Source organism: Neopsephotus bourkii, unplaced genomic scaffold (genome assembly GCF_033783945.1).
Source record: "Neopsephotus bourkii isolate Nb327-2 ecotype Australia unplaced genomic scaffold, CSIRO-AGI_Nbou_v1 NB_1634, whole genome shotgun sequence".
NCBI classification, from domain to species: Eukaryota; Metazoa; Chordata; class Aves; order Psittaciformes; family Psittacidae; genus Neopsephotus; species Neopsephotus bourkii.
In genome coordinates, this window is record NW_026902109.1 from 11,957,055 (window position 1) to 12,029,143 (window position 72,089).

Genomic DNA, 72,089 nt, shown 5'->3' on the forward strand with positions numbered 1-72,089 from the left:
TTCAGACCCAGCTGTGTCTGCCCAGCCAGGGCTGGTGTCTGCCTTGCAGCAGTGCCAAGACATTTCCAGAAACCTCAACTCTCATAAGACTGTGTCAAGTTTTACAATTAGATTAATGTCAACTCTTGCAAACTGGGGAGAAGCATGGAGGACATGGGTGAAGCTTCCTGAGCTCAGAGCCTGAAGTAAGCCTGTGGCTGCTGCTTCTTTGCCGGCTAAGACATGTATCTGTGGTGGGAGAGTTGCTGATGCTGGAATGCTGCCTACCAGGTTTGCTCCCCTGAGCTGGCTGTGTCTGATTTCACCCAGCTACAAAATTGCTTGGTTTTGCTTGTTTTTCATCTGCTCAGACTGGCAGCTCTGACTAATGTGGACTGAGCTCTGGGGCTTGTTGGGCTATGTGATACTCTCACCTTTCTTGTGGCACTTGTGATTTAATTCTCTTTTCCCTGGTTAGTGGATGAAGGTATGTGTGAGGCTGTTTAAAACCAGGTGAGGCAGCTGTGGGAGAAGGGAGGTTTGTGCTCAGGAACTGCCTTCTGCTTCTTCATTGTTGCACTGGGGATACTGGAGGTGGGCCTCTTATTCTCTAATTAAATTTTGTCTGTCAATAAATTCCTTTAAAAATCTCGATTTCTGACTTGCTTTGCCTCTTGTTCCTGCCTTTTTCTCTGCAAGGCATTTCCTATTAACCTCTTGCTGCTGCTACTTTTGCTTCCTCTTTTAGTTTTATTTCAGTTCTTGACATTTGTTATTTCATTCTCTTCCTCATTCCCTTACTTCAATTTGTTGCAATTTCCCTGTTTAGACAAGTGTCTATTTTGCCATAGTTTGCATAGGAAATCCCCTGTCCCTGTTTTCTGCTCTATTGATCCCTCCTCAGCACCTAAGACAAAAATCCAGTCAGACTACATTGACTTTAGCCAGAAAAAAATGCTGATGGCTAATAACTGATAATAAGTCACATGTAATGTCCTCAAACTATTAATTTGTCCTTCACCCACCTATTCTGTACTTTCCCAGCATTCATGTTCTTGCGTTCTAAAACTCTGGGCTCTTAAGTGAGCAAGTGCTGCACATCCCCAGTGTGCATATGCAGCTTGCTGGGGTCTTTTGGGAAATGAATGCATCAGGAACTCTTTGTAACTATGCCTATATGACAGAAAGGTTATCATGCATCAGTAGTACTATATTACCTATTTTTAAGTAAGATACATCATAAATAAGGTACATTTATGCCAGTGGAATCCATCCAAAATAGAAATAGGTGTACTGACAAGTGAGTCTGCTAAACTGTAGTGCTGTACAATCAGGAGGTACAGAGGCTGAAGGCCATGATGCAGTGACCCCTCTAAGTATTGTTTGCCTGTGTCAGCCAGAGCCAGCCTGTGTTTCATTCAGCACAGCTGTAAGAGATCTGGGACTGCTCAGGCAGTGAGGTGTTTTTCACACTTACAGTGTCTGATGCACACATAGCTCTAGAAACACAAAAGCAATGGTATTTCTTTCAGAATAAACACACACAGTCACTGGGGTTTTGCAAGTTGTCTCCAGTCCTCATCAGTGAATGCATGAGAATATCAAATCTGGTTTCTAAACCATGAAATATTTTGCAGTGAAGGCTCTAGATCTGTCTCCTGAATTTAACTAGGTAGATAAGTGAAGGCCTCTGCAAGAATTGGAGCTGGAGGCAACAAACAGAGTGCAGTAAATTACATTTTAGGAAAAAAGGCCTATTGGAGAAGTGGGATTTCTGGTTCTATCTTCCATTTCCAGTGCTTCATTTAAGATTTGCTTGAAGGCTAAACAAGTAAAAGTTTTTGTTGTGAACTATAGTTGATGGAAGACTTTTTTGGACACTAAAGAAGGGGTCATCTTAGCGGAGTGGACAGAATCCTTAGAAAAATCACAATTCTATTCTCATACCTTCCACAGAAAACAAAATAATGACCTTGTTACATAATTCGGGAAATGAAGCTGGTATGCTTCAGTAGCCACAAATGTTTAATGCAATCTAAAAGTAGGCCTTGTAAAAATGTATGTCTTAGGTTGTGGTTTACTTCACTGATCTCCTTAGCAGTGAAGGGGATCCATTTATGAATTGTAGCATCTTTTAAGATTGTGGCACACAACTGTTCCTGAAGACTACAGAAGCAGGAAAAGAGAGTTGCACTATGGTGTATTTAGCTGATATACTCTGCCAGTTTACAGCTTGCTGCAATATAGAAAAGCCAGAAAATAGTATTTGAACATTTGATTTGAAGCTTTAACTTTTGATTATTAGTAAAAAGCAAAACTACATATGGGCAGACAGGGTGATACACTCTTTAGCATGGGCTGCTCTCTTCCAGTGAAGTAGAGAAGGAGGGTGCAGCTGAAACAGTTGCCTTTTGGTTTATCCTGCAAAAAACCTACCCCAACTGTTTCTGGGTGTTTGTTCTGCCTGTAGCATTAATTACTGTACTGAATGTAATCTTTGATTCTAGCTGTAATGAACCTGTGTTAACAAGTCAGTTATTTTTCTTTGTTAATCTTGCATTTGTTTTTTCCAAATTATTAATGAATATCTTTTATTTTTGGAGAGCTAACGTTACTGAAAACCTCATGAAAACCCAGATTATTTATCTCCTTATTGCAACTGTGGAGGAAGCTATAACTCAACATATGATGAGGTCAAATGCTGAACGAAGCAACACTGTTAGGCATAAGAGGCTTATTTGCAGTCTACAGGAATTCTGTAAAGCTTTAAGACAGCCTTCTGAAGCAAATAGGTGTCATGGTAACATGAGAAGGTCCCTGAGTGAAGTGTTCGTGGGAAGCAGGGGCCTCCCAACCTGTTACTTGCTCTCAGTTGATCTTCCTCTGAAGACTTTTTGCATGGAGCAGAAAGATGAGCTGGTATTTGAATTGGCATCTATTTATGTATTTCTTTTCCTCCTCCAAACTTCAGAATAATTATAATGTAATTTTTCCCCTCTCTACTTGGAAAGGTCACAAATCCAGTACTGCTGGCTAACCCTGGGAACAGAAAAACGAGCTTTAAAAAATTCTTTGGAGCCTAGTAAATGTGTAAGTGCAGAATGGATCAAAGTCTGCAAGGCCTGTTTCATATCAGTGAATTCAGTTCTATTTTTTGTTGTTTCTATTAGAATATTCTTATTATCAACTACAGCACTTAATGAGAATGAAAAAGCACCTGAGAGCAAAACGCTCATTTGGAAGCAAACAAGAAATGTGGGCAAAGAGAGTTTGCCTTTCCTCATCTTCAGTTACAACAGAAAAGCTGCAGTGCCTTCATCTCCCCCAACACACCATTTCAAGTTTACGCCAATATTTTCATGCTTTTGTAAAGAATTGCTTCTGTGTAAATCCTCACTTAAATGATTTCTGGAGTTTGATGACTTCAGGCAGATAAGAACCTCATTGCCCTGCAACAGAATGAATTTGCCACTAGCAGGCTACTTGAAGCTGTTCTTGCTGAGTAAAAAACTTGCTAAATGTTTGTAAAGCAAGAATAAACTTGCTTATGGGCTTGTGTGTCTGAGTATTTATGGAAGCACTGCAAGGAAATTAGACCCTTGACTAATGACCAAACAGGTGAATGCAGTGTTTAATTTTGTGCTGGGTGGCCTGCTCCAAGATTTTTGTTTCTAGTGTTACTTGAAACTCTTGGCAATAGCATCAGGTTCCACTCCAGATGTTCTTGTAGGCAAGAAAATACTAACAAATGTAGAACCATAGAATCATAGAATAGGTAGGGTTGGAAAGGACCTTAAGATCATCAAGTTCCAACCCCCAAATATCCATATGTAGTCATAGGGATCATATGGAGTCATATGCATATATCATATGTAGTCATATGGATCCCAGCAGTGTGTATCATTTGGAAAAACCCACCTGGAGATGTATATTGGGAGGCTTGGTTTTGTTGCTGTCTGAAGCAGGTAGCAGGGCACTAGTGTTTTATCATTTATCGTTTCAAGTAAGCACAATTTGCTTTACCTTTTCCGTGTTAATGCTGTGGGGCAGGAAGAGGAAAAATTATTCTTACATTGAAAAAAATTGTGCCTAAAGAAAGACCAATCAGCCAGGATTTCTGTGAAAGCTCTGGGCCATTCATTGTACTGTACACTAATATTTAAGGGAGAATCAATCCTTCCCTTTCTTTTCTCCATCCCCAAAGGAAGGGTCTTATTCAGTATAAACTTGGAGTTTCATTATTACTGAAACAGACTGAAGCTAGAGCAAATAAAAGAACTTCTATGTAATGTAGTTGTATTAGCACTTTTGGAAATACCTTGGTCACAGACTTATCTTTGTGACAGTGTTCAATCACTAGTTTTTCTGGTGGAGATTAATTGCTTGGTGGAGATTAATACAGTCAGATTGGGCGAAAAAAATACTATCCATAGTGCTAAACAAATACAGATCTGAAATGCTAAAGATTGAAGTTTTCTCTTTACACAATCATTTTTGTAGGTCAGCAGTTCCACTAAATTATGTGAATTTAGCATATCTGATAAAACTAGACAAATGATATTGAAGTTCTGGTATCTTATACAAACAGGCCTTATAGCTCTTTATGTGGGGAGGGGTTTTATTATCTAGATGTGATAGCTGCCCAGTTAGATACAAAGATCAGCTCTCAGCTGCCTTAGCACAACTGGAGGTGCAGAACACTTACCATTTCACAGAGGTGTCAACACCCCTTCTCCCAGGCATGTACTTATTTTAATAAAAGAACAAGTCAGAAGGGCTAAACTAGCAACAACCATGAACTTGTTCTGCTCTCTGTTCCACTTAGTGATTTAAATCTTTAGCCTTCAAGTGGGGAAAACAAGTGTTTCTGTGTACTTGTTCTCCAACACAGCTGCCAACTTCCTATTAATCTTTAAAGATAACTACACATGTCTAGACTAGTTTTCTGAAGAGGTCATAATGGCTGCAATGTCCACAGTGTGCCCTATAACAGCGTGAAACTGTAGAAAGGTGAATTTCTATGCCACTTCTATGACTGTGTGTTACAATCAGACATAGCAAATGGTAGGAATGCGGAAAGTGCTCAGACCTAGATTTCTTGCACAGTAATTGACTTGAGATGGGGGTCATGATCAAGAGATGACTATAATGTGAGTTTAAAAATCTTGTAAAAGCCAGAAATCAATGAGTTTACTACCTTAGAGAAGGCTGTATTTCAACTACATAAATCCTCAAAGATCTAATAACGCTGCTTTGATTTCTAGAAGGCCAAACCTTTCAAACCAGCAGTGTTGTGAAAATGCTCAGAATCATAAAGCATTAAAAGAAATATCACTGAATTTGCTTGCATTATATCTCCCTTACAGGTAATAACTGGATAAAATGTTATTTATAAATATTTCAGTATTAATTGTTTAAAGTATTTTAGTAGGTGGTGCTGTAGTTTATTTAGTGTATTTTATGTAAATGTGTATATTTAGCTTACTCTGAGTAAAGTCACTACAGGATGCAAATGTAGTTTACAGAATTTTAAAAAATATATGGTTGCAGATATTAGAGGTTTAAAATTTGGAGGAGATGGTAAAGCTATACTGAAGACAGCATATTTAATAATGCAAAAGTAGTACACTGCTGAGCATGTTTTAGTTGAAGTGTGTTTCACCTCACTTGCAATGTAAACAGGTGACTACAACGAAATCTAAAATGCAACAGAAGTGTTTCTCAGCTGGTAAGTATACACAAGTCTTCTTTTTTTCTTTTTTTTCTGGAAGTGTACATTCTGATTTCTGTTTTTCATGTAATAAGGTAGCTTTGTGTCAACTTAGAGTTCCTGGCATATGTCCATTAGTTTTCTGACTCTTGAATGTATTTCACAGAAGGGTTATATACATCTCTGAGTCAACTAGGCTATTTCTTGTTCTGAAATGTTTAAACACTTCTGAATAAACATATACAAGCTGAAGGTCAGCTAACTTTAAAAGGGAAATAAGGGATTGCCTTATACAGTGCACTTGGAGATGTAAGTATTAACAATTTAACAAATTATTTTGATATTAATGAACTTAAATTATATATTACATATTCTGTTCTTCTATAATACACATAAAAGCTCTATATTTTCTTCTTCATCCCTTCCCACCCGATGTGTTCTTAATAAAATTAGCATTAATTTAGCTATCCCCTTATTTTTGCAAGAAGGCCAGCAAGCAATTGAATTTGAGTTGAATGTTCACATCTTTCTCAGTTTGACTACCTGAAATAAGTTCTGGCTTTTTCTAAACCTTGCGTGGTTCTGTAAGCATTTATCTCTCTTCAGTCCACTCTTACCTTCTCAGTGTCCTCTAGTCTTTCAGATAAAATCAAGCTGCTTTGTTTGGGTGTCCATTTTCCATTGTCAGGCAGCAAAAGTGTGTGATAGAGAAGATGTTCAACCTGCCAGACAGACCAAGGAGGGCAGTGTCCCAGCAGCTGTGCAAGGCTCAGGTGAGCAAAGCACGGCAGTCCTCACAGGTATTTGTTTTATGGCAGTGCCTATATCACCTCCCACTTGGTGTTCTTAAAGGGGCACAATCCTTTCTAAGGAAATGATGAAGCTGTTCAGCCTTGACCGCAGTTTGCTTAGAATCAGCAAAACAATAGCTGGCTGTTCACACATGCAAAAGCTGCTTTAGGAGACAGCCACTTGCAGCAAAAAATGATAGCCCCTTTTTAGCCAGGAAACCACTTGGGCTTTCCTTGTAAATAATCTTGTTTACTCAGAAGTGAATAATCTGATAATAGAATCTGAGTTACTTAATGAGTAGCACATGAAGCTTTCAGCGCATGAAGGCTGCTGCCCCTACGTTTGTTGCACATCCAACTCTCCAAGTTGTTCATATGCCCAACTCTCTTCCAACTATATTTTCAACACCAAACTTGCTACTTACAAGCTTAACTTTATTTACATACTTGAAAAATCACAGCTACAGTCAGGCTACTCCAGTCTCTGTTGTATGGAGTAGAAAAACATGTAGGAATCTTTTCAGAGGCTTTGCTAAACCAGCTCTGGCTCTGGTGCATGCAGTTGTGGAGATGGCATTACAGAGTCCCTGAGAACTGGCCCTCTAATCTGTGCACAGTACTGCACCTAGCGCTTGTCTGATGACAAGGGAAGATGTGAAGGCCAAACTGCAGCCTGAGTTAAAAACCTTTTGATGGAGATATTTAAGTCTGTGCAACTATCTGTCTTGGCATAGATATGTCAAAGGAGTGTATATTTGCACCTACGGAAACCGAAGTTCAGATTTCAAGCAAGGCCCTCAAATTCACCTAACTGGCAATAGGTTTTTTCAAACTTTTGCAAAACACAGAAAATATGAACTACAGTATTGTTACAGAAAATAACTGTTAAGAAAAATTTTTCCCAAGATTTTTGTTGTTTTCCAGTGTACAAGGCAGAATCAGTAACTTGTTTCCCCCAAAATTTGACATGCAACTTCCATCTGTCTTGATATTTGGCACTAATATTTCAATGATGTTGCCAAAATCAGCTTCCTTTAAATATTTTTTTCCAAGAAATCTGCTTATCCTGTTTTTTAGTAGCTCTTAAGATTAGTAACATTTTAATCTTATTTAATCCTAGTGGTGGTGTTATTACTCCTAGCTTTGGAAGCAGGGACCTCCATTGGCTAAAAATTGAACATCACCACAGTTTGGCTGGTCAGCAAGCTGGGTCATCTGGTACGTGTATGGGTAAATATGTGGTAAGTGGTGTCATTCTTATGAGTCACAACTAGTATTTAATGTTAGGATAAGGTAGGTTAGGCTTATAAAATAAGTTCATAAATGTTTCATAAAGTAATTTTAAAGTAAACAGTTCCCAGCCAAGGGAAGCCTTTCTTTCTACAAACCAGAAGGTGCCGTGCTGCCCTCTCATTCAGATTTAGGAAAAAAAATAGGTGCCTAAATGATGAACCCATCTCCTTTTCAGGTTAAAACTACTGGTTTTAGACCTGCCTGCTGCCAGCAGGATTGCTGGAGGGAGCAAATTCAGGTAGGGTGAGAAATACTTGCTTTGTTGGAAGCTTTAAGTTCTTACCTAGTACTACAAGTAGCTAGAGTGTATGCATGGGGCTAGCATCTACAGCTATACAATGATGCATTGTCCTTTACCTTCTTCCATGGGAGTCCACAGGATCAGATGCCCAAACGTGGGGTGAGGGTGGAACACTTTTGCTGTGGGACTTTTCTTAGACTGGAACTGAAAGCAGCCAATTTCTTTCACACACCTGTGATCAGATCTGATTTTAAGACAATTGTTACCCCCTGGTGATATGCAGGATAAAATAAAAAACTTCCCATATCTTTAAATGTTTGGGGGGTCCAACTTTATTCTCAGGTTGATTTTAATCATTGTAAACTTCCTAAACTTTACTGGAATAAGGTGAGTGGAAAACTACTATATGAGGTGTTGCCTGGGTTTAATCCTGTTTCCTTGTGCTCGTGGCAGAGCTAGTTCCATGGTAGGAGTCATGCAAAGCTGAAGGCTATGAGTGGATGAGCTGTAAGATATTTGAGAGTAAGAATAGAGTTTGAAAGTGAAATAGTACCTATAGACTCCCAAGCCTTCATTTCTACATACCTGTTTCAACTGCGTTAATGTAGCAACATAACAGTCTACCAGGACCTTACATGTTATAGGATCTAGCCGTTTATATTTTGGCCATGTTTCCCAGAAATAGGGCATTATTACTGGCTCCTTACATGCCAGAAAGATGCACTGGATAAACCAAGGACTTTGCTCACAAAAGTTTCCTCTGTGCATATGTTTGGATAAGTTTACAGCTCCTGGAACAGGGAAACTTGGTCCTATCTAGTATGCATTATTGTGATGAAGGATTTAAATATTGCTGGAGTGAATAATTAAGTAACCTATGGAGGTAGACCACCTGCAGACACCAAATTGTTCAAGCAGAAAGGTGTCTTGGTTTGACATTAGCCTTGTTGCATTCATCATCCTAGGTAAATAGCTGTAAGATAAATAGTTTATTTCGCGGAGAATAACAGCAAGAATGATTCACAGGCCATGAAATCAAGCAGAGGGCTGAATGGAGGCCAGGAGGATCCATGTCTTGTCACAGAGCAGGTGGTGAGAATGTATACTCAAAATATTTTGAGTAATTGAATTTAAGCCAGTTCAGGAATGTTGTTTATGGCCAGTTGCTGCTCTGGAATAACAGGGATGTGCATGGCTGTGAGTCTGCAAGCAGCCCCTTTGCTGGCCCCTGCATTCACAGCAGCTGTGAGCTCACCTTCTCTCCCCAGTTATATGTTGACTGTTCTGTCTGACTGTCACACAGAGGGTAAGATGAGCTGGTCTGGCTTCCTTGCTCAGCTTTCCAAGACCAAGCTGGGACTAACAAAGTGTATGTGAGTATGGCTGATAGCCAGGCATCTGGCCTTATGTATATGGAGACATGCCCAGATGCTCAGCCAGCTTTTGTGCCATGTCATAGAGCTTATGAAGGAAGAAAAAAATATTACAGACATCTCTGGATATGTCTGTTACACTGCACAGCTGTGAACCTAACTGTGGGAATAGTCAATTTTGTAAGTGACTGGACTCCAGTGACAAAGTTGTTCAGAAAGCTTTCTCTTGATCCTTTAGCATGACCTGAACAGTGAAGGCTCTGAACAGCTTCCTAATGAGTGCAGAGTATAGGCTGTTTGAGAAATGTAGGCATCCACCAAGCCCAATAGAAATTCCTATAGGGCTGTGCCAAGCATCTCAGTGGTGCCCAGAAATTAGCTATATCTGAATCTCTACTATCTAGCTTAAAATTGGCCTAATCATGATTCTGCTTATCTCCCTAAACCACATGGACATTTAACTTCTGTCAGCTTCTGTGTAATTTCTTCCACACACAACCTACATGGCACGGACCTTGGCCAGCTTTTGCTGCTACCACTTTGACTCAGGAAAGAGATTACCTGTTGCTGGAGGGGCTCAGGTCATGTAGCTTCTAGCCACCACTTTTCAGTATATGAAGGTTAAAGACCTGCTGATTCTAAATGGGAAATGTAAGGTGGTTGAGTCCCCCTTGTGCTCATTCATAGCTCTGTGTCACCCTAGCAGCACTGTTGTGTTTTTTTTTACTTTCAGAGGGTCTCTTCTGTGTGAAGGTGCCCGAAGAAATGCAGGGCTGAGCAACAGCAGTGGTAGTGGAGTGTACAAGCAGGTTTGAGTGAAGCTTACAGAAAGGGATCAAAATACAACTTTGAGGCTTGTGGGTAGAGGGGTGCTGGAAGATCATGTGTCTGGAAGTTGCTTCAGGTATGTGCCCATGTAATCTATTCTGCTTTTGTAACAAGTAAGAAGGCTAACAGAGTAGTAGGAACTCATAGGTAGTCATATCGAGAAACTCAGTGGGCAATGAAAAACAAACAGAAGAGACAAAATAGCCACTGCTTTTGTTAAGTAATTTCCCCTTTATGGCTGGCATTTGTTTAAAAGGCAAATCAGGCTGGGAAAGTGACTTATTTTTCATGCTGCATTATCTGAGTTCACTAGCTACAAATGAAGAGACAAGGGATACATAAGTGTATTCTAGGGAGTCTATCAGAGTGCGACGGGGGAAGCACTAAAACTGACAAACAATAAGGCGATTCTGGTTGCACTTCTTGTCATTCCAAGTGCCGTCAGTGTACATCTCCACACATTCCTCTTCCCCTTTGCCAGAAGGTTCTTTTAAATGCCAGTTAGTATAGTTCAGCTTTGTACCATCTAGGAACTGGAATGTGTTTGGAATAAGAGATTCCTTTATTCCCAGGTAGGCGTAGGTATTAAAACTTTTCACAAAGTACAGAATAGCATCATTCTCAGCCGGGCTTCTTGGAGCAGCAATAGACCCTCCAGCCTCTTTGCATGTTTTCAGTGTAGTTTCAAAATTGGCTTTTTTCCCATTGGTAGAAAATATTTTTCCTCCAGCTGCTGTTATCAGCTTTTCCAAGCGGAGAACTGCAAGATGAGGTGAAAGCTGTTACTCTTTTATGCCTTTTCTTTTATTTTTTTGTGGTCACATAGAAGGAATTACCATTTGCAGCAGTTTTCCTCCTGTCGTGGTTTAAACAGCCAAAACCAGGACACCTCTATAACTTCAGATTAAACTCAGGAAAAAGTAGAGGAGAGGAAAACTTAAGGATAAAAGAAAGAAAAGAACCCTGAAATGCTGGAAGAAATCATAAGAGAGGAGGGGAAAGGGGGGTGTGGGAAGGGAAGAAACACATAAATAGACAATAAAATAGGAGAAGCACAAAAGAGTTTGAAGAAGGATGGAAGGGAATGAGGAATTCCACATTTGGAAAAGTATAATGTTTTCTTTGAGACTCTACAAGCTCTCTGATACAGTTTGCAGTATACAAGGGTGTATGTCAGTCCTTGAGTTAGTAGGGCCTTAGGATGTGATCTGGTTGTGACTGCTTTGTTATGTTTTTAGTGTTCAATTTATTTGTCCGTTTGAAGCATGAGGTGCCCATGGAGCACTTCTGCAAGGCAGAAATTTTAATCTCGTAAATTTCTGACTTGTACCCTAGGTGTCTTCCATTAGTTATGAAAAAGTAATCCATCCCTCCCCCCCCCCCCCGTTTGAGAGTTATCACTTTCCTATCTACCAGGGAACAGAATATAATTAGAATGCAGTAGAACTGCAGAAATTTCTTCCTTTTTTTCCTTAAAAACCATTTTGTTGCTTGTCTTGTTTATGCCCACTAATCCAACTACAGAAAGTAAAGGCAGATAAATTACCTCCTTCAAGTCTGGAAATCTCATGATCTAATTGACGGGTAACATCCTCCATTTCATTATTAGCCAGTGGTAGGAAACCTATGAACAAAACCAGCTATTACACACTTTGTGTTAGGGTTTGAATCTTGGCTCTTAAGGTAAAACAGAAGTAATAATGTGAAATTAATATTCACTTTTAAATATTTGGCCTATTTTAGTTTGCTGCTGTATTTTAAATTGGTTATCTTTTCACACATTGATCTTTGTAAGGAGAGGGAATACATTCCTGGAGACTACCTGCAGACCAGTGATGTTTATGGAAAACTTGAATTAGCAAATCGCATTAGTCTTCCCCCTATAAGTGATCAAGCCAGCCCAGGCAAAGAACTGGCACTTATGCAGTAGTTTTAGTTGATTTTTAACTGTGTCCAGAAATTGTTGACAGAAACCTTCAGGCTATTTGAGCACTTGCTTGCAGCTCCAACCTAACACCTCGAAAGAAAGTTTCTTCTGCCATGTGTTATGGACAACGATATCTTTTCTCTGTGAATTGAACCATTGTATCATTAAGTAAGAGAGATTTAAGCATGTTACTTTGTTCAAAGAATTCATAAAGGTCTATTTATTTTCTATCAAGTAGAACCCACACCAGATTATACAAAATAGTGCTGAGATTTACAAAGCATAAAAATGGAACACAGTAATACATATAGATAAAAATGGAAATGGTAACTGCGTGTACCTGGTATAAATCCTTCATGTGGCCCATTTTCAAGCATTTGTCCAACACCGGGCAGCGGAGGAATTCTTGCAGGTTTACCTTGAGCACAGCATAGGAGCAGGAGAAAAGCTACTCCTAAGATTTTGTGGAACAACTGTGGAGACAGCATTATTTAAAGCCAAATGTAAAACAAGTTGTTTTACTCTCCAGTGTACAGTCCTGCATGAAAAAAAAAACAAAACCAAAAAACAACAAACCACATTGTGTCATAATTTTGCTGTCTGAGGTTGAAGGTTTTTTATGTACCTTAAGCTTTGCCCTCAGTGACGTGAATGTCATTGATGTACTACCAAGTTAGGTTATTTTGAATAATTGAAATAGTTTGTTTGTTTGTCTACAAGATTCTGAAGAGAACAAAAACAATATATCCCCTTCAAAGCTCTTTTGTACAGCAGATACCACTATATGCCATTTTTCCCCATGCAAAAAGCTAAAGTTTCAGCCTTAATTTTACAGGTGAGCAATAGGCATGTCTGCTTTAATAAGAGAAAGGCAGGTTAAGATAAACTGGGACATGCTGTCTTTATCAGTTGGTTTAAGAACAAAACAGTTATTTAAACTCATTCTCCCATTATGACATCCATCTTTCAATGTATCTTCACCTCAGGTGATATTCTCTGTAAAAGTAGGTGAAAGTTCTAATAAGAATGTTGAGACACAAAGAAAAATCTGAAATTGAAAGCTTTGTGAAACAGTTTAATGAGATTCAACATAATTTAAGTGGAAAACTATTTAAAGATGTCCAACTTACCTAGCAGCTCCAATATGAAATAAGAAAGGCTCATTAAATGGTCTAATTTATAGGGTATGTAACTTGAGACTTGTGCTGTCATCTACAGGAAATGAAAAGGACATGTAATATCATATGAATTTGCATATGAATAGAAATGTAATGAACTTTAACTTGAATGATAGGCGGCTTACTTTCTCCAATAGGTAAACACTCTTAAAATGCGATGAAAAATTTTGAGGGTACTTTCTTGATTTGTGGAAACACTTTCACATGTTTAGAAAAACCCAACCCTAAAACAGAACAAAGAATTTCTCAATACTTATTTGAAATAGCTAATGTTTCCACAGAACAGCTGTGTAAATGTTAAATTGTAAATGTCACTGAAGATAAGCTAAAACTAGTTCAACTGAAATATGCACCAGGAACACCACCATAATCTTTATAGACTGAGAAGTTGTCAGTGATAATTACTGAAGTCTTGTAACTAAACAATCTCCTAATACTAGCAGCAAACAGAAAAACAGCGTTACAACTGCATCACATGTTGAGGTCATGGCCACATAAACACTTATTTAAATAACTTACAGGATACTCCAGGGGAAGTTTATATATCATAAATAATTTTATCTAATAAAACAGTGACCTTTCAGTGAAAGAAAAAGCTGTTCTAAACCAGTTTTGTAAGTACAGAGCTCTCACGATACGGAGCATTGCTGAAATGCAAATGCACTGCCATGTATTTTGAAGATACTCTGAGCTAAGAGTTGTTTCTATTTAATGGAGACTTTTAAGAAAATGAGTTTGAGGCTGTCTTCCAGTTCAACAAGTGTAAGATGTGGTCATGTCATCCTTGTGGTGTCAGACCAGCACCCTCATGTCGCATGCAGCAAGGCAAAAACCTGAGTTAGTTGAAGAATAGGTGCCCTGGGATTAGGTGGAGAATGTGAGCAATATCCATATTATTCTAAAATGCGACTGGATCTAAGCAAGCCTAGATCACCTCCACAGGCTCTTTGCACATGTACCTTGCAGTTTCATACTTAGCTCAGCAGCTGATGTAGAGTCCTTTGTCATTGTTATTGTGCCCACAGAAACTAGATTAATTCCTGCAGCATTGTGTTTTGAGTGCCCTGGAAAAGGCACCAGTCCTGTGAAAAATAAATAATCAGTACCCAATTGCATGTACGCTCACAGAAGAGGGCTGTTTCAAATTTGTATGAGTAACCTTTGTTTAAAGTTTCTTGTTAAATTTCAAGTTTCTTAGCTTTTGAGTGTCTGAGTTATGGCTTTTAACATTCTTTTAGCTGAAGTTTTCAAACTGTTTTATTTAAAAAAAAAACCAAACCCAAAACTGAACAAAAAAACAACCAAGCACAACCCCCCCAAAATAACCCAGAACACAAGGCAAGCTGTTACCTAGTATCCAGAGGAGCCTTAGAAAAGGTCACTGCAGAACCTGGGCCTTTGTAATTTTAGGATTGCATCTGGAAGAAACTGCATGTGAGGGAAGTGTGAGAAGAGGATGAGGCTTAGCATCCATTAGTGGGTTTCACATGCTGACTGATGGCCTGGAAACCCTGGAGGGTGACTGCAGTTCTGTATGATGGACTCCTCAGAAGAGCTGATGTAGATCTGATAAATTCTAAACTTCTCTTGATTTTCATCAGCATTTTGATAAGATGGAGCAAACTAAAATAGATACCTAAACATTCTTGCATTTATACTATGCTTGTTTATAAATTGTCTAATAGAATATTCCGTATAACTGTCATATCTTCTAAACTGTTTTCTTTTGATCTGCATCTCACAGAAGCTCAGAGTCAAGGATGCAGATCCAATAAAGAACAAATGAGATTTGAGTATTGAGGCAATCTTTCTGTGTTTACATGTTTATAATCGAGAGGTTTATAATTTCAATGCTAGTTTAGCAAATAAAGGATGTTCTGAGAGCAGGTTGTGTTGCACAATGTAGGGAGCGAAATGCAAAACATGCTAAAGACAAACATTGGTCGACACTCCTTTCTTGACTGTTTTGAGAAATACAGACACTAGAATTGAATTTCGGATTATGAAAGTGGGTGTGTGTTCCTTCCATGACCCTGTTTATTAGCCATTCCTTTGTATACTTAACCTCCTGAAAGTTATTCTTTTTTTCCTTCATAGTGCTAGTCATACCTCAACCTTGAAAATTCTTTATTTTTTCTCTGTACTTAAATGGCCCCAACTCCACTCATGTTTTCTGTTCACATTGATTTTATGCTGTTCTGCTGTTGTTTCCCTCCTGTCTTATTGCTACCTTGTCCTGTGCTTTCTACATTTTCTTTTCTCTTCCAAATCATTGTCCTGAGCAACTCACTTATGCCCTGAAATATCAGGAAAAACAGGCAGGACCCTAGTGTCCTCCCTCTCTCAGTGGAGGGCTGAGGCTAGTTTTGCTGAGCTTTAGAAACAGGAAGCAAAGAACTCAGCAAGGTATAGACATTTGGGATGGCAAACTTCAACATGGCTTTTTATTTATTTAGTTAGTTTTTAAATGAACGGTACTTACCCGTAGTCAGTGTGATCAGTATTTGTAAATGATGCTGTCACCTTGCTCCACTGATTTAAGTTATGTGTGAAGGAGATTCACGTGGAGGTCACTAGATGTCTCTGATACAGCACTTGATACCACTAAACTGGAAAACACAGGAAGAGAATGTTTTGTGTTTATAACAAATAAAAAGCAAGATAGTATCTCTTCGGTAGCTGTTAATAGCAAAATAGCATTCTAATGAGAGAGAGAAAAAAAAAAACCCTCATGTTCGTGAACGAGATTAAACTGTTTTTCCATATATTCTGCAGTTGTCCTCCATTATCTGCGGAAGATGACTAAATTGTTCACTATAGTCTTTGCTACCATAACTACCATTGCTTCATCCTCCTCAAGGGTTAAAGTACCCTTACTGTTTCATTCCTTTTGGCTTCTGAGCCACAAGGGCAGAGATGAATGAAAGCTTCATTTCAAGTTTCACCTGGAATCACACCTGGCTTGGGGCGTTCCCTAAAGCACAGGTACAGGCTGGGCAGAGACTGGATTGAGAGCAGCCTCGAGGAGAAAGGGGTGTTGGTTGATGGGAAGCTTAACAGGGCCTGGCAGTGTTCACCAGGTTGGACAGGGCTTTGAGGAGCCTGGTCTAGTGGAAAGTGTCCCTGTCTGCAGCAGGGTTGTTGGAACTAGATTACCTTTACAGTCCCTTCCAAACCAAACCATTCTGTGATTGTATGAAATTGTGCCAAACCCTGATTTCCTATCAGGAGAAGAAAATGAAATTCAAGTCCCCTTCAAGGGGACTTCAAATAAAATTCAAGTCCCCTTATCATTTTTAAAGGTGCTCCTCATTCCCAAGCATGATTGTGCTTTAAACTCAGGTATGTTTGTATAACTGTCAGTTAATACGATTTTATAAGAGTACTCCTGATAATGAAAATCACTTGCAATCTGACACTCTTTGTGGTCCAAACAAACATGTCTGTTATGCCATTACACAATACTCCCAAGAACATTGTTTTCCTCTGGTTCATAAGAGTTCTAATTGGGCCATTAGTATTTCTACCACTTCTTAGTGTGGTTTCAAAACCAGCTAACAAATTTCCTGGTGGCAAATATTCTTTCTCCCATTTGCACCTATTGTTCTTATAAAGAAAAGCTGCAAATAAATGTAAAACGTATGATTAACCTTTAGCCTACGTATTTGCAGCACTGCTAGGATAATACTGGCAGCAAGTACTGGTATTATTCCACCATATATGTTATGGGAAAAAATAGAGAACAGAATTATTTCTATAAATTTGGCTTCAAGAATACTAATGAAAAAAAGGAGAAACTGGGCACAATTTAGAGGAGGTAGCCCTGCCAGCCTGTGTCACATCCAGCCAGTTACTGTGTTCACTGGTGTCAGATATGAACTCATCTTTCCCAGGAACTGTGGGACTTGTGTTTCTTTTAATCAAATTTCTACAAAAATCAGGAAGCCACAGAAAAATACTTGATTGCTGTAATTGAAGGTCCATTTCTTTACATGTGGTGGAGACTGAGAGGGCTGGGAGACTGGTTTTTGACTGCTCAAAATTGCTAATAGTCTTTCTAAGTTCAAATACCTAATTAAATTATACAGTTATAAAGGATATCACTCTAGACCAGAGCAAATTCAGTCTGAAATCAACATCCATCATTTTTATGGTTAGAAAAACCTCTCACTGTTACATATATTGTAATAAAAATTACATTAAACTTCTCTTACGTGATATGCAGGCCATTTGCTTCAGCAGGGACTGAATTTTTGTGACCTTTTAACTTGTACTGAGATCTTAACTATCAAACTCAGCTTTTATAGCATTTGAGAAGTGAATAAATTATTTCCCGAGTTAAAGATCTTACTGTTAGATTGCTTTTCTGTAGCAAATTATTATAAATTAAAAAAGACTGACCTGGCTTTTTCCTGGTCTGGTCATTGTGCACCAGGGATTATTTTAGCTCATTGCATTTCTAAGGAAAGATTTTATCAAAATTATTTGTCCTACAGTAACAGAACAGAGAAAAACAAAATTGTGTTTCTTCTTGTGCCTCACCTCTCTGTCCATTTAAGAAAAAATAAAGTTTGTTAATGCATAAATGCATAATTTGGATCTTTCATGAAAAATAGACTAAAATGCTGTTAAGTGCTTTAAGCAGCACTCCAGGGTTTAAAATGCTAGGGTTACACACACACACGCACGCACACACACACGCACACACACACACACACACACACACACACACACACACACACGAAAGCCATCTATGGTCAAATAATGTTTTCTGGATATTTTTCTGTTCCTCTACGAAACTACAGAGAATAACCAAGTTACTCAATTCTACTGAGTATGTACCTTCACCAGGATTTTAATTATCACATATGAATCCCATGAGATAAAAATGCTTTCCAAACCTGTTGGTAGAATATTACTTTTATTAGGGGATTTTATTTCTTCCACATATGATGGTTGACACTGGACTTTTATTGTTTATTCCCCCCTCTGAAGTTCATCAAAGTTAGGAGATAAAAGCCCATGCAAAAGAATGTGGGCATGTTTTTATAAACAGGCAGGACTTCCTCTTGATATTTTCAATATCAGGCCTAGTGAAGACTTTGGACACAGAACAAGGAGAGCTGCTCCAGAAGGGTGTAAAGGGAAGGCTAGAGCATAGCAAGAGAAGGGCTGATTATGAAGTTATGTGGAGATATTTTAGGAAAATAGCCAAGGTGTTTCATTCAATTACCTCAAATTTTACAGAACTCAGTGCGAACCACAGAGGGGAAAGTGCTGCCTGGCTATTCTTTGACTGAATCTGAAGGGTTTTTATTTTTATGTAGCATATGTGTGTTTAATTTGTTGTGTGATCTCTCTTGTCCCACAAATATTGATGGGTTAAGCAGAAAGAAACTGATCTTTGAGACCTAAGCTAGATGCTTTGCTTGTTGATGTAATAAAAAGTAGCTTTTGACAGAAAGTAATAATTTTCTTAACTGGAAAAAAAGCATCCAAGTGTCTTGAAGATCATGTTAGCAGAGTGATTTTAGTTTAGTTTTTCCACTTTCTCCAACATGATGCCTTCTTATGCAAGGTAATCATCTTGCTCTAAGAAAGGGTGTGTATAAAATGCTCAGAAATGGCTAACAAGGTTTACACATTAAATTACTAATAATTAGATCACCAGAAATAGCGGTAGTTTTAAATAACACTTCAACTCTTTCTAGCAGATTTAGTGCAGCTAGTTGATGCTAAGCTGAGGAAAATGAAAGGGTACTAGTTTAGCCTTTTCTCAAAGTAACCTCAGTCAGAATTTTTGTCATGGCATCATCTGGTCCCTTCCCAGTTGAGATTTTTGGCCAAAATGGTATCATGGTCATAGTTCTCAAAGGAAGCTGTTTTGTAAAGTAGGTTCATGCTTTGAAACCTATCCAACATGATACTGGGTGTACTTTTTTCCATTTTGAAGTCTCTGTCTGCTCTCAGATGACCTGGAGTGCTATATCCAATGCTGTACCAAAATCCTCTGCTGCCAAAAATATCCCTTATCTCTCGCATCTGAAGATGTTAACACATTCCTACTTGAGAGGGCTTGAAATTGCCATGTTAATAGATCCCATCTCTTCCTCAATGCAGGCTAGAGACAAGGGACACCACCACCCAGAGTCAAGTCCAGGTTCCTGTAGGCTCCCTGCACAGAGCCAAATGTGGGGGAGGAGGGGAAGATGAAGTAGAAATCTTTATGTGTGTCTTTGTGTGTGTATGTTAACTTCAGAACTTCCTTTTTTAAAATTTTTTTTCCTTTTTTTTTTTTCTTTCCTTTTTTTTTCCTCTTAGGTGGTGTGGAAAGTATAACTGATGAGCCCAGGACTTCCTCACTGCAAGGAAAATGCGTGAGAATTCACTACTCATGGTACTTTATTGAGCTCCCACTGCTCACCAGATTCCCCAAACTGAGTAGTGGTGAAAATAATTTGTGAAAAGATGCTGCTTGATCCCAGTGGATTTGACTCACTGTCTGCGTGTGTGCTTGGCATGACATCAGGACCAGCAGAGAAATGGCTGGTGTTTGAACTGATTGAACTTCCAAATTTTACCTGCTTCACCCAAATATATGTTCAGTGGTTTGGGAGAAGAGAGGTGGCCTTTGACACTGCAACAGTCACAGTTTTATGAGGAAATGTGATGTTTAAGGAAGAAAATACCATCTTCTGTATTTTATACATGTATTTTTATATCTACAGGGACCTAATGCAGTGCTTATATTAGTGTTTTACATAGAATAGCTTCAGAAACTAGGAAAATTAGTTCTGTCTGGGACTGGTAATATTTTTATAAAATGAAAGTTAGATATGAATGCTGAATAAATCAGTGCATGCTTCAGTATGACACAATTAAAAGCCCTATAATTCAAGGAGACATATAAAACCCAAAACTATAATTGCTCCAGTGAAGTAAACCTCTGTGCATCTCTTAAGGCAGAAATGATTAAATACTTAGAAATGCTTCCACTATTATGTCATGGGCAACTTTAGTCTCAGACTTTTCCTATATCCCAAGGTAAACCTTGAAAATTTTACCTTCACAAAGGCACAGTGCACAGAGACATTTTGCCATGAAAAATGAATTCTGAGCTATTCACAACCCTATAAAGAAATAAACACATCAGATTAGATACATTTTAATTATGTTAATCACATACCACATTTGATGCTTTCTTAAGGATAAAAATTACCATAATATGATTAATTTTAGATTTTCTGACATAGAATAATTTCAGAAGCTGCATAAACCCGAAACACAGGATATTTCATTGTCTTGGTTCTCTGAGGTGGCTGAAAGGTCATTCTTTAAAATTCACAGATTGTGAGGCGAGGCAGATTGCATTTTTTGTCATTCCAGCTCCCATCTGTATACATCTCTACACATTTTTCTGTCCTTTTGCCATTAGGCTCATTTCGGTGCCACTTGGTATAATTCACAGGCATGCCATTTAGATACTTAAATTGGCCTGAATCCTCACCCTCTTTAATGCCCAGGTAAGCATACTGGTTATACTTTTTCACAATACTCAAAATAGCTTTATTCTCCTCTTCATTCATAGGAGTTGCAAGAGTTCCTCTACCGTCTTCACAGGATGCTAATGCAGATGCAAAATCAACTTTTTTCCCATTGCTGGCAAGTATTTTTTCTCCTACTTCTCTTATTTTCTCCTTCAAAACAAGCACTAAAACAAAGAAAAAAAAACCAACTAGTTAGCTTTTTCAACTTCCTATTGCATATTGACAAGAAAGCAAAGAAAGGGAAATCAAGAGATGAAGAGAAAATGAAGTGATTAGAGAAACAGACCAACATGGTACAAGGCTGAGGAGTTCCCATGAATTCATGTGGAAAGTCCAACATCATTTAGATTATTTTTGTTTTATAAATCATATTTGAATAAATGCACATCAGTGTTCCCGAGAGAAATCTGCTTCTCCAGGGAAAATGAGTTCTGATCTCCCCTGCTTTGGATGAGGAAATTGAGTTTTTGGATGTAGTACCATTTTCAATTGCAATTTCTTTATTGCAAGTCATGATGCTGTAATTTGCCTCTTGCACTTAAAACTGATTGTGAGCTGAAAAAGTAAAAATGGGAAAAATTACCGCCTTTAATTCTGGAAAGTCGGTGTTTCAAATTTACTAAAACTTTGTGGAGTTCAGTGTTCAGAGAATTACGTAGACCTAGAAAGTACAAAAAAGTAAATCATACAATCAAGCAGGCACTGCTAATAGGAACAATTCTTTCGATAAAACCAATCACTTTCCAAAGCTGTCACACAGTGTATATTTTTAACATCATCTGGTGTAAAATAAATGTTTTCACAGTACTTTCTACACTGTTGTTAGCCTATATTAAAGCAAATAAAATCCTCCAACCTATTGAAATATGCTAATTACCATATTGAAATATGATAATACCCCCCTACACAGAAGAAAATGAATTTTTCTAGGTTGAAGCTTTATGTTTCTCAAACAATTTGTTTCGTTCTAAATAATGAACAGGCACAAGAGAGATTTTTGGGAGGGAATAATTTCTATGGCACCATACCATTTTCTTTTTAATCTGCTGGGTTGGGTTGATGGTTTGTTTTTTTACAGTAGGATCTTATCTCAGTGGATACCACAAACACTGGTATGGAGGGTCTAGATCGTGTGAAATACAGTCCATCCAGCACTGCTTGCTAGCGATAGGAGCTGACTGTAACAGTAGATAACTTTTATTTTTTGTTTTTTTTTATTTTTTTCCGTCAAATCTCTATGGGTAACAAAGGTCCTACATATAGAATAAAGTTACGAGTCTGCTTCCATGACTGTAATCCAGTTATTCACAACTAAAACAAATGACAATGTAGAAGCACAAAATCTGCTTCATCTCCCTCATTCTGAGTTGAATGTTGCAATTCATACTTCACTGCAGTCAGTGAGAAAATGACATATTTGACCCAACAAAACATCAGTTTGACTGACAGGATGTTACTAGGACATCAGCCTGTTTCACATGATGGTCCAGTATCCCCTTTTTCTTGTTTCTCACCTTGTGGACAAGTAAGTTGGTTTACAGGAGGCCCCACCAGGCTTCCAGGGGCTCCTCTGAGACCTGGAAAAAAGGAAGAGAAGAATATTTTTCTTTCGAATTGATACATATTCTAGAAACTTTAGGATGAAACAGAACTTAATATCAAACTGAAATGTATTGCATCTTTGAATTTGATAGTGCTTTATCCTTGGTAATGGATCCAGAGAAAGCATTTCTACAAGGGAAGAAAATTACACAATGCAAAGTGTTGCTTCCCAGACTACTTTTGCACATAGCTTCTTTGAATACTACAGAAACATGCCAGAAGCCTTTTAATTACACTTGTGAATGCTGTAATAACATTTTCTTCATACTTAAAAAAACCCCAAAAACTTCTGCTGTGAAAAAAGTCATATTGTTTGGAAAGTCAGTGGAAAGCACTGCAAAGATAGATATATGTATGTTTATGTGTAATACAGTTATATGTTTAAGTATTGATAACCTGCTCATTTCAACAGAGGAGAGAGAGAAGGGCTCTCTTCTAGAAAAACAAAATTAAACTAAGTCCTTTATTCAGTTTTCCCTTCTCTGCTCAAGACACCTGCTCCCTCAAAGGCACATGTCCTTGTGTGTTAACTCTTTTTATTCATGCAGCCTCATGACAAGGAATTGTTGCAAAAAAAGGGATGTTTAATTACCTGATAGACGTGTCTGTCCTGTCAGATCGTCTCTGCCAGGCAGCCCAAGGAATCTAGCCAGCCCAGGGATTCCTGGATATTTAGGCAGTGCATTGCAAGTCACTAGCAAAGCAGCTACTGCTGTAAGCATGTAGGATGAGTAAGACAACATGATTGCTCAGGCCAGCTGTAAGAAAACCCATGTATTTGTCAGGCAATGATTCTGTAGGAAATTGCAGACATTTGCTTATAGAATTGAATACTCTCCCCCCATCTTCTTCCTCACCCCCATTTTAAAAAAATACTTTTTTTTTCCTTTTTGCTATCACCAACTATTTGTTGGGTTAATCCTTGAGAAATGATGTTCTCATATGTAACTGATAGCTCTTAAGCCATCAGCTGTTTTTAAGGGATATAATTATTCAACGAAACATGGGTGTATATGTTACCAATCTGAAAAGTACAATCTGTTACAGTGGTTGTTGTGATGTTCAGAGCTAGTTAGCAATCTCTTTAAGCACAGTGTTATTTAAGCACGTTTCCTTGAAATAAGCAGAGTGATAGTGTTTTACACATGGGCAACATTTTATAGCTCGATTATCATTCCTACCATTTTTGAACAGAATTCCATCAGCTTGAAAACATCAATCTTGTAGAAAATGCATTTTTGCTGGTTGTTAATAAGCCTATTAATCTTATTTTATCCTTTGAGATATAACATTAAGTAGCGTTATAATCTCAGTGCCAAGAGATCATGACTATGAAACACTTTTAACCTATAGATTCTAATCCTTTAACAAGTGGAAATTTCAAATCCACCTGAGAACACATGTGCTGTATTAAAAGCATCGTCAAATTTCATGTGTTGAATCTGAAGTATCTTAAGTTGTATACCTTTTACTATATTGAAGGCTAGCAGACACCTCTGACAATGATAGCCAATTACTTGGAAAGCAGATTATTAAAACCTCTAACAGAAACCTATTTTAGGTAACTAGAAAGACTTACCTCCCTGAGATAAAGAAATACAATTACAACAGGTACGCTGTCTGGTGCTGATCATTCAGGGAATTACATTTGAATGGACTACCACATTTGGCTCATAATTGTATTATGATGCAGAGTCACAGTCCTGATTAGTTATATATCAAAATGGAAAAAGCAGCTGCTCAGTTTTAATCCAGTTTTAATGACCTTCATCAGTCATTACAATCTGGTGTCCTTTAGGCATGTCCTCATCCAGTAAAATTGCTAATATAGGCAAATAAAAAAGAAAACCACAAAACAACAAACTAATAAAGGAAAACTTAATTTAAAAATGTATATGACCACAGAAATGAAAGGAACAGGTTTGCCTTCTAGCTGAAGTTCCTTGTGATTTATTAAAAGGAAATTCAACTTACCGTTCTGCTTCAAAGTGAAATGAAAGAGCAGTTCACACAAGTCCCCTTTATATAGTGTTTGTTTGTTTAATGACATCGCTGAAGTGAAGACTGAATAACGAGGGCAGGAATGAGCCTTTTCAGTTTTGCTTACACACTTGTCGTGCAAATACTGAGGACAATTATAAGGGTTGAGAAATTTCTTTTACTTTTATAAGAATAGGAAGCTAAAGTTGGAGAAAAACCAATCTAGAACTAACAGATCACTCCAGATTTGTGGACATACAGAAAATTTATAAAAAATTAAGGAAACTTTTGGTGATTTTAAGTGATATTGTAACATATTTTTTTTTATTGTTTTAAAAAAGAAAAAATGGCATGTGGCCACCAGTGGCTTTTGTAGAAATTCTCTTGTTAATTAGGGAAGCAGGTTACTGTGCAAATAGAGTCTGATCTGATAATGAGAATTCTAAACTTTGCTTCCCAACTCTGTACCTGATGTACTTATCTCTGTATCCTTTTTTAGCTGTATGTATGCTCAGTGTTTCTGTGAGCACTGTGAGCATTTAGTCCCTTTTGCATGTAGAGTACAGCTCATCCTCACTTGGTCAGAGATGGATCCTGGAAAAAATCTGTGTACATGCATATAAAGATTTTCAAGTAAAAACCAAACAAGAGCCTTGGTCTTCTGGTTTCCCAGCAGTAATGACTGGGATATCGTGAGTAACATCCTTCTGGTTCCAGCACTACCTTTTGTAAGGACATTTATGTTTGATCCTAGCTGAGGTTTGTTTTATGAACCTCAGCAAGCCAACACTCAGTCCCTCACCTGTAAGATAGAAACACCTCTGCTTCATAGCTTTTCTCTGTTTTGACAATTTACAGTTATCTCTTAAGGATAGAGTGGTTTCTCCTTTTCACTTTTATTTTACAAAAACTGCTTGAGTTTTGTCATGATCCCTAACTATAATGTCTTTCTACCCTCCAGTATTCACAGGTGAAAGTTAACATCTTTGGGCTCCTTGTTCAACAAATACAGAAATGTCTAATTTCAACAGGCTGATCTAGCTAAGAGGAAATACCAAAGGAGAAAGTATGTTTAGGATCCCTGTCAGAAGTACTTAGTCACGTAAATCCAATTCCATTCACAACTGTGAGCCTCATCCTGCAGTTAAAAGTGCTCAGTATGGTCTCTCATCTCACAAAAAAAAAAAAAAGGGGGGGGGGAGAAAACAAATGATCTATCAACACTCATAAATATATGCTATAAACAGTCTATCCAGAAGTCCTTCTTCTACCTGATATGCAGCAAATCTTTGAATGTAGGTTACTCATTTTACAAAACCTCTAAATCCACCAGTTGAAACTATTTCATTCTATAGTCCAGATGAGATAGATGAAAAGACCTGGCGTTAAGCCTATAAGATGTGGATTAATAGTACACAGTCAGTAAAACACTTTGTTCTGAGTCCTGCTGTGGTTTGGTAATGCAGAGATGCCAGGCAATTCAGCACAATTAAGACATGGGTAATTCTGTTTCTGAATGGCAGCAGTCCTCTGGCATACCTGCAGCTATAAGAAATATTTGCAGTTGCATGATAAGATGGAACTTAATACATCCAGATATTGTGAAGCACTATTTTAAATTATTAGTTGTCCAGGTTCTTGGGAATTGAACTTGCTGGAACACAATCTCACATAGATCCGGTTTCTAAGCAGCTCTGCAAGAGTTGTAATGATTAATACTGTTCTGTGGCATCACTGCCCATACACATCCTTCCCACGCCTATACATGCAACTTTAATACAGGAACAACATCACACACACAGTTTATATTAAAAAATAAAAAAAAAAAAGAAAAAAAAAAGAATTGGAAACATTAATCAGGAAGGTCAGTAAAGCCCCACCAGCTACACACTTTCTCTGTCCAATCAGGAAGGTGTGGCATGAGCAAAACATTACTAATAATGGCTTAAGATGTAAAAAACCTTCATATATTTTTACCTTTTACCAAAAATTTCACAGAAACATTCATTTGGTAACAGTTCTTTTCCCATAAATCAGATTATATTTACACAATAGAAGCTGATAAGAGGTCTAAAACATAATCCAGTGTGAGAGATTGTCATTAGATTTACTTTCCTTATTATGTGGCAGAGAATTAGGGAAAACAAATAGACTAGAATAAGGAAGAAAGTAAATATTTTTTCTGTAACCAGGCACCCATGTAGAATAGCGATGAGGCTTGGTATTCTGAAATTTACAAATAAACCTGAGGGGTAATGGCTGAAGATCTTTAACTGGGTAACACCCACAAAAACAGCCAGGGTACTCTAGTGGTTTCAGTGAACCCCATTTGCTGTGTCCTTATCATGAAGTAGAACAATAAGATTCCTTCTGATGTCCCCTAATGCACTAAATATGCTGTGTTGCTAATGCTAGTAATTTAAACCCAAACCCTGCTCAGCTATTAGCAAAGGAGAACTTGGGAAAAAAAAACCACAAAACAGAATCTGATTTTCAGAGATGCTGTGTACCCAGCAAGACTGCTGCTTTGTACAGCAGCTGTGCATTCTACCCTCAAAAAAAGTAACTTCAAAACTAATAACTGCCAAGGTGGTTTCAAATCCAGAACCAATTTTATATAGCCTTCAAACCTCTAATTTACAGAAAACAAGGCGAACTTTCCATTTTGCTCAGCACATTGTTTTGAAATGAGCTGACTCCTAGCAACCTTATCATAGCACTATCTGCATATAGCTGTGCTGTACACTCGTGTAAATGGAGTGCTGTACAGCCACACTAGTTTAGCAATCTGCAAGACGTTAATCCTAAATATGTCACTGTACTGCAAGTTCCTGCTATCAGCCCTGTGTGGTAAGCAGGTGTGGCCAATTCTACATCTTTACCTTCAAAACAACATTAATTTTTATATTTGTCTAGTATTTCCACTGTACTCTATTTACTTTGCTGATACAGATCTTAAAATCATCAAGACATAGGAGCCTATAGTCAGTTTTAAGAAGACACGGCATCAGCTTAAGCCTTCATCAGAAGTATAGGGAACTAACTGCCATCTATTAAGTGATGAAATAATCCAATGGGTAAAGTGCTGCCTCCTCCTCACCTGCAGTTTGATTTTACTGAGACAAATCTAAATGGGAAGGTCGTCTTGCTACCATTGGAAAATAAGTAATACTGAATTGTTGTTAGTTTACAGTGCACTGATGCAGGAATAAGATTAAAAATGTATAGAGTATGGTACCTTACTACACTGCTAATATTGAAAGAAGACAAGTTCTGCTGTGGATTAGTCTTAACATTTGTATTAGTGCTGTGTGTACTCTAGACTTATGCTGCTTCAACTTGAGGTTAAGCATCTTCCAGGGAGAAGGTAATTGTTGATGAGACGTACTGTATTTATGAACAAACATGGTATCAGTGACGTGCTATCAGTTTAATAATACACTGCTATTTTGGGGAATGGATCCCAGGCAGACTTCTAGGCTTGCCTAAATGTAAACGGGGAAATGGAAGAGAAGAAGGAATGCTGAATATAGATGAGGTGGTTCCTAAAAAGAGGACAGCAGAGATGAGGAAAAGAGCCTGGATTTTAAAGAGCTGGCTTCACTAGTCTGTACAGAGCAACCCTTGCATAGAGTTGTTCCGGCAAAGTATAGAAAATTTAAGCTTGAGACAAAAAGGAAAAAAAGCCTTGAGGCAATTCAGTTAAAAAAATCTAGATTCCTTTCAATGTATTTTCCATTCTAGCAAAAGCAAATTCAAATTATACTATCAAGGTTTTTCAGAGCTTTTGTTAAAATAAACAGGCATGGTTCTCTCATGCCAAAAATGTAAAACTATTTTAACAGAAGAACTACTTATCCTTTGTTTTCAGATTACATCTGATTCCTTCTTTCTCATATACGTGAATCAACTGATGGAAACCACAGATTCATATTCAGCATACTACAGGACATCAGCAAAGCATCCTCTTGGATTAAATGAATATGGCAGGCAAGTTGCTAGACAAGTGATTTACACTGAACCATTATTTCTGTACAGCTCCTCCTTTGAAATAACATGGCAGATTTTTAGACACAGCATTCCTCCTTTCTTCAGGCAGGACAAGTACTCTCCCATTCTTCCTCCCCAGTCTTTCTCCAGATTTAGTAAAAATTTAACCATAAGGTCAGCAGCTTCTGTCTGTCCTTTTAGAAACAAACAAACAGAAACCTGGAAATTATCTCATTCTAACTTCACAATCTAATAATGAAAGTCTGTATCTTACCTATCCCACAGGCCGTATTACCATCTTTGTAATTCCTCCTTGTATCTTCCATGCTAAGCATGTAGCCCTCTACAGGAATACTACACCACAGTATGGGAGACAATTCCTAATCCTTGGTCAACAACAAAACAAAATTACCCCCTGCAATATTAATTAGTGGTGTCAGGATGGAACAAATATTGTCCTTTTTTTACTGGAAACAGTGCAAAGAGTAATCATAGAGGTGTCCTGCCATATTGTGTTCCCATGGAGATGAACTGTACCCAAGTTCCTCCTATCAGAAGTGGTAATAGGAAGCAATTTATGCTTCAACAGCCACTGGCCAGCATTGCCTTGGAAATATACACTTGTAATTCATATCTTGCCCTTATGAACAGCCACCTGGCCCTTGTTATCAATTTAAAATAAAAATAATCTAGCCTGCAGATAGCATAACAATCCCGCTGTTACTACATTGTTATTGCTGGGAAATGGCCCACCTAATGTCTTGCTGATAGGTCTTCAAAAATATGCATCCAAAAGCATTGTCATTGCAATTGAAATTCAAAGTACTTGGGGAAAAAACTTGTTATTGAAAACACATGGCAGGAAATACAGAGTTACAAATGAAAATAATAAACTCATCAAGCTGCTGTTATGGTCTGATGGTCACAGTGAAGTGAAGCTGCTTTGCATCTTACTGGAAGGACCCCAAACGGTAATAAATTCCCAGGAAACACCACATATCATGGTGGTTATTGCTGCTGTGAGCTAAAAACTAAGATGATAGGTATTACAGAATTTAATTTTGCACAGACCTTTTCAGGTTATTGAACAGAAAATTCTGTATGTTTTAGCTGATTGTGTAGTTTGAAGCATGTAGTACATAATATATTGAATCTGTTTCTTTTGTAATGGCGCATTTTTAGATGCTAATTAGTTCAAAAGCATAGAGGAACACTTTGTATCTCTTTCATAGCAGATAGATGCACTTCATCTTAAGGCATTATTAAGGCACTTCATTATTTCAGTTTCCATGAAAAGCAGAGGTTCTGGGCACCTGATTGGGCTGGTGAAGCACAGCCATGTGTTTATCCAGCTCCTGCAATTCAACACAGCAGTTTTGTGCTTCACCTCTGCAGGAGTGGATCTTGCTACCCAGGGTCAGAGGGGTCGGGCAGCAGCAGCAAGCCTGCTTTGGGGCCACAGCCCTTGCTGTGCTCAGTGGCTTCATCACACTTTGCCTACAAGCAGCAGGATATTGTGACAAAGGCATGCTGCCCCACATGACAAAACTGGAACTTCTGCCTGTAAATTCCTGGCAGCTTCAGACTAGCCATGCTGGGATTGCTGGCAGGACAACTAGAGCACCAAGATGCCAAGGAAAGAACACAGACTGAAGTGCCCAAGAAAGCAGATTAATCTCCTTACCTTACCCAAGCTGACTTGAAACTATATAAGGTGCAGTTATTGTAGAGGCTTCAGTGGAGGGATATTTTTGGAAGATTCCTGTAAGGGAAGAAGAGAAATAAAAGTTCAGCTATATCCATGTATTTTTAAAACCCTTTTCCTTTCACCCTGACTGTAGATGGACTTCCAGAACAGAATATTCTGGAGCCCAAATACTGAGTAGAGCTATATTTGTAGTTTTCTGCAACAATTTTGTTTAATATTAATTTTACAAAAATCTTAGACTAAAAGGTTATTAATGTTTTAAACGATGCTTGTGGTTTTTCTCCTTAATTACAAGCCAATTTCCTTGATAAGTTCTCTGAAAGACTTTGCAAGCCAAATCTTAAAAAAGACCAACCCACAGTTTGTTGAAATCATTTGTATTTTCCTATAAAGTGAGATTTCATCAAAACTACTCATTTACTAATAGAGATAAAACAGGGGATGCAATTGAAGGAAAAGTTTGCTCATAATTAGCAACTGGATAAGGAAAGAGGTTAAAATGAGAATTCTCTCAATAGAAGCATGGCTTATTTAATACCAAACTGGCATTATTTGCAGCACTTGTTGCATTGCTTCAGGATGTATTTTGAGATGTTCCCTAAAGAATGAGGGCTCATGTTTTCACCATCTTGATACAGTAAAAATGGTGAGTTTTAATCACAGAAATGCTTCACATCCAAAATAGAAGCTTAAGGCCTATGTCTGATGGCATAACAAAATGTACGAACTCTGCTTGCAAACATTTGATATGTTTATATTCTTAGAGTATTATTGCTAAGATGATACTTGTATTGAAGCTTGTTACTATTAAGGTCTCAGCTGTATGGAGACTTTTGTTCTTATTAAAAATGTGAAAGCTAATATTCAGAACTGGAAAGATCAGCACAATTCGCTATATTTATTCATTCAGATTGCTACAATGTAATGGAAATTCAAGCAGCAGAATCTATGACATTTTAAAAAGCGTTGGACATCCAATAATATTTTTTCATTGTCTGTTTATTTGAAGATTTCAGTAAGATATCCACATGGAACAGAACAAAATAGTGGCAAGTTCCTGAATATTTTTTTACCTCTTAACCAGTAAAGAATATTTTTGTACGTAACAGAATGATTCAGGGAACAATACATAATCAGGTATGAGTATACAACTTTGAGTCTAAAACATAACACCTTTTTTTCCCCCATCTCCTGAAACCCAGGGTGGTTTCTGATGTCTATCACCAATCATATATTTGCCTGTCCTCTGAACGCTGTTGTCCATGTCCATGAGAGGGAAGCAGGTTGTAGCATTCCCTCTATAAAAGCAGACTGGGGCATCTTACAGGGTCTAGTTTGTGAGGGAATGGACTGCAACAGACACACCTGCAAACATCAGCAGCTGACAGGCAGGAATATACTTGTTTGTCATGAGTGGGAATCTACAGAAGAGCACTTCAAATATGCTTAGTTTTAAAGCAGTCTTACTGCTTGTATGTCTTACCCGGCTCCCCAGGGGTTAAAGCTAGAAAATAAGTGTAGCAAAGGTTTTTCCTCACTGTTCCTTTTTGGATGTGTATTCAGGCCTGTGGAGAGCCCAGCCTGCTGGGTATAGAGAGTGCCTCTTTCACAAGGTCAGTCCATTTTCACCATTTTCTTGGACAGTCCTTTAAAGCTGAAGTGGATTTTTAAGTATTAACTTCTAAAATTTAGTTTTCAAAGCTTGGAGAGAATAGCTGTGCTCCTGACTATTTCAGTACCAGTGTCACCATGCAGAACCTACAGTCCATTTCTCTAGCATCTATTTTCCCAGCTATGATTCCACACATGTCCATTTCAACTGTTTAATAACTCCTATCTTTCATTTCTTTTACCTTTCTCAAGGAGCATACAGTGTCACTTTCCAACAAATAAAACCATTTGCCAGAATAAAGGCCAGATTCTGAACTATTCTGAGAGCATCTGATGAAGATAAACTTCAGAACTGCAGCATTCAAAGCCACTTGAGACCTCCCAGTAACTTAAGACATAGTGTGGTATACAATTTTCAGTGAAGCGATTTATAATAGACCTAAGTGTTGCAGACAACATCTGAAACATTTCATGAAGAGCTTGTACAACTGCTATTGTGTGATGAGCTTGCAACTTTTCTTGCCGTAGAGCTCTGTCATATTGCTCACAACACTTAATTCTCGTTTCTTAAAAATACTTTAACTATTTCTGCTTTAAGATAGACTTTAAAACATGAGATTAAAAGGAAACAAACATTTTCCCTTTCATTGTAGAACTTTCCAATTGAAAGGCTTTTAACCTTTTTTCGCCACTCTTTATGAAAGCTACAATTTCATTTTAGTCTTGAAAATGAAAGCTGAGATTCTCCAGATGCTTGCAATTGCAGCTTTAAGCTAACTACCAGGTACTAGAAAATAACAGCACATAGAGGGCAATCTGAGGCTTCAGGGTAATATTTGTTCTACTAGTTTTGATGCACAAATAAAGCATCTACTTAGCAGGCTTAGGAAGTACTGTTAATACCCCCCTTTTTTCAAGTTTAGCTGTAGCTCTCTATAATAAAAGGGAAAAGGTAAAAAGATTAAAAAAAAAAATCACTTCTTCCTGCCTTTCTCTTTTTCTGTCATTACCCTCTTTATCTTGCTTCTTTGAATGTGTGTAGCTGCTTAAGCAGGGTGGAAAGGGCATAAAGAAATAGAGGACTTAAAAGGTTGTGATCTGTAAGCAAAGTAGCATTGATCAAGCCAATTCTGCATATGACATTCTTGCACAGGTGTTTTGAATGCATAAAGTGATAGGTGAGAGGTAACCAAGACAGTAATGAATGTATTCATTATGAAATTGCTTAAGACATTTCAGGATTCCCAACTAAATTTGGTGAAGTAGTATGCTCAGCTAAAGCAGCTTGCGGTAGTTTAGCTGCCCTTGTATCAAAACTGAATTTTGATTCAAAAACATGCTTAGGAATAATGAGTGGGGCAGTGAGGGAGCACCAGAGCCTTGTTCTGTATGTATCTCAAGAACAGGACAAAGGTGGCCAAGAGTTGTAGCCCAACAGTACAGATGGCAGAAAGAAGAGATGCTGTCCAGAGCTCTCCCAGGAGAGCACAGAAGGCCTGAGAAGGAAAGCTGCAACATGGCAACATGAACAGATGGTTTAATCCTTCCTTCCCCTTCCCACTGCCTTCGGTGCATCTCTGAAATGTGTTCATGTACAAGCTATGTAGATGGAGTAGGACAGTTAGGGATGTAAACAACTGGTACTCATAATGATACAGTTGCTGTGAGTATCCAACTGAGGGTAAATAAGAGACCAAACAAAGGCAAAGCAACACAGGAACAGAGGGCAGCTTTGGGGCAGCTTTGAAAGTTGTGAGACGATGTACATACTCCTGCATTTTTTGTGGCTCTGTAGTAATATTTTCTGTTAAGGCTGCAAGGAAGCTCCGAAATTCAGACTGCTGCACTGCTGAGCTGATGCAGGCTCATTTCCATGAATCGCAATGTTAGCACACTTGGTCTCTCTGAAATCAAACACCTAAATATGGATTAACTACTGCTTTCATATTACATATATTTAGTCCAGCTCCTTGAAGTTCTACCTGTATTTAAACACTCTGGAAGAGGATGCTAACCAGTGCAACACCACAGAGTCTTCCTCCCACTGCAAAGCTGCCATAAGCTTCTTGCAGGATTAATGCACAAGCTCAGCTCCCATGGGACAAACTGTGCTGCTAGTTGAAGACATAAACCAGAGCACACAGCCAGGAAAAAGCCCTCACAACTGACTACTCTGAAAGACTGATCTAAACAGCTCAAGCTACTGGTGCCTAAAACGTCAGTAGGTTCACAGACCATAAAAAGAGATGTTAAGTGTAGGTGCCTCAGGATAAACTCATTCCCTAGAGATAACACAGAGGATCCAGTCATGCTGCTAATGCTGAGAGGTTTGGCAGAGAGCTTAAAAAAAGAGAGATTATTTGACTGTACCTAGGTTTCCAGGCTCTTCTGCATTATTTCTTTTCCTGGGCATTTTTGGTCAAACTGCAATCCAGAAACAATATTTCTTTCCTCATGTCTCCAGGCTATAGGCCAAAAGGTAGAGCCACTTTGGTAGTGCTAAAGGCACAGACTTCCCTGTGTAACAGTTCATAGAATCATAGAATAGTTAGGGTTGGAAAGGACCTTAAGATCATCTAGTTCTAACCCCCCTGCCATGGGCAGGGACACCTCACACTAAACCATCTCACCCAAGCCTCTGTCCACCTGGTGTTGAACACTGCCAGGGATGGAACATTCACAACCTCCCTCGGCAACCCATTCCAGTGCCTCACCATTCTCACAGTAAAGAAATTCTTCCTTATATCAATCTAAACTTCCCCTGTTTGAACCCATTACCCCTTGTCCTATCACTACAGTCCCTAAGGAAGAGTCCATCCCCAGCATCCCTATAGCCCCCCTTCAGATACTGGAAGGCTGCTATGAGGTCTCCACACAGCCTTCTCTTCTCCAGGTTGAACAGCCCCAACTTTCTCAGCCTGTCTTCATAAAGGAGGTGCTCCAGTCCCCTTATCATCCTTGTGGCCCTCCTCTGGACTTGTTCCAACAGTTCCATGTCCTTTTTATGTTGAGCACACCAGAACTGCACACAATACTCAAAGTGAGGTCTCACGAGAGCAGAGTAGAGGAGCAGGATCAGCTCCTTCGACCTGCTGGTCACACTCCTCTTGATGCAGCCCAGGCTATGGTTGACTTTCTGGGCTGTGAGCACACACTGCCAGCTCATGTTCATTTTCTCATCGACCAGCACCCCCAAGTCCTTCTCCGCAGGGCTGCTCTGAATCTCTGCCCAACCTGTAGCTGTGCCTGAGATTGCTCCGACCCAGGTGTAGGACCTTGCACTTGGCATGGTTCTCTGCATATTTCACACAAGAGGGTGATGCCCTCACAATGGAAACAAACCAGAGGTAAGGGCAGAGTTCTTATCCGCTCTGAGCATAAGCTAACCATCCCTTTTCCCATATTTATGTGTTGAAATTAAAAAATAAAGCAGTAAGTATAACTTGCTACTGACTGAAATAGCTTCCTATTTCCACCTTGCAGATCCCACTGAAAATTGCCACTTGTGATACAATGAGAAGGAAAAGAGCTTTTTTAGAGATTGGGTTTTTTTTGTGGTTTCTTTTTTTTTTTTTTTTTCCATGTGTGTCAGGATAACTCTTCCTGAAATTGTGTTTTAGAAAGATAAACCCAGGAGCTGATTAACAAATGTTGCTCTCATCCTGAGTTACTCAGAAGCTCTGCAGAGGTCATATTAGCACCAAATGAGGTGGTTTTAATCAGGCATATAGCAGCAAATACAGATTAGCTTCTAATTAATACAAAATTAAGTGGTCATCAGGGATGCTGATTTAAGCTTCTTGAAAAATAACAGGCCACAGTTTTAAACTCTTTCTCTCTTTTCACCACCTACCAAATAAAGGTGTCCCTAAGGAAAGGTACCCATAACATACATGGTGAGAAAGGTCAGAACTTAGTGGTTTCCTGAGTTTTACAGTTTCAAGTGATATAACTTATTAAAAGCTCATTCTCTATTTCCATGCCTTGTTCCTGTCCTGTGGACTTTTGCCCAGTCATCATATCATCCTGCTCCCATGCAATGGCCTGCCAAATCTCACAGATATCAGCACTGCTATTCTGCTCCTCTGAGCAACAGTTCAGGACACTTTACTGTTTAAGACCAGATTAATAGAGCTATACTTTTGCTTACACAGCTGCATTTCCAGGGCAACTCCACCACAGACGGATTTTCATCAGTGTAATTTTCATCAGTGTAACAGAGCACAGTTTCTAGAAAGAAGGCTAGCATCTTGGGGAACCTGCAAGATGTAAACCTTGAGATAGTTTACACCAGGGTAAACTAATAAGATGGGGAATGCTGGGTACAGAAGAACTGGTACCAGACTGAAGCCTGTGAGCTTAAGGACCCAAAAGATGAACTGACCAGGCAGATTCAAGAAATGAGGTTTGGATTTGTTATATACACCATCCTTGCTGGGGAAAATATACCTTTCATGTATGCAGCCTGATAGCTTTAGACTGTATGAAACTGAGCACACAATACAAATGTTCTCCCATTCTGCTTTTGTGAACTCCCAATGATTTAACATAATCTTATTTACACACTTACCTGCAAATAGTTTTGCAGTTTGTATAGATCCCATTTGAATGATGTAAATCCTTCTGAACACAGTCTTAACATAAGGTTACAAGAAGCTTCATAAATTTCTAACTGTACTGGAGATTTTCTGGGCAAAATCATATAAAAACTAGTCTAAATTACATTTCAGAGCTAGAATCTCTAGAGAGTGATGGATATGGCATTTAGGAATAGCATTTCTAAAAAAAACTCATCAGTTAATGCAACCTTTCACATCTGCAAAATAATTCTCCAAGTGTTTTTTAAATCAGCAATTTAGTCATTGTAAACTTTTGGCTGGCCCACTGGGGTCATAATACATCATTGCTTTTAGTCCAGCTCCACACAAAGTATGTCACAGTGTTTTTTGGATACCATCTCAAAGTACAATTACATAATCATTCCAAATAAATGCATTGGATCCTGAATTACCACTGATCCCTAAACCTGGAAGCACAACAGGGCTGTACCTACTCTCAAGAATATCTCTTTCTTGTCCTAAACTAACCCAAATCTGTCTTTTAGATATTACACCATATCCTGCATTTTCACGTAATAAATATTGATTAAAAACTCCCAAGCAAAATTTAAGATGTTTCAGTTTTCATGGTTGCAGGGCATCAATTAAAAGGAATGTAGTTCACTTGAGAACTGCAAAGATACATTGCCAGTAATGACAAGAGAACACAGTGCAGAACAGCAGATAAATCATACTCTAGAAAAATCACACCCTTCACCAATTTGAATAATTGCTTTTTTGATATACCTGTATAAGCTGGTGCAGAGAAAAGAAACGTCATTACTTACAAAGATAAGTATTCAATATGAAAATAACAGTTATAAACCAGATGAGCTTGGCAGCAAGCTCATTGCTCCTCTATACAGATACATTGCTATGTTCTCATGGGTGCACATAACTTGCCAGTATAGACACGGTCCTTCTTTCCATAGAGGTATTTAGCTTACATGTCTTAAAATCACTGAAGGAGGAATTAAAAATCTTCTGTTCTTGCATGGTTGAAAACCTAAAGCCTGTGTGTAAACATTTTTATTAATTGTCAAAATTTCAGTATTGGTAAATGAGCAACTTTGTTGTTGGGGTATTTACCTATTCCTAGCTAATCACCTTTTTGTATTTCACTTGAGGTGCAAGAAGCTTCCATCAAGAAAATAATAAAAACCTATGGTATAACTTCTTTCACATTAAGGACCTATTCACATAAATAAGGGGTTTGCTTTTTTTCTGTATGAGCCAAATTCCACTTGGAGTGCATTTCACCAGTAGGCTCATGTGTTTAATTTCAGACAAAAAAAATTCTGCTTTCTTCTTCATTTAAATCTTGATCTATATCTTCTGTAATTTAAATTACTGCTATAGCTTGCCAGAACACATCTTGTTCTCTTGTGATTGTTCTATTGCACACAAAGAAACCTGCCTGGGTGTTCTACTGTCTTATTATTCTGTGTAGTTACAGCATGTTTAATTTTCCTATCATGTGGAAAAAACAGCACAAAAAACTTCAAAAAATAAATTATTTGGATGTCAGTAATCACTTGTGTACAATGCACCTCTGTACCCAGATGACAAATATCACTCTACACTCCAAATGATCATTATCAGTAATTTTTAGAACTACAGTAAAGGTGGAGTAGGAGCAAAGCCAGGACTAAATACTGAAATAAGTGTATTCACTGTCCACTTTTTACGTGGTAAGAGAACATATCAGAAGCAACATGGGGTGAATAATCTCTCCAAGTTTACAGCTCAGCTCAAAGGCAGAATGTATTAAAGATTTTCGTTAGTTTCAAGATTATTAAAAGCTGCTTCCCCCATGCTGCATTTATGACGAACTCATAGGAAGGTACAAGCACCCTGCTGACCATGCTATTAGCCTTACTACCAGTAAGATAAAATATAATTAATAATGGTTGAAAAAAATTAAATCTGTTTTTTATTAGAAGATTCAAAACTGAATGTCAAAGAGAAAGCAATTATAAATATATGCCAATTCTGTTTAGTCCAGGCCACTTTTATAGGAACAAACTTCTGTCAGCCACATAACTGAGAGCAAAAACTTTGGGTTTTCTCAGATCCATAAGCTCAAGAATTCACAAATAATTAAGGCATGTGAATTTGAACAATTAATGTTATTCCATTTTCTAGAGTCTCGTATTATTGCAGTCTTCATTTTTAAGACTATTTGGTTCTTCAGCATTCCAGTTTCTGTAAGCTACAGCTCCTCCATTCAGATACAGAAACCTGTCTTCAGTCTGTTCATCAGAGCATATAACCCTGCTTCCAAGGTGCTGTTTTAAGGCTATGTTTTCAGCCTTGCTCCTAGGAAAGGCAAGTGTATTTCCAGCTTTTGTACAAGATTTTCAATTTACAAAAATATCTTATTTTCCAGTTGAGACAATTTTCTTTTATCAATACTCTTGATATTCTTTAAAATCAAACCTAGAAACAAAAGTGAACATAGTTGTATTATACAAAAAACTGATAATGTTATAGCTATTTATCCTTATCACAATTGTAGTTCAGAAGTAGCTAATACCAGCTATAAACGGACTATTTCTTGAAGTAGTAGGGAGAATCCAACAGAAGTCAAACAAAATAGACACCCGGAAATACCACACCTATGCTTCAAGAAAACTGGGATTTCACAAGAAACTGGATCACCAGTCTCATTCTAAGGTTTTCCATTTCCAGTTCAAATAGTACTGTAGCTCTTGAATCAGGATGTGTAGCAATTACCACTCAAACTGCAAGCATGACAAAATAGCTTGCCAGATCAATTAAAAACATACAAGGCAACTGAGCTGCAGATCTTCTGTACCCATCAGCCTTAGCACAGAAACCAAAGCTGAGGAGCTGTAACAGAATTCAGGGCCTAAAACAGCAGAGCAGGAAGAGGAGATACAGGTACAGCTCTAAAGAGGCTAGGAAACTGAGCCTCCAGAAAGTATAAATTATCTTAGGAGAAGTGGGAAACTCAACCTTAAATGCTTGACAGGCTTTCATGACAAATACTGGAAAGTGAAGCTCTTGTTCATTTAGCAGATAAAACTGCTAGCAGCAATTCTTTTGAAACAGTTACTGTCTTTAATGGGCAAGTTACTTTATCTTATTGTCTTTACCAGGTTTCTGGGATTAATGTTAAGGCAGTCCACCAGTCTATAACAATGATATGAACACTGGGACATATGCATAGTTAAATTTTCCTCTGGTGTTTTGGGAATAGTACCAGCACAATGCTCTTGTGGGTGGCGAACTCCCACCATGATTCTGTGCCAGGTAAAACCTTCACAATAGTTTCAGACAGCCTTTTCTAGGGTACTGATACATAAGCACTGACAAAAGGGAGATGGCTGAAGAGATTACTGCTACCAGCTCTTCAGCCTCTCTGTGCTCTTCAGATTCTTGCCCCAATTTCAGGTTAGCTTTCAAGCTTTACACACAACTATGACTTCAAAGTTGTGCTTTCTGCAGGGAAGACACCCCTTGGAAGGTGTGGAGCTATACGATGATATGAGCCGTTCTACTGATGCTCATGATGTGGTAAATTGCAGCCTGTGTAATTTTCTTCTGTTAATTTAAGAGCATTGATGGACCTTGTGCTTTTCCTAATCCAGCATTTGTACCAGGGTAGTAGTGCACTGATGGGCTATTCTTTGAAATTTTTCATACAGTATCTCTTGAGAAAGTACTTGCAGCCAGGCTCAGGCAGATAGCATCCCAATCCATGTCTACTCATAGAAAAGGATCTAGAACCGAGGCAGTAAGAGAAATGTAATGCAATGCTTAAAGCATGAGCACCCAGAGAACAGTAGCTGCTCCTGCTTGTCTCTGCAGGTCATTGGTTACTACAAGTTATTTAATAATATATACTACACAACAACTGTCTCTGAGATGCTTAGCTGTCTTGTGACCTGGTGTCATGTGAGATAGCTATTTGGTTTCCAGAGCAGAAACCACAGGCCACATTGCAGACTGGTTCCATGGGAATTTTTCTCACTTGGAAAGACTTCCTGACCAGGAAGATTAGGTGGGCTTTAAATTCTGCCAAAGTCATCTTCTGTTCAAGGGTAAAATCCCAGTTCTCAAAGGCAAAACACACAGTAAACATTTTTTAATTAATCGAACTTGAAGTAAAAACCACATGAACAGGCAAAGAATGGAAGAAAAAAATACTGTTTATAACATGAAATAGGGTGTTTGTTATTTCACTCACAGACAGCAATAAACTAGTGACTCATTCCAGAAGCTTTTTCCCCCCAGTTATGTTGGTCAATTCACCCCCTATGTAACAGATGGGTTATTTTTCTGCTCCTCACACTTCTGGAAATCACACTTTTCCTCAAATGATGTTACAAGAATACTGGACATTAACACATATATTTTTGTTTGAAAGATAAACTGAAAGGTTGAAAGCCAGATTATAGAAACATGAGAAATTTATTTCTTTTATGAACTCCTTCTTCCACTTTCTCTCCTTGAGGTCCTAAATTGCCTTTTATTCCTGGAAACCCTGTAGACCTCTCAATTCTTCTCCTAAAGTTCAATTAAAATAAAATTTTTAAAGTGTTTTATAGGTTTTTCTCCCACTATGTTTTCTTAGTATTTAGAGAGAGTACCAAACACTGACTCTTTCCCGCCCCCAGGAAAATAAAAATATCTCATGAAAATTGTATTGTTTCTATGGAAAGCTGCAGTTACTAGGAAATGCATTACTTTGGTGAAAAATTCTTTACTATATCAACTTATGACACTGAAAATCCAATGAAATAAATGCTGTCTCATGTTATTTCAGAAGTACATGTGCTCTAAAACAAGAAACACAATATACTGCAGCTGTAATCCAGTCACACATCACAGTATATGGGCTAGAAAATGAGCTAAATCATAAGGATACCTCTGAAGCAGTTTGCTGGAACAGATACTGCTGGCTTTATTTATTTCAGCTGTGAAAATGCAGAGGACATACTGAGGGTATGTGGACCAGAAAATGTCTATACAGAATATTAATATATGCCACTGAAAAATTTTATGTCATAGTTAATATTAGGAGGCATAGATAACAATGGGAGTTTGCTTGGAGGTTGCAAAGCAGTTATCTAATTTCAAGATGTGTGATGGTATCTACATAACACCCCAGACAGCATACAGTAACAAAGTATACAGTTCCATACATACTTATTTGGACAGAAACTTACCTGGGAACTTGGGAGAGCAGGTGACTTTGGTTCTACCACATGACAGAAATAATTTGCTGATCTATTTGCTGTTTGCAGTAGTGCAAGAAAAATGTTACCTAAATAACAAATCATGCCTTGGGGGAATTCTGTTACTGGGACCTGGTGAGTATGAAGCAACCAAGTTATGACCGTCAGATTAGTAGACAACTCTTGCAAGCACAATTTCTGGTTTTGAGAGTTGACCCCTGGAAAGGAAAAGCAATAATCATTTAGCAGGGTATTGTAGGAAACTCTGTATGTGATTTAGAGTCTAAATGGTACAATTGGGTTAAAATATCATTACATATCTTTTTATTTATTTTTTTATTAAAATCCAAGTATCTGGAGTAGCATTATAAATGGAGAAAGCATTTTCAGCTCCCTGAAATTGTGCAGAGCCTGCAAAAGGCTAATGGTGCAGAAGAAAAGGAGAGAAGAAGAAAGACAAAATGAAAGAATGAAGGAGGCATGAAACAAGACTAAAGGGATGATGAGTGTTGAAAATACAATGTCACTAAGTGGTCATAGCTCTGTACCTGGTTCTCCTTTGTCAGCTTTGGGACCACCTCTTCCATCTCTGCCTGGTAAGCCATTGACTGCAAGAGCACTGCAGGTTTACCTGTGTTAACTGAAAATGTTACCATCATCAGTGAAAGCCAAAATACCAAGTCTCTGAAAGGCAGAAGAGTAATTGCTAAGTTCACATCTCTGTGACAAATCAAGAAGAGTAGTTTAATAAATGTATCTGTTTATATAATTTTAAAGGGTTGCTTAGGAAAGAGGTGCCTACATTGCGTAGGAAATAGACTCACATCTTCAGGAAAAGACCAAAACCAAGATATAGTGTATGAACCATTTCATCTACCCTCTGGTTGTAATCTTTATGCATGGAAACCAGAAAAGAAGCAACCAAGCTGATAAGAATCTGAAAATCTCAAGATGCAATGAAAATACCCAATATAACACACCCATCAATCTCACTGTGCTGCAAATCCATTTCAATGTTTTGTTCACTGTATGCCTAAATTTAAAGAATTCATGCCAAATGGGTCATACAGTATTCCAGTTTGGGATGAATCCTGAACTCTACAGCTATTGTGTTTCTGCTGGGACTCTTCTTTACACGGCTATGAGGATTGCTGTATGTCTAAACTTAGAGTGATTAAGCTGTTTCTGTTGATAGCATCTCCACTACAAGCAAACACACATAGCTTAAAGAATAAAAATCTTAGGTGCATTTAAATAGTAACGACCTGCTTGCCTCCTAATTTCTCCTTTCAGATCTTTTATATTTGTAAGATACATACTTCTTCAGTATTATGCTTCAGAGCCAAAGTCCTCTTGGATCCTAGATTTGCAATATTTTGCTGCCCTCTTTGAGCAGAACAACAGTAACAGGCAGTTATATCAAAAGGTAAAGCTCTACATGACATTCTGACAATTTGCACCACAGTAATTGTTCTTTATTATAATATGAGGGTCAAATATGAGGTAATCATTTTCCATGTATTCTGTGTTTAACTCAAAAAAAACCAAAACGAAATGACCACATATGTGAGCTGGCAAAATTTCAAGGTTAATAAGTTACGTACTGAAGTCAATCTGCCTTATTTTCTACCAGTTCTACCAGTCAAAACGAAAAAAAAGCACTATTTGGTTGACAGATTGAGATAAGGAGAGAAAATAAACAGCACGAATTTTGCTACTTATCTCAATTATTTTTCTTTATTTTAAGCTTCAGAAAAGATTACCCACAGAGAGCAGCTTCATGTTATGCTTCATCTGATAAAGTACAATATAAAATATAATCACTAGCATATTACTGTGAGAACATTATCATTAGGGTAAAAGGCGATTTAAGAAGCACCACTTCTCTCTACACTACTTTGTGCTTCCTCCTTTAGGATCACATCGAAGAGTGCGGCAATGACATACACCAAAATAAAATAAGGAAAGGTATTCAGCTAACTAGTAAAGCAAAACTTGAATCCTGGCATATATTTCTGATCCAGCTTCATGGACTCAAGCCAGTTCTTAATAGCCCTCTAAGGATTTCTTCAATTTTCATACTATGTTAATTACCCACTGCCAGGGACATTAAAGCTGTCTCCCATGAATTCAGTAAGGCAAAGCTTAGAAGAATGGCACAATAAAAGAAATCTTGGAAACTGAATGTTAAGCTCTCAGAGAAGTCCACTCCCTACAGAGATTCAACCTCACACACACCTTTGCTGGTCTGCCTGTCAGGAGCTAAGATGTATTGACTTCCAAAGTTATCTAAGCCTACCACCCCAAAATTCTATGAGAGCTGAAGTGCCTGTTTACCTTTGGCAAACTGGTGGCAGAGTTTCCTAACAATAAAATAATTTCCCAAAGAGAGAAACGATAATTTGCACCAACAATGGTTTAGATAAAAATCAAAATGCTACAAATTTCTCACAAAAGTGGAATAAACCTTAGGGATCTGAAATAGAAAAAGTATGTTTTCACAGACAGGTTTTGCAGTCAACATTTGATGGACAATCAAATACTGAGAATCATGCCAAGTGTGGAACTTAATGACAGTCCTCAGGTCCCAAGGCTTACAACAGTTGGAAAATTTATCAGCAGAGATCAGAATTAGGCCTTGAAAGATGCCATGAAACTTGTATAGTTGGGAGGTAGCTAGTTCTGGAAGTCCTTTTTAATGAGATAAATCTTAGGCAATTCTTTTATTCCTCCATAAAATGTGCTTTAAGACATAATTCACCCAGTTCAGGTCACATCAGTGAAGTGATCCTGGAAGGAAGAGCAGGGAGCCCTTGTTCCTCATTTTGGAGGTGACAGCTTTGAGCCATTAGACTGAAACCTGAGAGTCTGATAGCACAGGACAGCTCAACTGAAGTCAAGTACTAGTGAAAGTGCTTCTCAAAAGCAGGTATTACGTTTATACAGAAAATAATCAGGCACAGAATGCTGTGGAACTGATAGATTATACCCTGCTACAGTCCTCATCAGCTTGCTGTGCTCCAGTAAGGCATCTTACAGAAGTCCTTTCCAACCAGCATGTCTGCACCTGCAAGAGTTGCATGGCCTCAGTATGGTTAAATACTTATCAAAGCAAAAGTTCTTTACTTACCAATGCCTTTACTTGATCAAAGCACAGTAAAACATCACACCACTGGCTTCCCAGCACAACAGAACATGGTAGAGAGGAACAAGGATGGAAACCTGATGGATTTTTACCAAGAAAAAGAAGAAAAACAAAACCAAAAAACCTTCTATTTTCCTAATGAAAGCTGTAATTTTGTGCTTTGTTTTGGGAAGAGGTTGTTTACTTGCTTATCTCTGTCTTGCACAATCCTAATGATTGCTTACCTCAGTCTTACCACCCCTATTTACATGCATTGCATATGACATTCTGGGAGCAAGCCCTTTGCTCTTTGCATGGCCTTAGACAGATATTGGCCATGTTACAGTACTAATTAACAATGAAAAAAGTCAGAACAATTGCAGGCACTGAAAGATCTGACTGTAAGGTTTTCGCCCTTTATTCAGTCAATTTGATTCATTTTTTTATTAATAACCTAAGAGAGAGAAGGCTATTTGAGGCTCTGAATTACCCCTGGAAAAAAAATTGGCCAGCTCAAACACACCCATTTTTGTTTAAAAATGGGATGTGGGATTTAAAACAAACAATAAAACATCGGGTGAAGGGACATATCTTTAAACTTTTCAGTAAATTGCTCGCTATTTGTCTTCCTAGTTGCTAGTGAAAGTTAGTGGTTAGAATAAACTCAGTCAAGCTTGTGCTGTCCAGCTGGTTATGGTATCATTATGTGTATGTGAAAAGTAGCAAGAACTCTGTGGGATATTGTCATGGATAGCTCTGCAAAATTAACAGCATAAAATGTAATGCCAAGGAAGAGATGTCTTGAGCAATTTTGCTTGCAGAAGATTTTCTTACCCAGAAGAAGGTCTCAGATACCTCCAGCTGCAAAACCCAGTTCAAAGTCCACATTCCTGCAGAACTGTCAGTAGTGATTTTGCTCCCAAGTTCCCATTTCTGGGGCTGTTCTCTGAAGTGGTGCTATCAAACAGATATGTAGGCTGTTGCGCTGCCTTTGTATCTTTCCTGTTCAGGAACTAGAATAAATTTAGTTTCAGTATAAATAAAATAAAAACATCACAGAATCACAGAATCCCAAGGGTTGGAAGTGACCTCAAAAGATCATCTAGTCCAACCCCCCTGCAAGAGCAGGGTAACCTAGAGTACAACACACAGGAACTTGTCCAGGTTGGCCTTGAATATCTCCAATGTAGGAGACTCCACAACCCCCCTGAGCAACCTGTTCCAGTGCTCTGTCACTTACAGTAAAGAAGTTTTTCCTAATGTTCACATGGAACCTCCTATGCTTCAGTTTACACCCATTGCCCCTTGTCCTATCACTGGACATCACTGAAAAAAAACTAGCTCCATCATCCTGACACTCACCCTTTACATATTTGTAAACACTGATGAGGTCACCCCCCAGTCTCCTCTCCTCCAAGCTAAAGAGACCCAGCTCCCTCAGCCTCTCCTCATAAGGGAGGTGTTCCACTCCCTTAATCATCTTCGTGGCTCTGCGCTGGACTCTTTCAAGCAATTCCCTGTCCTTCTTGAACTGAGGGGCCCAGAACTGGACGCAATATTCCAGATGCGGCCTAACCAAGGCAGAATAGAGGGGGAGGAGAACCTCTCTTGACCTCCTAACTACACCCTTTCTAATACACCCTAGGATGCCATTTGCCTTCTTGGCCACAAGGGCACATTGCTGGCTCATGTTCATCCTCCTATCCACCAGGACCCCCAGGTCCCTTTCCCCTTCGCTACTTTCCAGCAGGTCAACCCCCAGCCTGTACTGGTACATGGGGTTGCTCTTCCCCACATGCAAGACTCTACACTTGCCCTTGTGGAATTTCATCAAGTTTCTCCCCACCCAAATCTCCAGCCTGTCCAGGTCTCGATGAATTGCAACAGCCTTCTGGTGTGTCAGCCACTCCTCCTCAGTCCAGAGCAGTGGCATTTGTCAGCCATAATTTGATAAAAACATCGTAGAGCCAACATAATTTAACAAAGATTTGAAATTAGAGCTTTTGGGGTTTTGTTAGTTTTTGGTTGTTCTGCTTTCTATTTTTTGTTTGTTTTGTTTGGTTGGTTTTTTTTTTTTAATAGGAAGCTGAAATTTCCACACTGACTTTTGCTGTTTTGGCCAAGAACTAAATGTGGTATCAGCATGCTCTGAACACATGGCATCCAAAGCACATCTAGTAACCTTGCAACCCATAAGGATGTCTGGTTTGTTGAATGTCTGTTGAACTTCCATGAACATTGCTTGGCTGAGAAGCAGCAGTATTAAGCAGATAGGATTCTCAGCAATTTCCCCACCACTAGGTTCTCAACAGGTCAGGACACCATCTTGCTGAAACATAGTTTGTCACACAGTACAAATTTCACTAAGCTGTGGCAAACCCAGCATGTTTATATGCAGTATTCAAACCTACAGGACTATTGTAAATTCCTGCACTGAGTGAGAAAAAACAAAATGAAACAAAAAACCCCAAAACATAAGGGCATGCTGCTTAGTAGTCACAAATTACTAATTTTTTTTTTTTTTTCGCTGGATTTGTAATTTTATTTTCTATCTCCTTATTTCTATACAGCCTTCCCATCCTCCAGAATGATCTGGTTCTCCTGATTCCCAGTTTGAGTACCAAGTTCCTTGTTATTTAGATCCTTGACTGTACCTTCTTTCTGCATATCATTCATTTGGGGGATGGTCTTATGTCTGGCTTCTCTTTGATGTATGGTGCAGCTCTTTGCAGATTTCCTTGGAGACGCAAGCAGCTCAGCATGTAAGAACACTTGGTTTTTAAAGTTTCAAACTTGCCTTTGGAGCCATCAGTTTTGAGTATTCTTTACCAGCAGCAGTATCATAAAGGAATAAAAGAAGTGGGAACTCTATTCAATGATTTTCATCACAGCATAGCAGGGTGACAACTCCTAGACGCTTGCAAAATAATATATAGCTAAAGAACTGGATTGAAATGCACAGCTGGCTCATTGATTCACTTTGATGTCAGCAACAGAGTGCTCTTATCCCCAAACCACGAGTTTACAGAGTGTTTCAAACATTTCATTGAGATAACTAGAGTCAAGTTTAAAGGCTTTTGAGGATCAAAACCCTAGGAATAACCTTGTTTCAGAAAAACTTTGGACTAAGCATTGTGGAATATCATTCTTAATTGGCTCTCATGCAGTTTCATCAGAGCTCTTAGAAAGATATAAAGTGGAAGCTGTCCTGTTCAGGATCTTTTTCTTCTGAATTAGTAGTGATTTATCCCTTGTCTGTGTAACCTACCATGCATCCATATTTTCACACAGTAAGAAGGATGGAACTCTTAATCTATTTCTTTTCACTTGTCAGCCTACCACAGAGACTACGTAGATGAACAGTTGATTCATTTTTGGGCTAAGTAACACCCATTAATGATTAAATATTTGGCTGTCCTATGTCCATTCTGTAACTAAAAGCAAGGTAAAAGTATCAACTGCATGTGAGAGAGGAGGGATTTTTCACAGTGTGTCACACTAGGAACAATGTCACAGTACTAACACTGATAAGCAGGAATAGGAATAATACTGTTATTATTATTATTGTAGAGTCTCACATTTCATTCCTGTTAGAAATTAGACAGCATAAGTGGAGTGTATAATATTCTAAGTTCATGTAAGAGAATGAGACAGTTCTAAGCAGAGAAGACAAAAAATCCTCAAACAACCTGCTTAACTAGAAGGAAGTTCTCTTTGAGATTCACACAAAGTTCAAAAATCACACAGGTTCTCTCACTTGGGATACTGACTATTAAGAATGTATGTATTGAGTTGCTCCTTCTCTTTTGAAAATTCACAGACTGAGCTACATGTCACCTGAGGTAAAATAGATCTGATCTTTAAAAACATGAGATTCAGAATGAAAATATCAAGATGCTATTCTTTCTGTTGCTAGTCAGCTGCTTTATTTACATTGGAAAAGTTTGAATATAAGATCAAGCAGCTTCTGTCTTCACCTTCACAGAGATAGGCCAGGTTGGACAGGGCTCTGAGCAACCTGGTCTAGTGGAAGGTGTCCCTGCCCATGCAGGGAGGATGGAACTAGATGATCCCTTCCAATAAAAACCATTCTATGAGTCTATGATATAAAGGAACTTACTTTACACATTTGTAATGCATGGGCTATCCATCACTCAAGCAAAGTTTTTATCCACTAGACCACTTTTCACCCATCTCTTTGACTTTTGTAAAGAATACATTGGTAAGTGCAACTGGAAAACTAACTACAGTGTAAAATCTTAACACATTTACACCTTCGTATTTCAGAGAGGCTACAATCTTGTCCTAAATGAGAAGAATCAGGTAGCTAAAGAGACAGAGGATTTCACAGGTTTTTTCTGCTCCAGCATATAAACATACAAATATAAATTGCAGTGCTTCACAATAACACCACAATTTACACCTTGACATTTACTCAACTGAATCAAATAAAAACTATGCTGATGCTTACATAGGTGTATGATGCCAAAATACTCAGTGCTACATTGCTCTGTGCAAGTATAGGTTAAATTGCTTAAATATTGCCATCAAACAGTAAGAAAACAAAAAGAAATATTTTTCATATAAAGTTCAGAGCACATAATCTAACTATTGGGCTAATGGAGTCTACAGACTAATGGGGAATTTTTGTCCATTCATCTTGGAGGAACAGGAACCTTCTGGCTTTCTCCTTTGCTTTTCTTTCATCTGCTGTAAAAGAAACATGACTGGAAGAGGGTTATTTTCTGCTCAGTCTGTTTCAAACACAGCCTTTTCTTGATGCTTAAGTGCTCATAAAACATCATATCTGACTTCCAGCTCTTCACTCGAGCCACAAGGGAAGATGCAGAATGGTGTCTTTTGCCGAAGTCGAATGAGTTGTTCACATTTGACAACTGATTGGTCAAGTAAAGACTTGTCAAGGGTTTTCTTCATGTTGCAACAAAAATTTGTGAAGAAGAGGCCTCTACAGTCATGCAACAGCTGACTGTATACTGTTGCAACAGCTAACAATATACAGTTGAAGTACCAGAAGCTGTAAACACATTATACTTCTCAATTTAAATATATTAAGAAACATTTAATGAAGATTGAGCAGATAAGAATCCAGATAGAACCCCCCCACAGATTTAGTGATACCAGGGGGAGTCTGCTCACAATGAAAATTCTTTAATATGCACAGCAAAGCTTGTGGGGCATAGTGTAGTTACTGAGAATAAGGGATGAATGAAGTCCCTACATATTTTCATTATTTTTCTTACATTTCAGAAGGATTTTGCTTTTCTCTTTCTTAATGATAATGATTTCAGAAAATATTCAAAGTCATTAGTAGGGTCTTCAGGACTTTCAGTTGCATAGCTGATTCAGAAATACTTAATATGGAAAACAACAGATGCTAACTGGGCAAGTGAAAGCACAGCCAATAATGACTAAAGTGGCCTGTAAGTGACCTCTGGCGGACAAGAAGAACAATGTTAAATTTGCTCTGTATTTCTCAGAAGGGTAGTTTATCAATTGAACTAGCCTACATCCATTCAGCTAAACCTTGCCTAATATTATACCATAAAAAAGAAAACTTCCACTTGAACCAAAAAGTATGTAATGAAAAAAACTGCAAGCTAGTACAAGACTGGTCAAGTTTTGAATCATAATTTTAATAGTCTTTGATACAAGAGGGATTCTTAATTGTTGCATGTATACCATTAACACTATACAATTAACAAAGTGAAGCCAGGGGCAGTATTTCAAGTAATATAAAACTCATAAGCAATTTCAAAGGGAACAGAGTGGTCTTTTAAGGACATGTCATTCCAAAACCCACCAGCATTTCCCAGATCAAGTGAGGTGGTAGAATCCATACTTCCAGCACATGCAGGCTATTCATCCCAGGCACTGTACTCAATTTAAGAACTTATATAGCTATATATTACAATACAGAATATCCCCCCAAGGGCCTTCTTCTATTTTCAAGTAAATATTTTTAAAGATAACTGTAAGCTTGGGAATTCATTTTGACCTGGTGGGTTGAAGAGTCTTCCAGCGCCAGGTTGTGGGGCCCTTGTTTGCAGAGTGCACATAGTCTGAGAGACCACAAACTTTACACAAACCCATGTAGGACCTCAAACTCCTTTTTGGTAATGAAATTTGCTTTCCCTTCCCACTGTTTTTTAATTTTCCCCTGGAGCTAAAATTCCAATAGCTTCTCACATGGGTCTAACAATAGACATGGGAGATGGTTTGCTGTACAGAAATAGCACACTGAAATTGTTCGCAAGGAAAACCAGTCTGTCTTGGCAACAGTTGTCCTGGCAACTAAGTCTCCTTGAAGACTATGATAGTCACTGATCTGTGGAAGCCAATCAGTGAGGCATTTTTTTCAGACACTAGAGGGGCTAGGGAATAGAGCTGCTGAGCCCCCACCATTTGGCTTCCCCACCTTGTCCTGCTGGTACAAGGAATTCCCACTAGCCAAAGAGGTTAACTGAAATTCTGCCTCTTCAGCGTAGATCTGGGTTGTACAAATTACAAGGCATATTAATAGGCAGCATCCTTAGACACCTTTTTTATTTATTTATTTATTTTTAGCTAGTCATATTTAGGACTGTCTTAACTGGAAAACTGCACTGGAAAAATCGCATTGGAACATCAGTCAACACAGCTGTGACAGTACTAAGCAGAGCACAGATAAAAACGGCAGAACACATTTCTGAGCATAGAAGACAATATAAAAGCTTTGAGGAGCTGCATAGCTTTTGATACTGTACCTTACATGGGGAGTGATGCAGGTGCTCATCAAAGCTAAAACTGCTCCAGGAAGGCTGGACTATGCTTGTAACAGCCCAGCACTAGCCCCAAGCCTAAACAAAGCCTAAGGCTTGCAACAAGATGTTCAAATGCTGGTCTTTTGCCTTGGACAGTGTTCCCTTGTGTGGCTTTCCCTGATTGCCTGTTATGACTTGATTGCTCTTTCTGCTAGAGTGGCCTTACTACAAGTTAATATCACTTTGGGACAAAGCATATACTATTTTAACTGCTGCTCCTTCCCTTATGGAACATTTGCCTAGGGTCGAACGAATAGAAACACAAAAGTGAAAATGCCTCCTTCTTAACACCATTTGAACACACCAGGTTTAAAGCATAACACATGAAGCCTCACTTCCCAGGCAAAGCCTGCTATTCCCTTTTCCCCTTACACTCCCACCTCTGAGAGACTTAAGCACAATTTGCCTCAACACCTCCTGGAAATGTTTTAAGTCTTCCTCAAGGTGAGCCTCACCTGGTCACAACCATGAGGATGTCATGTCAGGACGGTGACTGCAGGGACAACAACTCTCCTTCATGAGGAGAAAAAAAGCCCCTTCAGCTGCTGAGCTGGTGGTGCTGCCTGGGCAAAGCCATGAAACAGAAATAAGCAATTTCATTTCCATGGTCTTGCTGTCCCTGATCTGTCTCTCAAAGAACATGTGTGCTTGAAGACTCTGGGTGACTGATGAGCAAGGTGTTGAGTGGAGAGCAGAAATGTAAGCTAAACAATTTGAAATGGAACAGTTAAAAGAAAGAACAGAAGTACCTGAGTCCAGCCCAGCCCAAAAGGGTCAGGGTGAGGGTGAGCAGGGCTGCACCAGGACATCCAGGTCCAGAAACAGCAACATTTTCAGCAGTTTCTCAGGAACTGATCTGGAAACAAACATTACTAGTTTAGAAAACATGACTTTGCAATAAAATTTTTTCCTTATTATTCACCATGGTTTATTCTACTTTTTAAACCTGAATGATATAAATCTGGGCATCCTATTATTTTAGTCATAAGTATTTGAACACATGCATTGTCATAGGAGGAATGCAAAAGTGTTTATTAGATAATAGCACAACCATTGCATGAATTCATATTTGCACAAGTAGCAGAGAAATGTTTTCATCACTTGACACTTATCTTTCCATTATCTGCATTGTAAACTCACACACAGTAAATGTTTCAGGAGGCTACTAGGCAGATGGACTCCCTGAAACTTTCAAGGAGAGGAAAACCCCCCTCAAGTAATAGATCATACACCCTGAAAATTCCATAATAAATATTTGGACATACATAAAATCCCATTTCTAAACTAAACAAGTAAACAACTTGAAAAATAGGCTCAGACGTAAAAATTATGAACCGACTACAAATTGACTGCAAACATATTAAAGCCCTATATTTATTCAAATACATTATTCATAAGAAATAATTTTAACTGTAGTTATATGCAAATTATATTGCATAAACTTAAGCAAATACTTGTAACCAAAAGCTGATTTAAAGAATTAATGATCAATCTCTAAATAAAATTCTATTACTAAATAAATTCCTCCCTGATGTGCAAACCCATATGCTTCCTTTAATATATATTACAATATTTCTATTAACAGCTGAGCCCTGTAATATTGGATAGAAACAAAAACAGTTTAGCTCTAATTAAGCTCTTGCTAAACAGAACTGCAGTGAGGCAAGGGGCAAGATACCATTGTTTCTGAAATGTTCTTAAGGGATTTAAGATTCACACCAGCAACACAAGCCAACTGTATGTTTATGCTAAACAGCTACATTTCTTCTCTAGGATCAATATTTTCTGAATTTTAATAAACAAATGAAGAGCAGGGGGAATGCATTCTTTTCACCTCTACTAAGTCACTTCCATTGTCCATTGCTGCAGTCCTTTGGACAAGAGATTTAGCAATGAACATCTCAAGCTAAGAGATTCTGCAATATAATGTGGTATACCTGCACAGTTTGAATTGATTTACCATACTGGCAGCATTATTATGCTTTTTAGAAGCCATAAGCAATTGGAAAATTCAGTTTACATATGCCTTTTAGCTGTCAGAAAAAACTTTTCTACATGCTCTGATAGAATTATATCTTCTTCTGTAAAAAAAAAAAAAAAAACAACTTTTAACAAGAAGACATTTGGCATTATTACCAGTTAGATGGATGCACATGCAATAAATACAACCCTAAAAAAGATTTTTATGTAGGTTGCTTTTTTTAATACCTTTTCTCCTTCAGCTACAAAACTTCTTTACCGTGCTAAGTGCGAGGTCCTACACCTGGGTCGGAGCAATCCCAGGCACAGCTACAGGCTGGGCAGAGAAGAGATTCAGAGCAGCCCTGCGGGGAAGGGCTTGGGGGTGCTGGTTGATGAGAAAATGAACATGAGCCAGCAGTGTGTGCTTGCAGCCCAGAAAGCCAACCGTATCCTGGGCTGCATCAAAAGGAGCGTGATCAGCAGATCGAATGAGGTGATCCTGCCCCTTTATTCTGCTCTCGTGAGACCTCACTTGGAGTATTGTGTGCAGTTCTGGTGTCCTCAACATAAAAAGGACATGGAACTGTTGGAACAAATCCAGAGAAGAGCTATGAGAATGATCAGGGGACTGGAGCACCTCCCATATGAATATCGGCTGAGAAAGTTGGGTCTGTTCAGCCTGGAGAAGAGAAGGCTGCGTGGAGACCTCATAGCAGCCTTCCAGTATCTGAAAGGGGCCTATAGGGATGCTGGGGATGGACTGTTCATTAGGGACTGTAGTGATAGGACAAGGGGTAATAGGTTAAAACTTAAACAGGGGAAGTTTACATTGGATATAAGGAGGAAATTCTTTCCTGTTAGGGTGATGAGGCACTGGAATAGGTTGCCCAAAGAGTTTGTGAATGTTCCATCCCTGGCAGTGTTCAAGGCCAGCTTGGATGAGGCCTTGGGTGATATGGTTTAGAGTGAGGTGTCCCTGTCCATGGCAGGGGGGTTGGAACTTGATGATCTTAAGGTCCTTTCCAACCCTAACTATTGATCCTATGATTCTATGGTTCTATGATTCTCCTTCTCTTCTCTGCTGGCAAATATCTCCAATACAGGCACAGAAAAGCATGCCCACACTCCTAGGTGCCTCAGTGACTATGTCTTCAGTCCACAGCTTCTCTGAACTCAGTGCTCACTATGGAAAATCATGAAGAACGGGTTTGATTTGTGCTGACTGCACTAACTCCACTCTTTTGCACCAACTCTTAACTAAACATATGCATTATGCTGAAGCAATATCAAAGGAACACAAGGCTTATCTAATGAATAAATAACACACATTTACACATCTTAAATAAAACCAAGGCTATAAAACAGAAGATTTTATAAACCCTCGGATCAGTTGTGCTCACAAGCCTTCTATCCAGACTGAGCAGGATGAGGTGGACTGTAGCAAACATCATTGTAATGAAGAATACTTGAACATAGTTGCCAGTGAAACAAGTCAAAGAAAGATGCTTTCTGTACCTGGATTTCTTTTTACATCCATTTCTTTTCTGTATCTGTTGTCTTTGCCTGGCCACAGCAGGGTGTGGGTTAGCAGCAGTGGAGCTGTCACCAGGAGTGCTTGTTCCTGGGACCGATGTGCTCAGCATTGGATGCAGCAGGATTGCTCAGTCTCATCTAGAAGAGTTAATCAAGAGTTGCTGTCAAAGCTGTTGACAGTCTTTAGCTGCTTGTGCATCTGTGGTAGTTACCATATATAGTTAATATATATAGTTATATATATATTACACTATTATATATCACTATAATATATATAAATATAACATACAGTTAATATAGTTACCATAACATGACTATATTAAATCAAGATAGGTTGATTACCACTTTCCATTAAATACATAGCATGAGAACTCCCGGATAGCTCTTAACCCCTTTAAAAAATAAGCCCTTAAAAAAATTACCTGTAAAAACCACTTAAAATTTAGAAACTCAAAGTGGCAAACTAAGCATTTATCACATTACACTGTAAGGGCCTTGGCACATAAGTATTCCCAGATGCATTTCCTCTTGCTCATAGTTAAGAGTCTGTGATGTCCCCTGATAATAAGAGGATACTGATAATTATGGTGGTGTTTCTCGTAAAGTTCCTCCTTGAAAGCAAAACTCAGCCTTATAATGCTGTCTCTTGACATCACTTTTTGCTGTTTTACTAATTAGCTATAGCTAATGACCAACTGCACTTGAGCTCACAGTTGCTCTGGATTTACTGAGTCTCTTCAAACAGACCTGCACTAAAATCCAGTGTACTAAGCTGAAGGTTTTGTAATCAGCAGCCAAAAACCATACAGAATGTATCTGTGAAATATGCATTTATCTTCATGATAAACTGCTTTGTGTGAATGACACCGACGTAAATCAAGTCCAGAATTATAAACTCTCAATAGTAAAAAGATGATGAACATAAACATGTCTTCTGTAAAAAAGGAGGCCAGAAATATGACTTTAGATACATTTAATGGATACCAGTTAAATTCAGCATTATTACACTAGATACATCATCAGAAAGTCATCTTCATAAATACAAACTATGAATAATAAGAAAAGATAAATTTCACCTTTTCTGAATACAGTTTCATTGAAAAAAAGCCAAAATGAAAAGTAGAGTCAGGGAGAGCACTGTTATTTACTCTGTAAATTTTTGTTGCTTTGTAGAAGTTTTAAGAAGTAATTTTGGAGTTCAATCTTCCATTAGCCTCGTAAGCATGTTCTCAAATTTCCCCCTTATGCCACTTTATTTTAGGTATTTTAGGTACATTTAGGTACATATTAAATAATCAATATAAAGAAATAATCTATTCTTTTCATAATCAATAACTATATTGTACAAAGGAATAGCAGCTGATAGCTGTTTAACTGATATGCCTACTTCATGGCATAATAGGGACCAAACGTATATCATAATCAGGCTTCCAGACTATTTGATAATACTAGAAATAATGTCTGTGTCAGATACTACAAGTACTTTGGATGACTTAAGTTCATCCAAATTCTACATCTAGGATTGATCAAATGTCTGATAAAAGCAAGAAAAATATTTACATGGACTATGACAGCTCTAAATAATACCTTTTTCCAAGTCAATTTGTACGACACTGAATTGTAGAACCAAAATCAAACAGAAAAAGATTTTTCTTCTGCAATATATTCACCTCAGTTCATAGTCTGCAGATCACATGTGGAATACCCAGTGTTCTTCCCTAGCCTCAGCTGTCATTTTATCATCTATTATATAAAATGGATATCTAATTATGGGCTGCTGTGGAAGACATTACACAGAGATGCCCATATCTATAGCAGAGAAGTGAAAGAACTGATGATGCTTCTTTTCAGTATCATACATGATATTTCCCCTGTAATCAAAATATCAGGTTTTATAATTTCACTGATTTATAGCCCAGTGGTCAGAACTATCAGAGCTGAATAATCAAAATACTATTAGAACTTCATAAGGCTTTCTACCACAGATAGTCATTATAGACTTCTTCAGAGTCTTCTAGTATTTCCACATGCATAGCAATGATTTTTTTCTTGAGCCCTGATTAGCAAAAGCAGGACATGCTACGTGACTGACTCAGCTTCAATATTAATATGGCCGAAAATCAAGGTTTTGAAAAGTGACATAGGAGCTGATTTTCCTTAGAACAGTAAAAGAAATGAAAGTCTTGGCCCTATATAAAGCTGGAGCCACTCAAGCCCCCAAAAGTCAGGTCTTTTTATACTGTTTGTCAGAGCAGAACACTGACTGCAGGTAATTCCCTGTGACCTCAAGGGAGCTACAGCTTTAAAGGTTGCCTTCATATATCTGGTTATGAATAGCCTAAATACAATAACTTGTACCTATTCCCGCATGACATCCTTGTCTCTAAATTGGACAGACATTAATTTGACGGACCACTGAGTAGATAAAAAACTGGCTGGATGGCCACACGCAAAGAGTTATAGTGAACAGCTCAATGTCCAATTGGAGAGTAGGTAACAAGTGGTGTCCTTCAGGGATCGGTGTTGGGATGGGTCTTGTTCAGCATCTTTGCAACATGGACAGTGGGACTGAGTACGCCCTCAGCAAGTTTGCTGATGACACCAAGCTGTGTGGTTCGGTTGATACGCTGGAGGGAAGGAATGCCCATCCAGAGGGACCTTGACACTCTTGTGAGGTGGACTGATGCCAACCTCATGAAGTTTAACCATGACAAATGCAAGGTCCTACACCTGGGTCAGAGCAATCCCAGGCACAGCTACAGGCTGGGCAGAGAAGAGATTCAGAGCAGCCCTGTGGAGAAGGACTTCAGGGTATACTCTGAGCTGCATCAAAAAGAGTGTGGCCAGCAGGTCAAAGGAGGTGATCCTGCCCCTCTACTCTGCTCTTGTGAGACCTCACTTGGAGTATTGTGTGCAGTTCTGGTGTGCTCAACATAGAAACGACATGGAACTGATAGAACAAGTGCAGAGGAGGGCCATGAGGATGATCAGGGGACTGGAGCACCTCCTGTATGAAGACAGGCTGAGAAAGTTGGGTCTGTTCAGCCTAAAGAAGAGAAGGCTTCCAGAAACAGCCTTCCAATATCTGAAGAGGGCCTGTAAGTATGCTGCAGAGGAACTCTTCATTAAGGACTGTAGTGATAGGAGAAGGGGTAATGGGTTCAAACTTAAACAGGGGAAGTTTACACTGGTTATAAGGAAGAAATTCTTTACTGTGAGGGTGGTGAGGCACTGGAATGGGTTGCCCAGGGAAGTTGTGAATACTCCATCCCTGGTGGTGCTCGACGGCAGGTTGGACAGAGGCTTGGGTGAGATGGTTTAGTGGGAGGTGTCCCTGCTCATGGTGGGGGATTAGAACTAGATGATCTTAAGGTTCTTTCCAACCCTAACTATTCTATGATTCTAAAATCTGGTTCAAATTGCAACCTGGATATATTTTTAATGTTTGTTACATTTAAGTGTAGATCAGATCTTAAACTCTTTCTATTCCTTCCTTATATTATTTTCATATCTGATTTATATTAAAATTGTTTTCTTTTCAGGGGTTTTATTTTCAGTGAAACCTGCAGAGTTTCTAATCCTGCTTTAAAATTTTGAAAGACACTGAAAGTGTAGGCTAGTGTTCTAATAAAAAGGAGTATGCTGTGAATTTATCACCTATCTTATGCCACTTGTGAATTTACAGACATTAAAGAAACATTGAGGAGACTACAGTTTAAAGAAATGTACTTTGACATCTAAGCAGCTACACCATGACTACAAGGTTGAAGTCTAGTTCTTCAACCTTGCTGGAATTTTGTAGCAGGTTGGCAGGCACTAAAACTCTAGCAGCTAGCTTCTTGTTAGTCAGAAATGGTTCTCAACAAACTCTGCCAAAAATTTCCAAGCATAAAAAAGAACGTTTATGATGATGAGAAAGGAAATACGCCAACTGTGTATTTTATTTTTTACATGTTAAGCCTAATAGATCTATGTTAATATGACCCTTGCAACCCTTTTCATGGTCTGATTCAAACCTATCCTTTCTTCACTAGTGTTTCATGACCTTATGGCACAGTTAAGTTTAACTAATCTGATTTTGTAATATGGAATCTCTCTTCTTCTGTCTTCTTTTTTTTTCTCACATCAAAAGAAAACAAAAATGAAGCACTTCTGTTGCACCTAATCTAAAGACTCCAAATAGCAGCAACTGTTGTTGTTTTTATAACTTGCTCAGCATTATTTCCTTCCAACTGTCACTGCCTTTCCTGCCTAAATGCTGGCATTAAGGTGCTTCTGAAGTATTATCAAATCCTGTTGCAGCTGCAAACAGCTCTTCACTGGAGGCTCTGATACAGCCAGCAGGACCAGGATCACTTGTTACACTCTCTCCCTGGTCTGGCAAAAAGGTTAGCCTCAGGCTTCTTTCCCATGTATTCATCACATGCTTGGAGATATTGCTTCTAACCCAAAGCCTGCCCTCACCTTCTCCAAGCATATTTTTGGCCACAGCCACTTGGGTGAGCCTAGCTTCCAGCCCAGTTTCCTGGGTGGAGCGGGGTTCTGCTGGAGTCCCACCTCAGGCTCCCTCCTTCCCCTAAGGCACCTCTAGCACTACACCACAGGTATTCTGGCCTGTAACATACTTTGTTTCTATCTGATTTTCAATCTTGCTTTTGCTTTTGTTCTATGAGTTTAACACGTATCACAGTTTATTTATCAAAATCCTTCATTCTTGAGCAACAATTTAAAACAGGTTTATAGCACTACATGATATGAGGTAGCAATCCTTTAAATCTACTTAAAAAGAAGTTAGAGTCATGAATAAACATAAATAATTGTACAACTTTATCTATCTTTTTTCCTTTAAGGCCATCCTTCCCATTTCTTCATTTTTTAATTTGACCACAAATACTTGGTTCCTATTTGTGGAAAGTCTGAGTTGGATTAGAGCTGGCAGTTACCATTTAGCGTTTGCACCAGGACAGGAAGATGTGGATCCGGTGGTAGCAGTGTCATTCAATGGTTTACTCTGATGTGAAGTAAGGTACATGTGCTTCAGTAATACAAAAAACTTAACAGTATGCTAAGCATCTAAATAGGGATTATTTGCATACATACCTACAAACAAAAGTTTCTGTACTCGTACAGACATTTTTATTCTTTGGTCTTTCTAACAGGTCCTGTCTAATCCTAAATGTTTGAACACTCCTTTGTGTTTTATTCCCTATTTCATGTCTGTACAAAGAGTCATTTTGTTGAACTTACCCTCTAAGGCAATTATAATTTGTAGTAAAATGGCTGCACATATTTAACATTTGAACACTCCTACTCCCATCCTGTCATTTCCGTGCTACAGAATCACTTATGTAACCACAATCTTTAGGCAGGCAGCTATTTTTAAGGAAATGAATGCTGTGTATGCAGTCTCATGCAAATGCTTTAAACCCACAATTTTTGCAACATTTACACTCTGCAATTACAACTGCATTCTTGTCACACTGATAATTTCGCACCAGCCCTAACAGTAATGTATGTCTCAGGTTTTCTGCATTAACAGCATAAATTTAGAGCTGCACTTTGTACTGCTGTCAGGAAAGGAGAAGAATTAAAATTGAGGGCTAGTGTTCAAAATAAGATAGGAGCACTTACTGCAGTGACTTTATAAAAAGAGCTCCATGTTTAATATCTAAAATGCAAATACTTTAAGGAAACAAAACTTTGGCAATTATATACTGTTTCATCTTTAAAGAACATAACTGAGACATGAAAGACAAGTAATTTTGAAATTGCAGTTAACCCCTTCACTTAGAATCTGGCACTTTGTACATATACATGTGTGTATGTGTACAGTGTGGATGAAGTGATGGGAGTTTTGGTTTCTCAGCTGTGCTGGTTTACAGTAAGAAGGAATAGCACCTGCTCTTCTTGAAGCTATGTGACCACAAGAGAGACCACAAACAATGGAAAGTTTAGTTTTGACACAATGAAGAAGAAATAAGCGCAATAAATTGACTGCTGTTTCATCTGCTGCAGGTTGTCCTGATTAGTCACTTTATGTCACCTGTACACACACCTGGCTTTTCAATAATGAAGATCAATTGCTTACAAAGGTCACAAAATCATCTAAAAATTGTCCTCAGTGCAATGTACTTCAATATATGTGGTTTTGTTACTCTAAACTACTTCTTTTGTTGCTACCCTCTTTCAGCGTAAACCATGAATTACTCTAGGATTGAACAGGGTCCCTTCCTCCTCCTCAATCTGTCCACAGCCTCCTCTTTCCCTTCATGACCCATTCTAACAATGCACAAAGATTAAGATAATATAAAAATGATGTATATATATATTAATATCTATATTTGTATATAGTTATTAAAGTTGTTAGAAGGTTTATGCTTTGACACAGTCTTGTTACTGTGGGATATCACAAGAACTGACACTTAAGAGCAGACCTCGACACTGTTCTGGCCAAGTGGAACTGTTTCTATACTTTTCAGCCTCTGACAGCCTTTAAGAAACCTTAATTCTATATTTTTCCAAATAAAAAACCAACCTACAACCTGACCTTACTAAGAGTAGCAATTAGTAAGTGAGAAAGTTGAGTTTACAGCAACAGGAGTTCAGAAAATACATTTCAGAGTGAACATGGAGGGATAACCACTAGTATCAAGAATTAATCTCAGAGTTTAAGGAAGACTGTTGCACTGCTGAGAGAAAGACTATCAAATTCCTACTTCCAGTTACCAATAGATTTCAAATAGAGATTACAGGATTGTTGATATGTGTTCCATGGAAAGGACACCGCTTTTCAAATCTTTAGTTCCCCTTACAGAAGAGATTGCCAAGAGCAAAAAAGAACACATACGGCAATTAAGAGTGTCTTTCCTCCAGGCAGAGAATGAGAGAGAAAGGGTCCACACTCCTTAGGACTTTTATCAGCTTGACCACCCACAGTTTATAAACCCCTCTAGTGATCACCTCCTCTTCAATCATTACAGTATTTTGTTCAACCTTTTTCAGGTATATGCACATAATGTTGCTGATATTATTAAAAATGACATGTGTTCAGTTACCCAACAAGGCCTTGCTTCCTAGAGGTATTTTGGTAGTTCGTGAAACATGATTCAGTCAGTGCTAGCCTCAGGGTTTTACCCACAGGACAGACAGTATTTTGCACAGTACTTTTGCAGCACTCTATCAGATGCAACTTTTTATCTATGAAAAGGACAGAATTCACACTTCAATCCTAATAGGTAATTTTTTTTTCCCCACAGCTGCAAGTTAAGTGCTAGTGATATCTGATGGCTCATTAACTGTAAAAAATCACCACCAGGGCTCCATTCCAAAGCAAAGCTAAAGAGATCAAGTGGATAAAGTAATCCCCGAAGTGAAACACTTCAGTACAAATGACTAGAAACAGGGTATTATGCTGCTCAAACATCTGATGACTGCAACTTCCATCTGTGCCTTGCTGAATTCTGGCAGCAGTCAGGATTGTTTAGACTATTATTGTTCAGCCAGTGGGATGATGTTATTATGGCAGGAGATGTGGAACAGCTTTCCCAAATGAAGGCAGCTATCAGAATAAACTGGTAACTAACAGGACTCCACTTGAATGAGCTCATGAATTGCTTAATCTATAGGCAGACAAGGCATCAAATAGGAATTGGAGTAATTTATGCTTTAGGATATTTAGATTTTGATTCAGCAGATATCACTGCCCCTTTGGCCAACTGTGGGTTCTTACCCTCGTGTATTGGTAAAATTAAGCGTTTTTTTCCATTAGGTAGGTAAACAGGAAGGGTCTTTCTAATGTCATATGGCAATAGTAGAGGTGAATTTAACATTATGCCTCAAGTGAAGTATATTCCAGCCAATGCATAAGACACAATACAATATTCATACTTACCTGGTATGTCATGAATCAGCAGCTCTAAGTCCTTTTGAGAATATTAGCTTTGCTACTTTAAGTGATATAATGCTTTTAGATGGCATTTTAATGACAATTGTACATGCTCCTTCAGTTTAAGCAAGCCAGAATTTCATTGTTTAACTCCTTTAATTATGGGATCAATCTTCAAAGCATTATGGAGTACATTTGCAAAGTCACAGAGAGAACTAAAGGATTATAGAGTATAAAACCATACAGAGCATAATAGGTACCTATGGTTTGAGTGTTGATAATGAAAGGATGCACATAGCCTAAGGTTGTATTTATATGCCAAGATTACACAGCATATGAATGAAAGGACCATGATTCTTTTTGTCCTTTAATATCTGCAAAATATATTGTGGCAGCTGTTTACATTAGGCTATTCTAATATTATATAATCAGCTCTTTCCCAAAACTATGTGGTACATATCAGTTGTGGTCATCCTCAGTAATGGAGCTTCAATATATTACAAACGTTCTCAATTACAGTTCTTTAGTCAACAGAACAAGAAGGTAGGAACTTCTGATTGACTGTAGTGTCCTCTACAGTGTTATTAGACTATTAATTTCCTTTCAGTCTTTCAATGAGTTCCATCCATGCAATTAATAATCAATCTTCAACCACACTCATCTTGGCCTTTGGAAATTGCCAGATATACTAAATTAACATCACATAGGAGACATAGTTATGAAAGTATTTAAAATTGCTTTTTACTAGCAAGTGAAAGAGGTACACTAAAACTGACTGTCTCATCTTCCATTTCTTCCTTAATTTTCCACTTTCTGTACCTACCTGATAGAGCTAGCCACCCTTAGTATGTGTTTTGTTCTCAAAATATTTAAGATAAGGATAGCATCTCTGCTGCATAGTGTCTGCATGTTGTTTTGACCTATGAGAAGCTATGATTAAATGCATAGAAATACACAATCCTTGCAACTTGAAGCTATATTTGGGGTAAAAAAATTACACAAAGATTAGTCAGATACTTTCTTAGTTTAGGAGTTGTGATCCTGTTTCTGTTTACAAGTTATTGAAAAACCTATTGAATTAGATACCTTTAAAATAATTGTTTCTTGCTGAATTCTCTAAAGAAAATCTAATGTGGAATCTGATTACCACATTTCACAGTATCACAGTATGCTAGAGATTGGAAGGGACCTCAAAAGATCATCCAGTCCAATAGAAAGGAAATGAGAAAAAAGTTTCTAAAATCTATTGACCCGTGTTTTCATTTTCAGTATAAATTAAAGCAATATAAGAAACTCAGCTGTCTTTAAAACAAATCCCAAGGAGAGAGCAGTTTGCTCACCAGTTGCGAAGAGTTACAGCATACCAGTCTAGGACCACTCTGACTTTAGGCAATGCACACAACAATCATGTAGTGAACTCAACCTAGTTTTAACTTACTAAGTCTGGTACAAAGAGCAGGGAAGCCTTAAGAGAGGAACTAGGTATTCCCTAATTCTGTGTCTTCCCAGCACTGGCACTCATCCAGTGCCAATGCTTGAAAGACACATGCAAACTATATTGAGGCTCAACCCACCACAACAGCATTTCTTCAGGAAAGCCAAGTATTTAAATAGCCAAAGGTATTTCAGGTGCGTTGCCATATTATTTTCAATAACCAATTAGATGACAATTTATTTACACAGGCTAACTCTCCTGGTTTCAGCTGTAACAGTTATTTTTCTCCTTCTTAGTAGCTGGTGCACTGCTGTGTTTTCAGCTTTAGCCTGAGAACAATGCTGATTAACACACTGATGTTTTAGTTGTTGCTAAGTAGTGATCACTCTGATCAAGGACTTTTCAGTCTCTCATGCTCTGCCAGTGAGGAGGGGCACAAGAAGCCTGGAGGAAGCAGAGACAGGACACCTGGCTCAAGCTAGCCAAAATGGTATTCCATACCACAGCACATCATGCCCCAGTATATAAACTGTGGGGTGTCACCTGGAAGGCCCAGATTGCTGCTCAGGTCTGGCTGGGTATCGGTCAGAGGGTGGTGAACAATTGTATTGTGCATCACTTATGTTTACTGTTTTTCTTCCCCCCTTCCCTTTTCAGTTTTACATTCTCTCCCCTTGTTATTTCCATTATTATTATTATTATTATTATTATTATTGGTAGTAGTAGTTTTGCATTACACTTTAGCTATTGGACTGTTCTTATCTCAACACGTGGTGTTTACGTTCTTTCAATTCTCCTCCCCATCCTACCCGGAGCAGGGGCAAAGAAGGCAGCTGTATGGTTCTGAGTTACCTGCTGGGCTTAAACCATAACACTAACTCATTGCATTCACCAAATGAAGCAGGACTAAGTGGGGAGAATTGGAGGGAATATTTTCCACTTTTCGGGGCTTCTGTAAAGGATAACACAATAGGTTTGTTTCCCACACTTTCCAAGATATGGCTAGCAGATCAGAAAGCAGAACACCTTCTGACTCCTCCAGTTGAAGAAAGGTCATGTTACAGCCTAATCTCAAAACCAGATCAAAAAAGTTTGGGCTTTGGTACAAAAATGTGAGGTTATGGAATATTAACCATAATATGTATTGCCAGTTTTGCATTAAAAAAAAATAGGTAAAATCAACTGGCTTACAAAATAATTAAAAGGTAGCCAGCAACTGTATTGAGGAACATGTCTGAAGGCCTGTAACGAGTGGTGCCCCTCAGGGATTGGTCTTGGGAGCAGTCTTGTTCAATACCTTTGTCACTGACATGAACAGTGGGATTGAGTGCACCCTCAGCAAGTTTGCCGATGACACCAAGCTGTGTGGTTCGGTTGATACGCTGGAGGGAAGGAATGCCATCCAGAGGGACCTTGGCATGCTTGTGAGGTGGGCTGATGCCAACCTCATGAAGTTTAGCCATGACAAGTGCAAGGTCTTACACCTGGGTCGGAGCAATCTGAGGCACAGCTACAGCCTGGGCAGAGAAGAGATTCAGAGCAGCCCTGCGGAGAAGGACTTGGGGGTGTTGCTCGATGAGAAAATGAACATGAGCCAGCAGTGTGCGCTTGCAGCCCAGAAAGCCAACCGTATCCTGGGCTGCATCAAAAGGAGCGTGACCAGCAGGTCGAAGGAGGTGATCCTGCCCCTTTATTCTGCTCTCGTGAGACCTCACTTGGAGTATTGTGTGCAGTTCTGGTGTCCTCAACATAAAAAGAACATGGAACTGTTGGAACAAGTCCAGAGGAAGGCCACGAGGATGATCAGGGAGATGGAGCACCTCCTGTATAAAGACAGGCTGAGAAAGTTGGGTCTGTTCAGCCTGGAGAAGAGAAGGCTGCGTGAAGACCTCATAGCACCCTTCCAGCATCTGAAGGGGGCCTATAAGGATAATGGGGATGGATTATTCATTAGGGACTGTAGTGATAGGACAAGGGGTAATAGGTTAAAACTTAAACAGGGGAAGTTTAGATTGGATATAAGGAGGAAATCTTTCCTGTTAGGGTGGTGAGGCGCTGGAATAGGTTGCCCAGGGAAGTTGTGAATGCTCCATCCCTGGTGATGTTCAAAGCCAGGTTGGACATAGCCTTGGGTGCATGGTTTAGTGGGAGGTGTCCCTGCCCATGGCAGGGGTTTTGGAACTAGATGATCTTAAGGTCCTTTCCAACCCTAACTATTCTATGATTCTATGATTCTATGTTGGAGACTGAATTCTCCTTGTCTACCTCTGGTACTTTTGATGTTCTGTTTGAAATACTACCCAAGGGCATGCAATCTAGCAGAAGCCAAAAAGATAAAATTATCCACCCATCTTGTAGTAATTCCCTTAATAATTTCCTAATACTTTATGTTTGCTTAAACACAAAAATGATGTCTTCAGTTTTTTACTGGTTCTTTGTTTTCTACCTTTTCCTCCTCACCTTGGGAACTGTAGTCTCTGACATGAAAGCATGTCATTCTCCCTGGCTCCTGTTCCTTTAAAAAGCTACAAAGTGACACTATCCCAAGTCAGTAGACCTGTCTCCTAGCCCAAATTTTGAAGCATAAAATAAAACTGATAAGAATATTAGGTAGCTCTCATTTCAAATTCAGTCTTTTCTCTACTGTTTGTTCTCTTATTTATATAGTCTTATAAATAAAAACACAATATATAAAAAACCCCAAACAAAATCCAAAATAAAAGTCTAAACACAGGTTTCTAAGATTATGAGGACCCAAACAACAGTGCTAATCATATACAAATTAGCAATTTTGTAAATTCTAAGCACAGTTCATGTAATAGCAATCTAACAAAGAGCATTACACAGCCATAAAAGTAATATGAAACAGACTTTTGTCATTTAGTTTCTATCTACATACATTACTTCCAATATCAAAAAACAAACTTTGTAACTCAAACTGTCTTCATTAGATTCATCCAAATTACATGAGATTAAAGAGTTTTCAGTCTAAATTATTATAATGCAATTATCATAGGTTGTTACTTGTATCACAAAAAATAGAATTTGAATTGAATTTAGGATAGATAGGGAAATAAAGGGTACTGCTGCCAAATTTTAGCTATCATTCTAGCCACTGAGATAGCAAAGACATCATCTACTACAAAGTTCATTGTATTATATAAAAGCAATACATTTAACTAGAAAAGTGATGTACTTGTAAAACTGAAGGGAAGCATATCTGAATGCCTTTGCATCCAAAATTACATATACACATTTACTAAGAATCTATTAAAGAACTGTGGATGATTTTATTCTAAAAAAAAATGCTTTCTCTGATCTATTCTCTTAATCACCCTTGATTTTTCGCCAAGAACACTCTATAGAGTTTCAAAAGGCAGCTAGGGAATAAAAGTATTCCGATAACAACAATGGAATAACAGCACATTAAGTCATTCATCCAAAACCACTTCATTTTCTTGCTCCTGTAGATTGTTACCTACAATTCTATGGAAACTACTTCTCCTTTTATCTGTGTTCAGTACAATAAACACATGTACAAACACACATCATGTGATGTGGACAGAAAAACACAGAGTGGCTGTAAGAATGAGAGGGGTTCTGATAATACTCAGAAGGCATCTCTCATCTGCTGACCAAGAATCAGCTCTATTAGAAGGACAGAACAACTCTAGAGGGAGACATTCAGAGCCTGGTAGTGGTTTTACACCTTCCTTTTAATCTAATATACTATTGTTCTTCAAAACTTGTCTTTATGGTGCTTTCTAGCTGGCATCCAGAGGTGATCATGGACAGGAGAAATATCAAGATATTAAGAAAAAGCAGGAAACTGGTATTAAGTGTAAAGCATAAAAATGTATTACTTCATATCTAAATCCCTCCCTTTCTTGACATAAGAATAAATTGTCTTGTACTTTGGAGGCAAGGCTATTTAAAGTTCTAGCTTCAGGTCACCGTGAAAAGAGAAGGAGAAAATTAGATCTGTAAAGCAAATAGAATTTATTATATTAATACTTTTGCTTACCAGTAGTATCTAAAATTCAAATCTAAGCATGCTGGAATATGAACTGGGTAAGTGGTCAGATAAATAAGGAAAATTTAAAATTTCTATATATCAAGTAACCTAAATACCAGTTGCTGACAGTAAAGGTAAAACAGCTAAAAATTTTTTCCTGCATTTGTGTTTTTCTTTGACTCGCCTTTATTTTCCACAGTTTCTTCTGATATGTTCACTTGAGTTATTATTGACTTTTGTACATAATTCTTCCCCCCTCTACTTTCCCATAGGCTTGTGCAGGCTGCGATGTTCTCTTAATGTGCCCTTTATGCATTCTTCTTCAGTCTGGCCTTTAATACTAAACAGAAGAATTATGCATCTGTCAATTTTCCCCCTTTAAATCAATTTATCTCATAGTTTCTACTCGAGGAGCAAAGTACAAACACGACTGCATACTGAATTAATTTGAATCTCTGATCAGCTAGTTTAGGAGGTGTCTGCTTTTTCCCCCAAAGGTATCTGTTTACTCTTTGAATTTAAATTTACATTTAAATAATGTACAAAGAAACAACTACTTTTTCAAATGAAAGTTTTGACAACAAACCTGGCTACACGGTGCTCTTGGATCCACTACACTTTTTCCATGCTTCCACAATCCAACATAGTAATGGGGTGAAACAGCTTCTAAAGGCTGTGTGCCTGCTAAGGTGCTGGGAGAACAAATTAACACAGGTGTGATCAGAACAGATCAATGCCACATCCACTACCAAAGTGGGAATCTGAAGAGGTAGGAGATGATGAGCACTGCTGATCTGTTGGGCTGAAGGTTAAGCTTCCCCCTGAACATGACCGGGCAGTTATTAAGCTCTTCAGTTAATCAGCACATGAAGGTGAAATACTGCATTTAAGCCTCACAAAGCACTGGTTTGATTTTCCTCATACTTCCTGCTGCTGCTGTCAGGCAGGACCAAGGGAGGGAACCGGCTGGGAGAGAAGATGGAAGTAAACGTGCCGTTCATTAAGGGAGAAGAAGCTGTACCGAAACCGAATGTTTAGATTTCGCTGATACATTTGGAACACAGGGAAGCTAACTGCAGTCTGCGGGTTCGGAGCAGGCTGTTCCTGTGTTTCAGCCACGAGGGGGAGCGTCGGACCCAGCAATTTGCTGCCCGGGCACCAGGGCCGGTGGCGCGGCCGGGCCGTCAGCGGCGGTCCCGGCGTGAAACCGCAGCGCTCCCTCGGGCCGTCTTCACCACCACCTGCAACCTCCTGGGCCGAAAGCAGTCACTTCTTGGAGCAGAGACCTGCCACTTAGTTTGGTTTTGCAGGATATAAGGGAGAGAAAAAGGGAGGCAGAGCAGGCGGTCGTTTCTGTGCCAACACTTTACCAGGCAGTGATGCTGATTTAAGTCTCAGCGTGGAAAAGCTGCTATCTGCGGTTTAACTAGTGGGAAAAGCCAGCCTTTCACAGTAGTCTAGGTCACTAGCATCTGCTCTGACAATGTCTGTATTGTCTGTCTGCAACCTGCTGCCATGTTAAATGATACAGTCATGTTATGTAGAAAATCATCCCTGTTGGCATCTTAAATGCTGCCAGGTTCAGTAATGGAGTCGGAACTGGGATTCCTCCCTCGGCTTGCTAATACTTTGATTTCTCAGCTCCCAATGTCGCAGTGCTTTCTAGCCGTGCCAATATAGACTAAAGTAATGAAACACCCACGCTGCTGTCCTGCATACACTGATAATTCCTCAAACACAGTCATGCTGCTGCTGCTGGGAAAAAAAAAGAAAAAGAAAAAGAAAAAGGAAAAGGTTACTCCAGATCTATTTGAGACCTTTGTATCAGAGTTAAAGCACATTGCTGGGGACAGGACAAACTCGTCTTCACTAGTGTATCTCTGCTCAGTGGCAAGAGAACACAGCAGTCTCCAGTATGGCTGTTCTGCTGAGAAGTATTGCTGGTACATTTCAATTACATTTTCTCACAGAACATTATGGTCTCTCTGGAGGACTATTTACATCTGAATCGCTAATCTGAACATGGCATGCATTACATTATCCCATTTCTTTCGAATCTGTGAATTTCACTCGATTCCACACAAGCCTATTGTTCTCATGTAAAGTATCAACCCCAGCAACGCAGTCATGAAACTGTAGCTAAGGAAGATGTTTCTTATGGCAATAAACTGCTAGAATACCAGATCACTTATACCCTTTCCTCCTCTTATGCTGTCTTTATGTCATGATTGGTTGATAATTAATTAGAATATATGAATTAAAATGTATTTCCTAAGTCCTTTCCTAATCATGCAGCTCAGAGCTCCAGCCCTTGCCTTGCATACAGCTGCACAAGCTTATGTTGTTACATCTAAGTCCTAAGCCCTTTTCTACATGAGTACAGATACACGTTTTTAATGCATTTAAATTTGCCATAATTGTTTGAGTCCATGGAAAGCTGACTGTACTTTCTGATTTATTTTCTTCAATTCCAAGAATTTAATATGCACTGTTTCTTTAGATATTGCAGACTTCTATTAGCAGTTACAGTTACTAAGAAAATATAAAATACAAAATACACTCCCTGGTGATGCAAAGACACCCCATGGTGTTTGCAACTGCCTGCTTTTACCTTGATATCCAAAACCTGATGAGGTTCTGTAATGATCTTAGGTTGCAAATAGCCATTTAACTCATCCATGACACTTTCACTGATATGTGAGAGTAGAAGAATCAATCCCAACTTGCAGGTACCTAATTATCAGTCTTGAGACCACAGCCCGCCCTTCTTACACAGCTGCACTGACTAAAGCAATGGCAACGTCACTTGTCACCTGGGCATTGTCCTTTACCTGTGAAGCTCTATGTCCTCAAAGAAACCTGCATATTTTGTTAAAAATACATTTAACAAAAGTAAATGAGAGAAAAGGCAAAATTGTTTATATGATAGCCACATGGGCAGTCTACTTAATGTTCTTATCTGATCATGCATAGGAAAGAATTTTCATTTATGCCCTTTAAAGCAGAAATGTGACAATTGTTTCTTGGCTTTACTGCACATTATAAATAATTCCCAAGCTAATTCTTTTTCTATCAGAATACAAGTGTTTGACTATACCCACCTTAAAATGTAAACAGTGAATTCATATATTGTTTGTTATCTATTAAATGTGAAATGTTTTAAATAGAAGAATACTGAAATAACATCCTTAAGTGCTTTATGTAAATCTTCTCAGATTCACAGTCTTTATCACAAGTACATAATGGCTGTTCAAAAACTCCCATAAAATAAGTGATCAAAAGAAATCACAGTGAATGGAAGTATCACTTTTGCCATATTTGCAAAACTTTTCTTACCTTTATGGGCTTTTTTCTAACACTATTGCTCCTGAAACTGTAGTTAGTTTTGGAAGTTAACACAAGTTAAAAAGTTGAAAGACAACTGAACACATACAAAGTCCTTAGTGTATAGCTCTGGTCCTGTAAGTAATAGCAGTATCACCTCATGAAATCAACTTTTAATATTTTTTTTCACTATTGCTAGAAAACTGTTTATTGGAATAAACAAATAGTCAAAAGAAGTAGCTCCTTTTTAGTTTTCTCATCAATGCACTTTCATACTGTCTTCTGTAAATCAGTACTGATCTTTAACCCTGAAGACAAACAGATAAGACTTCCCAGACTGAGGTTATCGTCAAGTCTTTAATATCCTGCCTGCCAATGCAGGAAAATTATGGACTACTGGGAAAAGGAGTAGTTTGCACAACAATCATGT

General features: G+C 38.5%; 2 protein-coding genes and 1 long non-coding RNA gene across 4 annotated transcripts; 1 reads left to right on the forward strand and 2 right to left on the reverse strand.

Moving 5' to 3' along the window:
- The first annotated feature begins 6,348 nt into the window (after positions 1 to 6,348).
- On the forward strand, positions 6,349 to 20,172 carry LOC133223253 (uncharacterized). The gene is made up of 2 exons (XR_009728502.1): positions 6,349 to 6,462; positions 19,642 to 20,172. It is a non-coding gene; the product is annotated as an uncharacterized LOC133223253 (long non-coding RNA).
- LOC133223248 (pulmonary surfactant-associated protein A-like) lies at positions 10,427 to 13,781 on the reverse strand. The gene is made up of 3 exons (XM_061373787.1): positions 12,483 to 13,781; positions 11,762 to 11,839; positions 10,427 to 10,975 (listed from the first exon to the last, which is right to left on the reverse strand). The coding sequence occupies exons 1-3, from the start codon at positions 12,628 to 12,630 to the stop codon at positions 10,599 to 10,601; spliced, it is 603 nt and encodes a 200-aa protein (XP_061229771.1). The 5' UTR covers positions 12,631 to 13,781; the 3' UTR covers positions 10,427 to 10,598.
- A 297-nt stretch (positions 20,173 to 20,469) lies between the features above and the next one.
- LOC133223252 (pulmonary surfactant-associated protein A1-like) lies at positions 20,470 to 42,244 on the reverse strand. Of its 2 annotated transcripts, XM_061373791.1 has the most exons (8): positions 42,109 to 42,244; positions 41,650 to 41,778; positions 36,329 to 36,446; positions 34,129 to 34,275; positions 23,062 to 23,227; positions 22,382 to 22,444; positions 21,451 to 21,528; positions 20,470 to 21,031 (listed from the first exon to the last, which is right to left on the reverse strand). In XM_061373791.1, the coding sequence occupies exons 5-8, from the start codon at positions 23,210 to 23,212 to the stop codon at positions 20,655 to 20,657; spliced, it is 669 nt and encodes a 222-aa protein (XP_061229775.1). In that variant the 5' UTR covers positions 23,213 to 23,227; positions 34,129 to 34,275; positions 36,329 to 36,446; positions 41,650 to 41,778; positions 42,109 to 42,244; the 3' UTR covers positions 20,470 to 20,654. The 2 variants fall into 2 exon arrangements, with proteins under 2 accessions (XP_061229775.1, XP_061229776.1); XM_061373792.1 differs by lacking the exons at positions 34,129 to 34,275; positions 36,329 to 36,446.
- Between the last annotated feature and the right edge of the window lie 29,845 nt (positions 42,245 to 72,089).

Coding starts and splice junctions, on each gene's coding strand:
- LOC133223248 (XM_061373787.1), bottom strand. CDS start 12,630: ATGCTGTCTCCACAGTTGTTCCACAAAATCTTAGGAGTAGCTTTTCTC. Junction 11,840..12,482: donor ACATGAAGGATTTATACCAG/GTACACGCAGTT, acceptor TTTTGTTCATAG/GTTTCCTACCACTGGCTAAT. Junction 10,976..11,761: donor GATTTCCAGACTTGAAGGAG/GTAATTTATCTG, acceptor CTCATCTTGCAG/TTCTCCGCTTGGAAAAGCTG.
- LOC133223252 (XM_061373792.1), bottom strand. CDS start 23,212: ATGTTGTCTTACTCATCCTACATGCTTACAGCAGTAGCTGCTTTGCTA. Junction 22,445..23,061: donor AGGACAGACACGTCTATCAG/GTAATTAAACAT, acceptor CCTTTTTTCCAG/GTCTCAGAGGAGCCCCTGGA. Junction 21,529..22,381: donor CCAACTTACTTGTCCACAAG/GTGAGAAACAAG, acceptor TGTACTTTCTAG/GTCTACGTAATTCTCTGAAC.